This window comes from Phragmites australis, chromosome 14, assembly GCF_958298935.1.
Source record: "Phragmites australis chromosome 14, lpPhrAust1.1, whole genome shotgun sequence".
NCBI lineage: Eukaryota > Viridiplantae > Streptophyta > Magnoliopsida > Poales > Poaceae > Phragmites > Phragmites australis.
The window spans coordinates 21506813-21578489 of record NC_084934.1 but is presented as its reverse complement, the minus strand read 5'-3'; the positions used below and the strand labels follow the sequence as shown (position 1 = coordinate 21578489).

The following is a 71677-nucleotide window of genomic DNA, read 5'->3' as shown; positions in this document are numbered from 1 at the left end:
GTTGAGCTCCACGATCAGATGAGCAGGTACCTCGACCAGTTCATCATGGCCAGCAACCAGTCCCAAACACGTCACGAGCAACTCGCCGAGAAGATCAGCGCTGCAATAGCAGCAGCGCCTCTACGGTATCCACACGTACTGGGAAGAAACGCCAAGCGCCAATGTGCTAGCACCGCACACGCGACTAGGGTTTTGGGAGATCATGTAGAAGGCTGCGACTAGGGTTTCGGAGTGGCTCAACTTTAGCCCACCTTACCCATGAATCTTCTTATATAGAGCTCACTAATAGGCTTCCACGTTGGAAGCCCTTTAGGACTCTAACTTTTCATTGATCATAATCTAATGAAAACCCATATACGAATCCACTTTGCATGTTTTGTTGCAACCCATTAAGTGTGTGACCTGTTAGGTTCATATACAAACGGCTACGACTCGGAAATCCTTTCTAAATCGAAATCAATAGCGGTCCCTAGCAAGACATATTGACTCCCGAGTATACACAAAAGACCATATCGGCTGAACCTTAATATACACATGTACCGATCCATTCGCCTCATGATATCAGTCAAGCTCAAGACGAGATATGTGCCACCCTTGTGATAGCTCGACCATTTACTCGATCAAGTAGTGGATCTATCATGACTAACTCTTTAATTATATTGGTATGGCCATGCACTTTCTCGATCCAACTATCTCGAGGGGCCCAAAGATATCTCTCTCGTTATCAAGGAGTGGTAAATTTCATCTTGATCGCTCACACCCCACGATATTTTCATGATAAGCCCGAAAACTACCTTTATGGCTACACAGTTACGGAATAGCGTTTGACAGTCTCAAAGTATGCCACTACACATTCTGGAAATAAATGACAATCTCAGGTCCAAGAATCCTACAAGTACACTATTTGAGATAACAACTAATAGCACATCATAAATAATAATCCCAACAGTGTCTCAAGGTGGGTCTATCCAACATCATGTTCTCTAACATAAATGTCCATATTATTGACTTGGTATCTCTATACGTATGATACATGAAACGTGATCATCAATCAATACATGTGCTGGCCTTATGTATCATCACAATGATATGCGATCAGAGATTGACTAAGAATAACATCATGATGTAAACTAAAAGTTTCATGAACAAATCACATACTTTCTGGGCCCATGATGTAAACTAAAAACCCGTGATGGTTGCTTTCCATTTATGGCTCATAGGGACTCGTGCCCTCCTTTCTGGGCACGCCGAGCCTCCTTGACGGTATAAGAAGGGGGTGGACACCCCAGAGAAGAACAGATTGGGGTTGAAGACAGACGAAGACAGGACACACGAAGCTCGAAGCCGAGCAGAGGTTCTTCAAGACCAAAGCTCTAGACTTAGATAGAAAACCTTGTAACACAAGAGATCCACAGAGAGGCATTCCCAGAGCATTTATAGCATACACACAGGAGTAGGGTGTTACGCTCCGTACAGCCCGATCCTGTCTAAAAATCCCTTGAGCATTTACTCCCACTAGCATCGATCATCTGTTCCGCCTGCATCCCACATACTCTCATTTAATTCACGTACGAGGTAGATTCAGAATCATCCCTCTGGCCGAATTTTAAAGGGGGTCCCTCAGGATCCCCGCTTGAGGAGTTCATCCTCCGACAGCTACACTTATGCAAATCTACTTGAATTTAAGAGTTACAATAGATCACCAATGATGTATTCAAGCCTTTTCACAAAGCACATGTAGCCACAAACTTTCCAACAAGTAGATCGGGGAAATTTGCCCAAAAGTCAACAAGCACAATGGCGAACACAAGAACAACAAAAGTAACAAAGGACACAAGTAATTTATTTCCTAAAGTTTAGATCCAATGATCCTATGTCTCTATTGAGGAGCTCATAAAGAGTTAGATCTCTTTCAACCCTTTTCCTCACTAAGCGACCATGAAGATCGAGCTTGTGGCTTACTCAATGTCCTCTTTTCTTACGGAGGCAAGGAGGGGCCTTCACAAACTTTCTTGCAGCACACCACAAGCTTGGGTGCTCACAAGTGACGCCTAACCGTCTAGGAGCTCTAAGCGCTAAGAGTAATAAATGCGGAATCGACGGCTTGACGATGAACCAAGTGCTCAAAGGTTGGAGATGAAACTCACTAGCTCTCACACTTGCAATCCCTCACTCTACTCTCAAATCCTTCCAAAAATTGAAGCTTAACTGAGTGGAGAGAGCTCTAGAGGGCTTTCAATGCTCTTGTCTCAAGTTTGGTCGACACTAAACGAGTGAAGGTGGTGAGAGGGTATTTATACCCAACCCCCCAAAACTAGCATTGAAATCTATTGAGAAGACACATCTCGCTTCTCTTTTCCTTTTTGAGAGACTCTAGCGTCTTTTAACTTCTTCATGGGACTAATACATGTTCATAAACTCCATTAGTCCCTTGATTGCTTGTCATCAATTATCCAAAATTCACATAGTGGGTCTAGATGCACTTTCAGGAGGCAACATCATAGGTTGGTGGCCAGTGTGTCAAGGCGGCGTGGGTGTTGTCGACCGCCGGTGGTGGAAGGGGAGGCAACTGCGCGACAGCGTTAACACTAATTATCATACCAAATTAGTGTAAAATTCTCTCAATATATTACTAATATATCATTATCATTATTGATTATTGCCTCTAATCTTGATGGTTCTCGTATATAGTGTCGTTTGAACATGTTTTGCATAATTATCAGAAAGACAATGGAAAAGGGTAAAATTAGGCATCACTGGAAAAGGCCCGAACTTCAGCAACCAAACACTAGAAACTTGGCTAGATGGGCCCAGTACCAACACAAAATACCACACGACACTGGGTCGACAAGGCTCACCTTGGCTTTGTCAAGTAAGGCTGTCAAAAAAGCTCGAGGCTCGTGAGCTACTCGAACTTAGCTCGCTAAAAGTTTGATTCGAGATTGACTCGTCTATGATTCGAGTCGAGCTCGAGCCTGGTTCAAAGCTCACGAGCTTAAACGAGCTGAGCTCAAGCCTGGTTCAAAGCTCGCGAGCTTAAACGAGCCGAGCTCGAGCCTGGCTTAAAGCTCACGAGCCTCTTATCCTATTTAATAATTTAATAATTTACAAATTTGATTAGAAATAGAGAAGAAAATTTATTAACAATTTATATGTTTGATTATGAATGGAGAATAAAATTTATGAATTTATCTATTAATGAGTCTACTCAAGCCTACTTGAGTCGAGCTCGAGCCAAGCTGAGCTTTAATCCAGCCGAGCTCGAGCTTGCCTCTAGGCTCGGTTGGCAACTCAGGCTCGTTTGAGCCCGACTCGAGTTTTTGTCGAGCTTGAGCTTAATATGCCAGACTTGCTCGAGCTTGTCTTGTCTGTTGACAGCCCTAGTCTGAGAGCTTCTCCTCCCACAAGTCTTCTAGAATCATTCACTGATCGTCATGAAGAATATTCCAAAAATACAAAGATGTAATCCGAAAACCATTGGTGATACGAACTCTTTTCAAAACATATTTCGAGAATATTTGGCGTAAAAGACCCACATGGAAGTGGCAGGAGGCCTTCCAGAATATCAACAACCGACATACGAGAAGACCAACCTCGGCACGCAAGCTGATGCAAGCTAAGTATACCGAACTTATAAATCTGTTCTTTCTTCTATCAATCATTAAATCTGTTCTTTTATATGCAATCATGCTCATGCTTAGAATTAAATTATTTATACAATGCTTTTGATTTGCTTGTTGATCTTTATGGATTCGATAAACCTTAGAATACTCTAAGAGAAAAGTTACAACTGACCCATGGGTTTCCGTTGCTCATTGCGTGTGAACTATGTGTTGCATTCAGTTGAAGTGATATGTGGCGTGTTGGTTTTGCAAATGAGGGTTGGCACTCTAGTCCCCCTTGTCAAGGACGACGCTGGCTCATCAAATGGATCCATCTCAAGCATTCCCATCTTCGAGGTGTCTAAGGTCATCGGGAGGAACCATTTGGAGCTCGTCAACGAGAGGGTCAGCCTGCAAGCATCTGAGCCTCCATGGTCCACGCCTCAGCTTGGTTGAAATCGTTGTGGCGAGTGTCATGAAATTTGAGGGTAGCTGATGGGAAAGTAAATTTTATAGGATCTTTCTACGAAAGATCTCCATGAGACTCTAATACAGCGACACATCTTCTGATCTAACAGGTGGGTTGAAGAGGAGAGGGAGGGAGGAGACATGTGTCATCCTAGAAAAATAGGTCTTTCATAGGACCCTTTCCCATAAAATTTGCTTCTAGCTGATGGTGCCACGCCATTGTATTTTGTCAACGATGATGGTGTTGGAGGAGATGAGAGGGGAGGTGGACCTCGACGCAATCATGTGCGGGAGATGCCAAAGGCGCCGCCGTGTCTGAGTGATTGGCTGCTACCTGCCCACCGCTAAGATGCATGTGGATCAGGCGAAGGAGGCAGAGGTTAAGGACGCTGATAAGTAGGCAGAAGAAGGCTGCATGATGCAGTCATGCAGATGAACCATGAACGTGTGCATGCATAGATGATGGCTGTATGTTTACTTAGATTTTGAGTGGGTTGATTCTATTTGTGTTTGTTAAAAGTTTGTAATGCTCTCAACTAAAAAGCTAACTGTGCCTAGGAGGAGAGCTGCGGCGGCCGCCAAGCCTGGGAGGGGATCAACTCTGGCCACTGCGCGGGAGGGCCGAGGCGTCCTGTACATGGCCGCGCTGGGCCACACCACCGCGCCATCGCGGCAGGGATATTTGGCTGCACAGGCATGCCTAGCATCGCAGCCACATCGTCACCAAAGAACTAGGCCGCCACACTGTCTGCGAAGGAGCCCATGCCATCGCCTCGAAATAAAGCCGCCACCGCACCTGAGAACTGCACCGCGAAATGCTCTGGCCGAGGGAGAACCACCGTTGCCGGGGAACGAGGACGGCGCTGTGCCTCGAAACAAGGCCGCCGCAGCTCCTTGGCCTGTCGCTGCGCCTGGGAACAGCGCCGCACCATGAGTGGTGCATGAGTAGGGGGTAACGGAGGGGCAATGGTGAGTAATTCCACCCTAATATCGATGGGCAATTTGGTCTTTTCGTAAATCAAAAGCTAAGGGATGCTGATGGACAATAGATTGTGAGAGTGCTACCATCTGAAGGATGAATTATTAAAAGCTGAATTCACAAGCTACCTGTTTATTTCCACTTGGGCTTATAAAAGTTGCTTTCCATCATCCGAAGTGGAAATAAACATGGCCTAAGCTGACGGTAAACAGGGGAAATAATGCAAGAATCCTTTTGTTTGTTTGTAACATGCATTGACTTTCCCATGTAGAGTTTCTGACGACATGCATGCTGCTGCTTTTAAGGGGAGCGCTGTCATGACTCATGAACTGCACGACAGTTTTCCCCCAACATTGTAGTACTGTACATTACTCTATGATTTGAACCCTGGCAGTTAATGGAAAAAGATGAATCAACTGCAGTGGCGAGTTAGATCTCACGGAAGGAGGCAGCATTTTTGCTGTACGACTTATTATTACACGATTAACAATGCCCATTATATTGACGCAGGGCCAGGCGGTGATTATTCAGAACAATGGAAATACATTTTCCCTCTGTGAATTATTGTTTGTTCCGATTGTACTTACGTGTTGCTCCACGCAAAACATGTTTCTTCTTCTTTTTGATCCAGGGGCTAAAGACTAATAAAAATGCTACTCAACAATAATGCAAATGTACTTTATTCCAATAAAATGATAAGGAAAACAATGAGAACAGGGGTAAACAATGGAAACAATGAGAACAGGGGTAAACAAACAAGGTGGCCCCAAAATTTCCTCATGTCGAAGTGGACGTTACATACATGCATCCAAGCTCCCTCTGTTATCCCAGCGGTACACATAATTGCTTGGCAGAACTGTCATATCATAATCCCTTGCAACATATATTAGAGCACTACATCATTAATCTAAATCAACAAAAAAAACTGTATGGACACCAAATATCAATTTCAGTATGGTAATAGATTCATATTTCATATCCATCATGCTCACAGATCCTCAACATCCTGATTCGATGATGCCGGGCGACCTTCATACTCCAGTTCGCTCCTAGGCTTGCCGTGATGACCCTGAATTTCAGCCTTATCTTCTCCATCATATCTTGGACTTGTTTGCTCTCCGGATCGGACAGTGGATAGCTGCTCACCAGTGCAGCTAACTGCTCGATGTTCTTCCTGACTCGAGCTGAGAATGTGTCTTGACCAACGCGAGTTGCTGATGTCCACACATCCAGACAGCCCTGATAGAAACCCAATTCTTCACCGACCTGGAACCCCATCTTTAATCCGACCTGCCTTCCCTCTTCCTTTCCAGATGACAGGCCATCATGACAACCATTTTTGTTGCCCTCCTGGTAATGTGTCTCATCTAAGAGTACTGATGGTTCAAGAAAATCAGCATCATTTTTAGGTTGCTGGTCCATAGTATGAACAAGAACCTAATTAGGCTATGCAGCAGACAGTTCTTCAAAAATTGTGATTCCAAAAGGCCTGCTTCATAGATAAATAAAGGTTGACCATTAGAAATTCAATGAATGCATGCTAAAATGGAAAAAAAAGCTCAAAAGTTTGTATTCCAAACAATGATGTAAATCAAGAGAGGGGAACTGCAAATGAATAGGTTTTTTTCTCTATAACATCACCTATATTTGCTGAACATCAATGAAGAAAAGTACAAATGATTCATTAACAATATACAAGAGAGTGTTAGTTGATCCTCAGGAATCAGGACAAACGAAATTCTCCAATATCCATTTGTGAGTAGGGAAATACAAAACCATGTTCGTTATAGTACTGTACATATATAAATTGAAAAGCCATGTTGTGTCTGGTAGCTAGGAATTAATTTCTAGAAAACACTCTGATATCAGAATTATAGTCATAATCAAAGCTGGTGCGGTTGATACGAGTTGCTTGCATATTCTAATACCAATACCTCAATTGAATTTCAAGTGATACTAAATTGGTACCTAACACAATAACATACTGAAACCTAGATCCTGCAACAAACCTAGAGGATTTACTTAGAAGAAATGAACCATATGAAACAAATCTGGGGGATCAAGTTCAGAATTGTTTTTCTTTGACAAATGTGTCATGACAAGGTTCAATCGGGAAAGGAATTACTTAGAATGAAAGGACAATGAGATGGGCATTGTGAACTGTGTGGAAAGGCCTTAAACTGCTGACCACGCTTTTTTCAGTATCACTTGGCAGTGTTCATCTGGGTACTATGCAGGAGGTCTTTGGGCGGTAATGCAGGATGAATTGTGTGTCTGAATTATTACACTGGATTAAAGAGAAGCGAGATAAATGAAATTGGTTCCTTGGTTTTGGTGTGCAACAACTTGCTGGGTATTATGGTTAACTCACAAATAAGATGGTGATGGAAATTAAAGTGATAGCATTTCCTACTAATATACTGTACAAACTAATTCACTTTTTGCTGCAATGGTGCATCTCTACTGTACCCCCATTTGCTTGGGTCTAAAGGCTTCCGTTGTTGTTGTCATCTGTTTTGGCTTGGGGGTGGGGGGGGGGGTTAGCTGTATCTGAATTTGGGAGTTAGCACTGCCACTGGTATTTTTATTTTTTTAAGAACACTGGTTAGACTTCTTGATCTATATTTTGTAAGCTGGTTAGATTTGTTGATTAGACTTCTTGGTCTATATTTTGTAAGCTAGTTAGACATCTTGGAAGCATTGGATAAAGCTTGGTACTAGACCTTGTCTAGTTGTGCCTACAAGAAAAAAAAAAGTGAAAAACTAGGTCCTACATTTTCAAAGACCAGAGCCAATTTCCTCAATTCTTGCTGCACCGTCGCACATTGAGTGCTCAAACGCTTTCTCACTGTTCAAAGAACAATTAATTCTTCCAACGTTCGCATGCATCCAACAATCCTAACCAAGGCAATCTTTATTGGACTGAATCCACCATTACAGGCTACTGAGTTCCAAGCAATCCATCGAAAACCTCATCTGTACCATGTTCTTGGCTACTACGGCCAAGGGAACCCGAAGAAATAAGGACAAAGGAAAGCCATAATCACGTCGGAAGTCACAAATCGTAGCTACAGCTCGAAATTCTGAATCAATCAAGCTAAATTAGGGATTACGATACGAGAAACAGGTTCAGTTCTTCGCAATCCGAAGCCAACGCGCCGCTCTCGCCTGGCAGCGCGATCGCGCCTCCGGCCACGCCGGTCGCGCCCCTGCCGCCGCCGCCTCCAGATAGGTACGCGCCTTCGCCACTCGTTGTCCAGTTGAACGAGTCTAAGATTTGGGAGAGCACACCACACAAAGTGTGACAGCCTTCGGGTTTTATTATATAGCCACATTCAAGGTATAAGGGATGAAAGTCCCAATATACAATAAAGGAGATAAAACCCAAAATTGAACTACCTATATTAAATATATAAACGTTAACACCCCTGCAGTTGAAGCGTGAGGCTCTGAATACACAAATTAGAACGAAACTCCTTAAACAACTGAATGGGAAGCAATTTAGTCATCATGTCCGCGAAGTGATGATCCGAGGGAACATATGCAGCACACTAATCTATCCAAGCGACACCTTTTCCTGCACAAAGTTAATGTAGATCTCTATGTGCTTAGTGCGACAGTGATGGATGGAGTTCGACACCATGTAGACAGCACTCACATTGTCGCAATGGACAACTATGGCGTGGTGGAGGGGGTGATGAAGATCTTTCAGCAGCTGCAGAAACCAACAGCACTCAGCAACAGCATGGGCAACTGCACGGTACTTAGCTTCAGCACTAGAGCAAGAAACAATGATTTGTCACTTGGAAGACCAGGAGACAAGGTTGTCACCAAGGTAGACACAATAGCCGAAAGTGGAGCGACGGGAGTCGAGGCAGTCGGCCCAATCAGCATCAGAATATGTTGTGAGAGATGCAGGGATGATACCACCGAAAGATGAAGACCAGAATCCAAGGATCCCTTGATGTATCGTAGGATGTGCTTGATCATGTTGAAGTGAGGCTCGCGAGGATCATGCATGTAGAGGCAAACTTGTTGAATGGCATAAGCAAGATTCGAACGAGTCAGAGTGAGATACTGCAGGGCACCGACAAGATTGCGGTACTCAGTAGGATGAGCAATGCGCTCACCTTGAGAAGCGGAGATCTTAGCTTTCGTGTCAATAGGTGCCATTGTCAAGTGACACTCAGCCATGCCAACACGCTGAAGAAGGTCAATGACGTACTGTCTCTGGGAAAGAAACAGGCCATCTGCAAAGTAGAAGATGTCGATGCCGAGGAAGAAGTGGAGGTCGCCAAGATCGGTCATGGCAAATTTCTCATGAAGACGCATGGTGATGTGCTGAAGAAGTGTCGTGGAGGAAGCCATCAGAATGATGTCGTCGACATACAAGAGAATGTACGTGAGCGTGGAACCTTCACGAAGCACAAATTGCAAAGCATTGGAGGCTGAGGCGGCGAAGCCCAGGGTGCGGATGTGCGAGGCGAATCACTGGTACCACGCACGAGGGGGCTGCTTGAGAACATAGAGAGACTTCAGGAGATGACAGATGTGGGCAGCACAAGAGACGTCCTCAAACCCGGTTGGTTGCTGACAGTAGACGGTCTCAGTGAGGGTTCCATGGAGGAAAGCATTCTTCATGTCGAGCTAATGAATGGGCCAGGAGCTAGAGACGACAATTTTCAACATGACATGGATCATGGTGGGTTTCACAACAGGGTGAAAGTCTCATCGAAGTCAATGCCCAGAGGTTGTGAGTAACCATGCATGACCCAACGCGCCTTGTATCTTCGGCAGACTTTAAGAGCGCTGGAGTATTTTCTGCAGAGAGGAGAGTTTTGGCGCCAAGTTTGATTATATAGGCTGGATAGTCCGGTGCTAAAATTGTGAACACCGGAGAATGCACTAGACCTTTTGTTGCAGAGATGTTGCGGAAGGGTGGTTCGGTGGATTGGCACACATCGGATTATCCGGTGATGGACAGGAGATCACCGGAAGTTTTCACCGGACCTTTTTTTGCAGAGAGCAAAATTTTCCTAGAATAGATAGTCTTACAGTCACCGGATGGTCCGATTTTTAGGAGCAGAACACACCGGAACATCTGGTGTTCATGTTTTCTGCAGGATATGCTCTGAGTTGAAGTTTTTGAATTTATACTAACCTGAAGATGTTTTAGAGTGTGGAGAAATGTGTTTGCTTGTTTCAAGGTATGCAGGTGACAGATGCAACTTGGCGGTCAATGGCGGGTGATCCGGGCTAAGCGGGTGCTTGGTGTCGGATGATCAACCAGGGTCGGGCAGAGTCAAGGGTGATCCTAGCTGTGCATATGAAGGTCAAGCAAAGTATGAAACGGAGGATGAAGATGGCGTGTTGACAAAATCAAGCGAAGGGGATGCCGATGCAAGTGACAAGGTGGCCAGAGGGATCAGGAGTGGGAGAGACTTGCTAGTGGTCAAGATCGCAAGACGGAGGACACGCGTCATCATCGGAGCGCTTACTTCAGGTGAAAGCAAATGGTGACTAGTCACGCTATGAGAAGCGTGCTAGGGTTTTGCGGTTTGGCCTCAAAACCATGGGAGGACTAGAGGAGTACATGGCACCATTGCGAAGCTTACATCAAGGCGAAGCTAAGTTGTAAAGGCATCACGACTGTCTGATGAATAGAGAAGAAAATAGAATAAAATACTCTCGGTGGTAGGTAGAAGTGTACCACAAGAGAGGGTTATTTTGGGAAAAAACTAAAAAACTTAGGGGTCAAGTTTTCTAGCCTATAAATAGAGGGATAGGGCTATGGGAAATGATGAACTAGCCATTTGAGCTCCTTGTGCCACCCATCTGAGAGTATTGTGCTAGGGTTTTAGAGTGAAGGAGGATGAGTGCTTAACCTATGTAATGGGTGAGAGTTTTGAGAAAAAAATCTTTGTAATCTACCTAAAATAGGGCTGACTTTTTTGAGTAATGAAGTTTATTTTATTTCATATGCTTGAATCCCCCTCCTTCTAGTTTCCCTCTCTTGATTCCCTTGCCTTGTATGCAAGTTTTTCTTCTTCGATGTTGATTATGTTTTTCTTTTTGAGCTGAAATTTTAACACCTTAGGAGTTTGTTCTTCTTGATGCTAAAGGCATAAAATTCACATACACATGCATATATGATAGGGTCTTAAAATTCCTTTGCGTTTAGACCATCATCTTGGAGATCTTCTTCACTCAGTGTTCATCTCTTGTTCCTAGAGTGATCTTTTCTCAAGATCCAACCTTTGTGTGGGGATGAGTCATGGATTGGATTGCTTTGGAACCTAGTGTTTGATTCCAACCGTGAGACCCATTTTTTGTTGAATCTTCTAGTTTGGTTTTTATCTTTTCTGGAGTTTGGAATTTCTGGGTAGGTATAGTTTTTTCGCTGTGTATTTATGTTGCGTTTTGTTGTGATTCTATTGTAGAGGTGAGTTAGGTGTTCGAATAGGAGAAGGCTATCAATTTCATAAGAAATTTATTGAGCCACCTATTCACCCTCATCTAGTCGTCATTATCGATCCTACAATTGGTATCAGAGCCGGTTTGATCACTTGTTGACCTTAACTGTCTTTGTGATTCATAGGCGACATGGAGAGAAGTAGGAAGATTCTGGTGTTTGATGATTGTAATTTTTCGTATTGGAAGGTGCTCATGGAGGCTTATCTTCTAGGCCAATGTAGTGCAATACGGGAAGTAGTTGATTCCAACTACGAGACCTCTGTTGCTCGCATGACTCAGATTCAAATCGAACAGTATGAGACCAACAACAAGGCTAGAAATATTTTGTTCACTAGCCTGAGTCAGAATGAGTTTTATAGGGTCCAGCACCTCTGTACTGCCCAGGAGATCTGGAATACTCTAAGTATCTTTCATGAAAGCACTAATTAGATTAAGGCCAGACGCCAAAGTACATGCAACCAAGAATACCAAATGTTTGGGCAAGGCCCCAGAGAGTCTTTGGATTCGATGTTTTCTCACTTTGATGTGATTGTTAGCAATCTTCGATCAACTTATGTTTTGCTCTATTCTGATCATGAGAGAGCGATCAAGCTTCTCTATACTCTTGACCGTAGCATATGGGAAGTGAAGATCTCGAGTATTGAAGAGCCTCCAAGTGACGACACAGTGATTTGTGATGAGCTCTTTAGCAAGCTCAAGTCCACCGAGATGGCCAAGGCAGCTTCTAGGGCGTTCGTGGTGGCTCTTAGCGATATCAACACCTCTTCTAGGGAGGAGGAGAGCTCGAAGGAGGATGAACTACAAGCAAAGAACAGGAAGAAGGCCAAAGACTTCACTAGCCTCTGCTTCATGGTGGGCTAGAACAACGACGACAACAACCTCGAGCTAGATCTTTCTGAGGTATTACCTTCCTACGACTAGCTTTCCATCCAAGTCGATACATTGAATGATGCTCTCGTTAGCCATGATAGGTTACTTAAGAAAGTTGTGCCTGAGTTGAATGATCTTAGGCCTAAGTATGAGTCTGTCTCTACTGAACTTGCATTGCTTAGATCTAAACCTGATGTTAAGGAGTGTGAGAGTTATCTGATTATCGTGGCTAAACTTGCCGAGCTTTGTAATGTGCATGTTCAAGTCGCTAGTTGGCTTGAGAGTGTCAAGAAGAAGCTCCCTGGGGAGGAGTCTAGGTTTACTCTCTTAGGTGCTTATAAGAATTTTCCTTTGCTTGCAAAGGATGTTGAACTGAAAGACAAGTGCCTAAAGGAGCTAGAGTCTAAATTAGAGAGTGCTGAGAGTTCTAAGAATGTGTAGTCAAATTGCTCCACCTGCACCATCTATCAGGACAAACTCAACTGGGTTAGAGGGCAAGTTCAAAAGCTTTTAACTGATAATGAGTACCTCCTTTCTTTGGTGGAGAAGTGCCCAGAGGGCAAAGGGAAAATAAATTTGATCTTAGCCAAGACCAAGATGTGTGCTGACAAAGTGGGTTTGGCTTTTGGGTTGGGTTTTGAGAGGGTGGTTTACAGTGGGGAGAGTAAGACTGTGTTCACCACACCTACTACCCTAGAAGCTGAGAAGTCCAAAATCAATGCCACACTACAACCCATCAAGAAACACATTCCTCAACCTACAAAGAAGAAACCCGCACCATAACCCAAGAGAGCTCCACAACCTAAGATGAGAGAGTTTGTGGGAGAGCTCCGAGTGACCGGCAGACGAGTTCACGAGAGATGCTACCACTGCACCTACTACCAGAGGGAGGGTCACTTGGTTGGGTTTTGCTTTCGCCATAGGAGAGATGAGCGACGTGAGTGGGAGTGGAGCACCTGGTACATGTATCGTCCCTCTTTTGGTGTACATGAGCCTTTTCCTCGCTTCCACTCATGAGTCTCTAGCGTTTTTCAGTCTCTTCCTAGAGGTGTTGCCCGGCGTGGATTTTGCCATGACTCATATGGTTTTGGTTCACGTGTAAGAGGCTTTGAGTCTCAGCGCTTTGGCGGACTACATTTTCCTCATCGTGGTACTCACCCTCAGCATACTAGACCTGTTTTAACTGCACCTACTTTTACCAGTTTAGGACGGATGACCCCGTACTGGATTCCTAAGAGGTTTTTGACTAACCCCAGTACCAAACCATACACCTATTATTCTTCTCATGTGTCGGTGGCAGGCGGAGGCCTAGAGGACAAGTGGCTCATTGACTCCGGTTGTTCGCGCCACATGACCAGAGATTCATCATAGTTCTCCAACCTCACTCCCGTGAAGTGACACAAGTACATCACATTCGGGGATGATCAGAGAGGAAGGGTGAAAGCCAAAGGTATGGTAAGGGTGAGGATGTAGCTTTGGTGGAGCATCTGAGATACAACATTCTCTCTGTATCTCAGTTGTTGGATGGGACTTGGAAGTGCATTTCAAACGCAATAGTTCTCAAGTTATTGATTCTTCTGGTATTTTGATTTGCAAGATTTCTTGAGTTGGGAGAGTTTTTGGAGCTGATTTTTCTGAGTCTCTTGATTCTTCTCATTGTTTGATTACTCAACCTTCTTCTGAGCTTTGGATGTGGCATAGGAGACTATGGCACATGAGCTTTGATTTGCTTACTCATTTGAATGCTCTAGGCTTGATCCGAGAATTGCCCAAGCTCAAGTTTGAGAAAAATCTTGTTTGTAGTCCTTATCAGCATGGTAAGATGGTTGCTACACCTCACCCACCAGTCAATCTGGTGATGACTGAATGACCAGGAGAACTTCTCCATATGGACACTGTTGATCCTTCTAGGGTTCGTTCGGCGGGCGGGAAATGATATGTTCTTGTCATTTTTGATGACTTCTCTCACTACTCTTGGGTCTTCTTTCTTGTGAGAAAAGATGAAGTGTTCTCACACTTTTTAAACTTAGCTTTGAGATTGTTCAAGGAACTCCCTGGTGCATTGAAAGCAATTCACAGTGCAGGGATACGCCAAGGTCCATGTGGACTCCGTGCGAAGTCCGTACCATAAGATTGACATGGATTATCCTGGAGAGATGGGTTCCAAGAGGCTCAGATCAAATGTAGGTGGCTTCGTTCTGTGGCTGAAGCGTTACATAGTATTTGAAGGTGAGATAGACGAGTCGTCTGATGCGGAGTCAGACCCACCATACAAAATTTCTCTGACTCCTCCACGATCACAACCACCACCACCATCACAAAGAAGAGAGCCAACTCCTCTACGGTCGCTGTCACCGCCACCATCACCCAGAAGAGAGCCAATTCCTCCCTTATGTAAGCCACCACCAAGGGAGTCAACTCCTCCCCCTCCGAAATCAGCACCAGTGCCACCAAGAGAGCCAACTCCTCCACCTCTGAAGTCAGCACCACCACCACCAAGAGAGGCAACTCCTCCCCCTCTGAAGTTGACAACAGCTGCACAGTCTAAGAATTTGAGTTCATCTCAAAAGTCGTTTTCATCCCAGAAGCAAAGGGCACCTAAGAAGGTGGTAGCACCTGAGAAGTTGCCTTATGAATAAACACCAGAGAAAACCAGAGCAATAGTGGACGCCAGTGTCAAGAAATTCTTTCAAAAGCCAGAGCCTGAGAAGAAAAAATATCAATTAGTGTAGAAACATAGAAGTTTTTCTAAAGATGGCCAAACCTGTTGATCGTAAGAGTAAATCATACTAAGCGTGCATCAAAAGCAAGAAATACTTGAAGGAGTCTTCTATCGAACAGATACGACAAGAACATAATTTAGAAAGATATCTTGAAAATGCTAAAATGACAAATGTGCAATTTCTAGATGAGTCCCTGGCACCAAAAGCAGTCGAGAGATGGCAATTTAAGTTGAGCAAACTCTTGGTCGCGCCAAACATGTGGGACAAGCTGACATATCAACTTCGGAAATTATGCGTGATACATGAAGGAGTCGCTGGATGGTAGAGAAATGTTCGAGGCTAGATACATGGATTGAGATTTTCTTCACAGGGACGAATCTATTTATATATTATTTGAGGAAATATATCGACTGTACTAGCAAGATGGCCTCGACGTGTCTATCTTGAGTTGTTGGACTCTGTAAGGGTCGTATACGTATAATTCATAGTATACATTCATGTACCATTGGATTGAATATCTTAACTTATTCCTTATGTAGAATGCAGGTACAAAGATGCAGGACAGAGGGTATCTACCATGTGGGATTAATCGACCCGCATCATGTAAACCTGACAATGATGCAATTCAATCCAAAAGGAACCGAGGACTATGCATTGAAGTGTATTCTAGCGATTTTGATCCGACACTGATGATGGTATCTGTAGTAGTGTCAGTTCCTGGTTATCATGTGGGCCCCAATATTAAAAAAGTGGGGCCATATGAAGCTTAGGGAAAAATGCAAAAAATCTCCTAAAAGTCACTTGGATCTTGATTTTCCCATCCAGAAGTTGTTTTATTGAAAAAAATCTCCCAAAGGTTCAGCTTTATTGCAAAAACACCTCAAAATTCAAAAAAATAAAAAAAAATCACAAAAAATCTAAAACAAACTAGAGACAATTCTAAGATCTTTTGTGAAAAAAATTTCAAAAATAATATCATTTGCATCATATTTCATGAAGAGGAAGTTTGAAAAAAAAAGAAAAATGTGCAACTCATTTATTAATTCGAGTTAAATGCATAGTTAATTATTTACTAATCGAAAAATCATGAAACCAATTTTTTAGTCTTCTTACATGATCCTATATCTTCTAAAAATACATGAAATCTTAAAATAGTTATTATAACGTGCAGGATTGAGTAAATGTGTTGCAGATAGATTAATTCATAACTAATCTATAACACCTAAAATTAGTGAAACCACTTTTATTAGTTTACTTAAACAATGATTTGTGTAGGAAAAATAATGGTAGACATGACAAAGTTAAAATAACATGAGTTAATAAATGAGCTGCACGTTTTTCTTTTTTCCCAGACTTCCTCTCCATGAAATATGATGCAAAGGATATTATTTTAAAAACAATTCACAGGATGTCTTAGAATTATCTCTAGTTTTTTTAAGAATTTTTTGTGATTTTTTGTTTTAATTTTTGAGGGATCTTTTGCAAACTTTGGGAGGGGGGGGGGGGTTGCAACAAAACAACTTCTGGGGGAAAGTCAAAATCTAAGTGACTTTTGGGGTTGCATTTTTCCTGTAAATTTAAGCACTATAAAATCTTGATAATTTTGCTCCAGTATACTGCATCATTAAATTCACACTTCTTGATTCTTGAATGTATGAAATTACTATAACAAATATGAAGTATTTATAATCTTTGCATTCATCTTCCAGATCAATGTTTGCACAAAATGTGATTTCTATTTTTTCACTGATGTTTTTAACTTGAGTATCACCTGCTTCATTTACCTGTTTTTTGTATTTGATTTGATGTTTCATATGTAGGGCTATGCGGCTGGTTAGTTGCATTCCAAGCCCTCAAAAGAATGTTGAGAAGGATTTCTTGAGAAAATATTGGACCAGGTGGAAAGCAGACCATGTATGTCGTTGGTATGCTTTCTTGTCTTGCAGTTACCAGAAAAGCTACGATTTGATTAAGATGAAATTAGATAGTGACTAGATAATTGTCTGTACGTTGCAAGAAGAGTAAAAAAATTTACGAGATAATATAATTTAATGTGTTTACCTAATGCAAAATGACAGCTTGACTGACAAATGACTTGTGAATATACATGAGATAATATAACCTTTGACCAATTATTCTTTGCCCGTACTATAGTGCACAATGATCTACATCCGATCGGGCGAACGAATAGCGATCTGACGGACGGACGATGGCAGAGGAATTGGCGGAGGTGGACAGAACATGCCTTACAGTTTTTTAAGTAGGAGAGAAAACATAAATGCCCAAAAAATCAATTTACAGACAGAACATGGTGTTTTAAAGATCCAAACCTGCCACAGGCCAAGAAGCACACCAGTTGATGTCAAAACCACTTGGTCCAATACAATTTTAAGGGGGCAGACAGTCTCGGTAACTCAACAATATCACGCATAGATACATCAGTAAAAACTTTTACTCCCATGCTTAAAGAAATCATAATCAGTGGGTACAATTACCTCATCCTCAGTTGCTAGAATTGGCTCCAGGCAATGGGGGGCATGAAACATACTGAAGTGATAGGTACTTGTATTTTGGAACCAGATAACTGCAAAACAAATCAACCAAGCAAAGTATTCAACATGAACTGCTTCAAAAAAGTTGTAGCTCTCTATTACATTAACCAAGAAATCTAGTAGAACAGCAGGCAACCGAACTGATAATTTCTATATAGCAACGTTCGAAGTATTAAAGGAGACACTAATTGAATGCACTGTAGATATGTTAGGCCATTCAAAATCAATAGTAGAAATTCTATAATTTTATATGTTGGGGATACCATAAGAAAAATCTTACCTTGATCAAAATAAGGAAGAAATACTTCCTTTACAACCTTCCTGCAAGCACAAACATACTCAGTAAAGCATTGTTTTTACATCACTTCCAAGGAAAAATTACTTCATTTCAGCTAACAATTTCCATAATGTGGTGGATTAAGGAAGAAGCTCATCACTCATGAGATCACAGTGGTGAACTCTAGGTCCAGGTAGAGCCTGGCGGGTAGGCAGCCCGACAAGAAGCACGCAACCATATGTCAACGACACCATCACAGCCAAGGAGGTGAGCAGCAGAGTAGAGAGGTGAGTGGAGAAAGCTCGCACCTTGAGCCTAGGCACAATGGCGCCATCGATGATGTCGAAGAGGTCCGAGAGCGTGAGTGACTGCAATGTCTTGCCACCTCTGAGGAATGCCGTGTTCATTGAAGTCCTGTGCGTGCCATCCTCGCGTACAACTCCATGCGTCGGGCTGGCACAGAGCCGGTGCCGCTTGAGGCCAACCAAGCAAAAAGGCACAAGATTTATCAACTCGATCGACGCACTAGATGAGCAAATTGCATGGGAGAAGATAGGTTGAAGAGGATTACGTGGGGAGGCAGGAGGGTAGGAGCCCATGGGCGGCCAGCAGAGGAGAAGAATGAGACGGAGGGTGGCAGCCGGGAGGAACCAAATGGCGGTGATTGGAGATCTGGCACAGTAATCCTAAAGCCAGATCTGACAGGGGAGGGCAGAGGAGAGCGGCCGGCCAGGGGAGTTGGAGGAGGTGGGGGAGGGCTATAAGAGTGTGATAGAGAAAGAGAGCACTAGATGAAGAAGGCCGGTCCTCGGCAAAGGCAGCGGCCTCGATGAAGGTGATAGTGCGGGCGAAGGAGTCAAAAGGCGGGGGCATGGTGAAGCCAGGGGTGGGGCTAGTGGTGGTGGGTTGGGGGGCTGACTGCGGTGGGTTGGGGGTGGGTGGAGAAGCCAGGGGCGGCAGAGGGGGGCGCGTGCAAGCGGATGGAGAGCTGGTGGTGATTTTGGGAGCGGGGCAAGGAGGATGGGGCGTGGGTGGAGAAGCCGGAGGGTGACGGAGGGGGGCGAGCAGACATATGTGCAGACGAACGGATGGAGAGCGGGCGGACAAAACGAACGATGATGCTGTGTCACGAGTACGCGATGAGGATGGGGTGGGTAGAAGAATTGCAGAGGAATCTCACGGAAGCAGAGGAATATGCTGGGTGGATGGAACACATCTTACTACTTTTTTAGGTAGGAAAGATTACTCTACTTGGAGGGTGCTATATACCAGTTATTGAATACCATAACACCGCATGTTTTCCTAGATTCTTAGAATCACACCATGCATAATCTGTTCCATTATTTTTGTATTGTGTAATATGACATGTATCACAAGAGAATTTTCTTAGGTTGTGTGGTTTTGCCTCATGGGACCCATGTTTGGAAGACTGGTAGATTGGCATTTTTTACCTTTAATTAGGTGCCTTAGCCTTCAAAACTATTGCATAAACTAGATAATTTTATGTGCGTTGCAACGGGAGCCAAAAAAATTTATGAGATAATATAATTTAATGTGTTTAGCTAATGCAAAATGACAGCTTGACTGACAAATGACTTGCGAACATACATGAGATAATATAACTTTTGACCAATTATTCTTTGCCCGTACTATAGTGCACAATGATCAATTCTGATTGGGCGAATGAACAAGAATCGGATGGACAAATGATGGCAGAGGAATCGGTAGAGGCGGACGGAACATGCCTTATGTTTTTTTTAAGTAGGAGAGAAAACATAGATGCCCAAGAAATCGATTTACAGACAGAATAGGGTGTTTTAAAGATCCAAACCTGTCATAGGCCACACCAGTTGATGTCAAAACCACTCGATCCAATACAATTTTAAGGGGGCGGACAGTCTCAGTAACTCTTTTTACTACGTCCACTTTGGCTTCAATCTCAACAGTATCACGCATAGATACATTAGTAAAAACTTTTACTCCCATGCCTAAAGAAATCATAATAAGTTGGTACAATTACCTCATCCTCAGTTGCTAAAATCGGCTCCAGGCAATGGGGGGCATGAAACATACTGAAGTGATAGGTACTTGTATTTTGGAACTAGTAACTGCAAAACAAATCAACCAAGCAAAGTATTCAACATGAACTGCTTCAAAAGAGGTGTAGCTTTCTGTTACATTAACCAAGCAATCTAGTAGAGCAGCAGGGACCTAAACTGATAATTTATATATTGCAATGTTCTAAGTATTAAAGGAGACACTAACTGAATGCACTATAGATACGTTAGGCCATTCAAAATCTGAGAAACCAAGTTGAAATGTGCCTTGGTTTGCATATGATGAGTCATTGACAACTTTGGATTTGAGATGATTTTGGTTGGCAGGAGCTTGTTTGTGCACGATCTTATTTATAGCTAACCAAAGTTTGAATTGGAGCAGACTGTTTCAAAGTCTAGAAAAAAATACCTCACCGAAACATCCGGTGTGGGTTCTTGACCACACCGAATATTTTGGTGGCACGATGAAGTAAGCACTGGAGCTTTTCAGCACAGAGGCAGAGAAAAATTCATTCACCGGAAGGTCTAGTGTGGGTGAGAGTGATCACTGGACTTATTTTTTTTAGAGAAGGGTGTAAATGTGAAAGTCTAGTGCGGTAGCCTCACCAGATGGTCCGGTGTGTGCATGGTGATCACCAGAGGCTTCACCGAACAAAGATTTTCAAAGAGGTTGAAAAACTAAGTTCTAGTGATGATGTACTCATCGGATGGTCCGGTCATGGGCGTGTGAACACCGGAGAGTATCACGGGTGCCTTTTAGTTCTGAGGCAAATGTTGAGGTTTTCACTGGATTGTCTGGTGTTGGGATTTTATGATCACTGGAATATTTTTTCAGAGAGGAATGTAAACTAAGTTCCATTGGAGTTGTACTCACCGGATGGTCCGGTGTTACACTAGTGTGAACACTGGACCATCCGATGTCCACATTTTTATTACGTTTGATCTTTTTTAACTTGATTTCAATTTGGACTAACATGTGATGATGTTATATGCTTCTGGAGATGCATGTTTGGTGGTCTCATGATGTGCAGGTGATGATGCAACTTGGCGGTCGACAGCGGGTGATCAGAGCTAAGCATGGTGCTTGGTGCCAGAGGATAAGGAGGCCGGGCAGAGTCAAGGATGATCCTAGCAGTACATGTGGAGGTCAAGCAAGGCAAGAGATAAGGGTTGATGAAGGCGGCATGTTGACAAAGTCAAGCGAAGGGGATGCCGGTGCAAGTGACAAGGCGGCCCGAGGGATCGAAAGTGGGAGAGACTTGCCGACGGTCAAGATCACAAGACAGAGGACATGTGTCATCATTGGAGCACTTGCTTCAGGTGGCGGCTAGTCATATTTTGAGAAGTGTGCTAGGGTTTCACGGTTTGGCCTTAAAACAATGGGAGGACAGGAGGTCCACATGGCATCATCACAAAGCTTGCATAGAGGTGAAGCTAAGTTGTGAAGGCGCCACGGTCGTCCGATGGATGGAAGACAAAATAGACTAAAATACCTCCGGTGATAGGTAGGAGTGTACTACAAGAGAGGGGTATTTTGCGAACAGTCAAGGAAACTTAGGGATTAAGTTTTCTAAGCTATAAATAGAAGAGTATTACTGATTGGGAAGCCCTCCTTAAGTTATCCATATGAGAGCCTTATGCTAGGGTTTTAGAGGAGACAGAGAGGAGTGCTTACCTATGTAATAGATGAGAGTTTTGAGAGATAAATTTTTATAATATGCTTAAAATAGGAATGACCTCTTTAATTAATGAAGTTTAAGTTTTTGCATATACTTGAATTCCCCTCCTTCTAGTTTCCTTCTATTTGTTCCCTTGCAAGTTCTTGGTGTTTTGTTGTTGATTTTTGTTTTTCTTTTTTGAGCTGAAATTTCAACACCTTGGGAAGTTATTTTTCTTGATGCTAGAGGCATAGAATTCACATACACATGTATATGTGATGGGGTCTTGAATTCTCTTGCCTCTAAACCAACATCTTGGAGAGTTTACTTGCCCAGTTATCTTGTCTCTGTTTCATCCATCTTTAAAGTTACGAGCTTTTGGGAACAAAGACATAAGGAATGGTTTTGAATGGAATGTATGATTCATATTCCATCTATGGAGTCATATTGCCTTGAAACTTTCCATCCTACTTTGTCTCTCTGAACATTTTACATCCGCTCAAGGTTTGAGGTGTGTTGAGTGATTAAAAATAGGAGAAGACCATCTATTTTGCAAGAAATTGATAAGACACCTACACTACTACAAAACCTATTTTCCGATACACCTAGGATTGTTTTCTACAGGTGGTTCGTAGGAAGAACCGCTTGAGAAAGTGACTGCGGCCCCGTGCGGCCGAGGACCGCCTGTGAAAAGTAATTTTCACAGGCGGTCCATGTAAGGAACCGCCTGTGTAAATGGAGCATTTGCACAGGCGTTCCTTACGTGGACCGCCTGTGGAAATGGATCTCATTTGCACTTGCGGTCCACTTAAGGAACCGCCTGTGGAAATATGTTTCCACAGGCGGTTTCTTAAGTCGACCGCCTGTGCAAATACTCCATAAATACTGCTTCTTCTCGGCCAGCTCCATTCAGACAGACTTACTGTTTGAAACAGTAAGCATTTACTGTGGCGGTCGATTTGGAAAATAGGGGGGAAGGTTTTGTTTTTGATTTCCTTGGAGGAGCCAAATAAGGTATGTATATCTCATCCCTAGCTTGCATTTTTTTTAAGTTTAGATTTAGATTTAAGGCTAAATTAGAGTTTCAATGTGATCTAGAGATGCTCATGGTTCTTGCCATTTTGATCATCAAATTAGCTCAAATTTGTTGCAATATTGATTTAATTGTGTAGATTCACATGATTCTAGTATTATATTTTAGAAATGTAGGTAGAATGTGATGTTTAGCCTTAGGAGGTTTCATCATGAATGGGGATATTTTCTCTAGATCTAGATCTAGATATAGGGGAGAGGGAGAGGGAGAGGGAGAGGGAGAGAGTAATGAATTCACATTATTTTGAGTCATAAATTTACGTTAATGTAGATTCAATTGCATAGACATATTATAATCATAATTAGCCCGTATTTTCCTTTTAAAAATAATATTTTTAATTCTGATTTTCAAATTAATTATTTAATTAATTAATGTATCTAATTTTGTGGTTGAAGTTAAAGATGGACAGAGCATGGATGTATGATGTGCCAAGATATAGAGAAATATACATCAAAGGACTCTCTGTTTTTATTGAAGCCGCAGAGAAGGACGCTTTAACTAAGAAGGCAAAGGAAATATACTGTCCATGTTCTGACTGCAAGAACCAGAAATTGTGGGACAAATCAAGTATAATCAAATTGCACTTGATCTTGAGAGGTTTTGTTGAGGATTACGAATGTTGGTCCAATCACGGCGAACAACGTACAAGCAAACCAAACCAGGACATCGCTGCTGATCAAGTAGATGGTGATGATGAGGGAGCAGTCGAAGGCGACACTGATGTTATGATGGATGATGAAGTCGATTTTGATCTGGATGATGATGCTGACTTTGATCTGGAGGAAATGCTGCGCCACGCAGAACCGCATGTTTTAAGGGACACGAGAGGTTTAGATAATTTTGAGGCGTTAAAAAAGGCATCGAAGGAACTTTTGTATGAGGAATCGAAGGGCTGTGATAAGGAGTTTATGGTGTTGCATTCAGTGCTTGAACTTCTAAGGTTGAAGGCCAGCAATGGATGGTCCGACAAGAGTTTCTCGGATATGTTGAGTCTCTTGGCAAACATGCTTCCGAAGCCTAACTCCTTGCCCACCACCACTTATCTGGCGAAGAAGCTTATCTGCCCGTTGTCATTGGATGTGCAAAAAATACACGCGTGTCCTAACCACTGTATCCTCTACCGTAAAGAGTACGAAGCCTTGGATAGATGTTCAGTGTGCAATGCGAGTCGGTACAAGAGGAATGATGATTGTGAGGACGAAGATGCTTCCGCCAACACGAAGAAGAAGAAAAGTAATGCTGGTCGTGACGAAGAAGACACTTCTTCCAACGCGGAGAAGAAGAGAAGAAGTCCTGTGATGGTGATGTGGTACCTACCAGTGATACCCCGCTTGCAGTACCTGTACTCGAACCCTAGGGACTCTGAATTGATGTGTTGGTATTTCGATAAGCGCAAGAAGGATGGAACTAAGCTTCGACACCCCGCTGATGCTAGGCAATGGAGAAAGTTCGATGCCATGTATCCAGAGTTCGCTGAAGAACCAAGGAATGTAAGGTTCGCGTTGAGTACCGACGGAATGAATCCTTTCGGTGACATGAGCACCTCACATAGCACTTGGCCAGTGATCCTGGCCATCTACAACCTTCCTCCATGGCTATGCATGAAGCGGAAGTACCTTATGCTATCCATTCTTATCCAAGAATCGAAACAACCAGGCAACGATATAGATGTCTTTCTGGAACCATTGATGGAAGATATGGCGAAACTGTGGAACGAGGGGGTCCGGGTGTGGGATGAATTATGACGACAGTACTTCACGCTGAAAGCAATGATTTTCGTTACCATCAATGATTATCCCGCCCTTTTTAACCTATCGGGACAGGTTAAAGGGAAGCAAGGATGTGCAGTGTGCTTGGATGAAACCGCATATGTGTACCTTCCGTACTCACAGAAGGTAGTGTACATGCGACACCGACAGTTCTTACTCAGAACTCATAGATACCGCAATATGAAGAAACATTTTGACAACACGGTTGAGGAAGATACTGGCCCAAAACCTCGCAGCGGGGCACGAGTGTTTGAAATGGTCAGTAGCATCAAGGTTGTTTTTGGGAAGCCGCCGAAGGGTAAAAAGAGGAAGAAAAGTGAGACGCCGACCAGCACGCTGTGGAAGAAGATGCCAATTTTCTTTAAGTATTTGCCCTACTGGAAGGACTTGGACGTCCGTCACAGCATCGATGTCATGCACGTTGAGAAGAATGTGTGTGATAGCATCATTGGCCTCTTACTGGACATACCAGGCAAGACAAAGGATGGAATCAAGTCACGTAAGGACTTGGTGCATTTTGAAATTAGGCCAGAGCTACACCCTAAAGACAGACCAAATGGGAAACATTATCTTCCGCCGGCTAGCTACTCTCTGACACTTGAGGAGAAAAAGGCACTGTGCAAGTGCTTACGTGGGGTGAGAGTCCCGACTGACTACTCATCCAACATTAAGAACCTAGTCTCGATGAAAGATTTGAAGCTAATCGGCATGAAGTCTCACGATTGTCATGTGATGATGACGCAGATGCTCCCTATTGCAATAAGGGGTATCAAGCCAAGATACATAAAGGTGGTCATCACATGGTTGTGTCACTTCTTCAATGCAATTGCTCAGAAGGTGATCGATGCTGAAAAACTGGGTGCTCTACATAGTTCGTTGGTAGAGACTTTGTGCCAACTTGAGATATGCTTCCCTCCATCCTTTTTCGATATCACGGTACACCTCTTGGTTCACATCGTGAATGAGATAATTGCGCTGGGCCCTGTATTCTTACATCAGATGTATGCGTTTGAGCGGTACATGGGCATTCTGAAGGGCTATGTACGGAATCGTGCTCACCCAGAGGGTTCCATGATTGAGGGCTACAGTGCCGAGGAAGTCGTTGAGTGTTGCATCAATTACATAAAAGATTCTAATCCCATTGGTGTACCTATATCTCGACATGAGGGGAGGTTGTCTGGGAGAGGACCAAAGGAAAGAAAAGATTCATCAATCATTATTACAAAGCAGTGGAAGAAACACATTTCACCATATTGCAGCAGATCCAGTTAGTGGCGCCGTACGTCGAGCAACACCTAAATGAGCTCTACACAAAAAATCAAGGCCGCTTGTATGATTGGATCTTGAAAGAGCACAAGCGTCGCTTCACCACATGGTTCAAGAACCAAAACCTTCGGGATGGTGAATCTCTAGATAAAAAAATATGAAAATGTTGGCTTGTGGCCCATCAAGTTTAGTTACGTCATGGCAAGCATATGACATTAATGGGTACACGTTTTATACCAAAACAAAAGACAAGAAGAGCACGACCCAAAACAGCGGCGTTCGAACAGAAGCCTATGACACAACAGGGGAAAAGGTCACCTACTATGGGTTCGTAGAAGAAATCTGGGAACTCGACTATGGAGTGAATCTGCAGATCCCCGTCTTTCGGTGCAAATGGGTCAAACACCCAAATGGCGTGACGGTGGACAACTACGGCTTGACAATTGTCGACCTCAGCATTGTAGGCCACAAAGATGACCCGTGGGTACTCGCTGATCACGTCGCACAAGTTTTCTATATAATCGACCCCGCGAATGAAAAGAAGCACGTAGTTGTTGCCGGAAAACAAAGAATTGTCGGGGTCGAGAATGTGGAGGATGCGGAAGAATACAATCAGTTCGATGACGTGCCGCCTTTTGGAGATCCAGAAAAGATCAAACTTGTAGAAGCAACCCTCGATAGATCTGTGATGCCGTACATGCGTCTGGATGGTGTAGGGAAAACAGTTCAAGGCAAATAGTGCAATGTTATGCGAATTATTTTCCAATGTGATAGAACCCTGAAATTTGTATACAATTAGGATAAGCTTTAATTTGTATTAAGGACTTGTATGCATTTAAGATGCTTTATTATGTAATAGAATATTTAAGATGCTTTAGTATGTAATAGAATATTTAAGATGCTTTAATATGTAATAGAATATTTAAGATGCTTTAATATGTATTAGAATAGTATTTCGCAAACAAGGAAAAAAATATTTCACAGGTTTCCACAGGCGGTTGACTTAAAAAATTCCACAGGCGGTTCACCGAAGGAACCGCCTGTGAAAATCCATTTCCACATGCGGTTCCTTAGGTCAACCGCCTGTGAAATTTTCACAGGCGGTTGACCTAAGGAACCGCTTGTGAAAATGATTTCCACAGCGGTTTCTTAAATCAACCGCCTGTGGAAATCGTTTCTATTTATATAACCGCGTGCGGCCCCGAAAACCCTAGTGCTTTCACAAAACATTGACCGCGCTGTCAGGCTGTCCTTCCGTCCGCCTCCCGCACTCTCCCTTTCCGCCGAGTGCGACCGCGCCGAGGAGCCACCGCCGCCGCCGAGTTCGACAGCGCGGAGGAGGAGCCGCGCTGCCGAGGTCGACAGCGCCGAGGAGGAGCCGCCGCCGCCGGTGAGTAGTTCCATATCCCCCTCCCGACCGAGCCGTCGTAGTCGGTTCTCCGGCCGGCCGTGTGTCCCCCCCCCCCCCCCCCCTTCTCTGTGATGCCGGCCATCATGCCGTGGTGCAGCGCCGCCGGTGAGTAGCTCCGTTTCCCCCTCCCAGCCGAGCCGTCGTAGTCGGTTCTCCGGCTGGCCGTGTGTTCCCCCCCCCCCCTTCTCTGTGATGCCGGCCATCGTGCCATAGTTTTAGAACCTAACATGTGAGAACTCACTCTTGTAATGAATATTTAGTTTGCATTTTCTCTTGCATAAGAACACCTACAGAAACAGAATATAGCTTAATGAAAGAACAAAATATACACCATTGGTAGCCTTTCCATTTTCCATCAAAATATAGTAGGCTATTATGACCTCCTTGACCTGAACATCAGAAACCACAAAGATGAAAGTAAATTGTTAGCTCAGCTTTGAATTCCCATGTCTGAACTAAATGCTTTCTTTTGTTGATTCGGAATAAAACACGAGTAGACCTACTTCCTGCTGAATCACATCATCGCAGAGGTGCAGGAGAGTGCCTTTCCCACTATCTAGTTATTTGTCATACATTGATTGAGTGATTAGGTTTTGATAGGTTGCCATGTTCTGTCGAAACCTGCATTAGCTAATCAATTAATTGCTTTTAGATCTGAAACACGTATAGCATTTACTTCAGACTATTCAAAGGAGGGTCAATGTTTTGGCTTACTGATTTTATTTTGCTCTCCTGGACAAAGGCTATGGATATCTCAGCATGGTCCAAGATGAATTCAACTGCATTTGGTCCTGCATTGCATAATGTCTTAGCCGTCAGTAATACAATACTACATCGTCAAGCACAATATAAAAGAAACAGAAAAATCAGACTGTTGTCAGTTATCTCCTCCTCTATTATATATTTTTCACATATCTTTTTCCTTGCTCTCAGAATTACCACAAATCCATTTTAAGAATCATTGTGCTTTCACAATCCTCAAGGAGTGTCATGAAGGGTGGAGAACCTACCAAGGGTGTCATACAGTGGCACATAACATATTCCCCGACTGTTGCAAGCCTGCCGAAAGAAAAACACAACAAAAATTTGAAGCTTAGTTCATGTTACTCTGAAAAATAATTCTGACATACACATATAAAATGAGGTCACCTGCATGGCCATAACCCATTCTGGACAGTTGGATCCATATATGCCACAGTGACCCCCCTAAAATCAGATACATATCGACTTCAGTAAATTAGTAGTCATGCTGGCATGACTTCTCAGGATCAAGACAAAATCTCAACATAGAACATTCTTCGCTCACCGGCTTAATGCCGAAACTTCTGATTGCTGATCCAATCCTCATGACCTTCTGGTACACTTCCTCATAGGTTTGCCACACATACTCACTGGCCTGATAAAAAAAGAATTTTAATCTCTCGAAATAAAAATCAGAACATTGCAGTCAAAATAAAGATTTTAATCTCTCAGGATTTAATTTTACTACTATGCCATCTGTAACATGGCGCCGCCCGAGCATCCTGTTCTTAGGGTACTTCTCTACTGCTCCACTATAACAAAACAACAAAAAATTTGAAGTGTTCTTTAGAAAAAGGACACTTACTAACCAGAACCCACTCCATATCTGCCATTGGAATATTTTTGAAGTGTTTTACATGGATTGCTCTATCATTCTGGCCCTTGGGACTTTTCCTCCTTAAGTAATATATATATACACCATCAGAAATCAGTTCACATAGTAATTTAATGCAATGAGCCGTATCACAACCAAGACTACAAAATTGCCTCCAACCTCAAATAGTCAAATTCATTTTATAACTTTTACCTGTACAAGACAATCACTTCTTCAAAAGTAGGCTCTTGAATTGCAACCTTGCCAATTACGTTCTACAAGCTGCAATGCATGGAGAAAAATGTGAGAGGCAGAGGCCTAAGAGCATGATAGAAACGGATTAGATTGCATAACTAAACAGGTTAAGAAGAGAACAAAAACCTTAATTCCATTGTTTCAAGTCGTATACGTTCAACATATAGCTCCTTATCCTCTTCATCACTAGTTAGATCATCATTTTTCTTGGAATCTATCTTTGTCCTACCGATTTTTTTTCTTGTGTTCTATGATACTCCATTTTGCATTTTACACTACTACTAAATTCCCCTTTTTTTCATACTAGCATACTTGTTAGCTTTTTCTAAGCAACAATAATCCAGCGATCGATTAAGTACTATGGGGCAGAAGAGGACAGTAACCCCTAAGAAACCAGAAGCAAGCAGGATGTCGGATGTTGCAATAGAGGCCTCCCCGGCACAGAGGACGCTCGCAATAGAGGCCTCCCCGGCACAAAGGTCGGATAGGGACCCAAGCCCTCACCAACCGTCCTCCTCCGACAGCAGCAAAAGCTCGGGCTCGTATCACAGCCCGAGCCCTGTTTCGTGCGATCAGGAGATCCGCCGTCGGGAAAGTGACAACGAGTTCAATCCCGCCGAAGAGGTATTTAGTTGAGTCAATGCATTTTATACTTCTTAAATGGAGGAATATCTTCTGTTGATGTTAACTCTCCTTTTTTTTCTCTCTAGAGGGTGAGGGTGCAAAGATCTTCACGTCGATCATCTGCGCCACAACATTCTGCGCCACAACCCACCGCTACATCTGTGCCCGAAACTTCGGGTCCCTCTGGGCCGACGCTGAAACGAAGAAGGGGCGAGCGTAGTAGAAACAAGTTGCCGTCTGGCACTTATACAATAACACAGATCGGTGTTGAATGGGAGCCTATTGCACCTCGTGAGGCCTGCGCCAAATTCCGCAACAGTTGCGGATTCCTTGTCAAGGAGTACGTCCCAATCACTGTAACTGATTGGCGATTGGTGTCGGATGAGACGAAGGAGTTTCTATGGGCAACAATTCAGAGAACCATCCTATTCCCCTCGGGAACAGAGGAAGCAGCCAAACAGAATGCATTGAAAACTATGGGAAAAAGCTTCCGGGGTTGGAAGAGTGAGCTCAACAAGGAATTCGTCAAGAAGAATCTGGTATCCTTTAATAAATACGGAAAGATTACACCAGAGCAATGGGCAGAGTTTGTTAGGCAGAAGACCACACCTGATGCCATCAAACTGGGTGAATCGTTCAAGCAACTTGCGAAGAAGAATAAGCACCACCATCACCTGGGCACATCTGGGTACGCCCCCAAAATTCCTGAGTGGAGGAGGCAAGAAGAAGAGGCTGCCCGGGCTGGGAAACCCAACCCTTTAGAAAATTATGACGAGCGAAGCAGGAACTGGGTCTACGCTCGGTCACAACGAGCCGAGTCTGGGGACTTAGCCTTCAATAGCCCCGAGACCATGGAGGTGACCCAGACCATCCAAGGACTTGCTAAGGAAGGGTCTCTAGAGCCCGACAGGGAGAATGACCTGCTTACTAAGGCCCTGGGGAACAAAGAACACCCGGGTCGCACTCGAGGCATCGGATTAAAAGTGGGCTAGAAGCATGGGTTCCCAAACGATGCGGGCCAGTACAAGACACGTAATAGATATAAGAAGACCCTAGAGGAACAGATACAAGAACAGGTTAAGGTCGAATTCATGAAGATGTGGAATGAAAAGGAGAAGGAAAGGGCGGCATTAATGCTGATAGAGCAACCAACCAGCCCAGGATTTCGGAGCAGCGTCGGGTCCACACATTTCGATAGCTAGAGATATCATGTGGATGAAATCAAAGAGGCTACACCTTGCATTCTTCATGTTCCGGTCGGCAAGGGAGACTTCATTGTCGAGGCTGCCACTGGCCAGGCCATTCCAGGCCGTGTGTTTCACAGTCAAGATATTCTGGCCGGTTACGCCAAGGTACAAGTGGACTCGGTGCAGCCGATTTTCAGGAAGTACAAGCTTGAAATCAGCGCACCTGAGGGTATTAAGATTCTCGATGAGGCTGTTGGAAACTTCATTTTGTGGCCCAGACAGGATATCATATTGAGCTGTCAGAAGTCACAATCGCCAGCGTCACGCCTGTCCCAGGGCCCAGCATCTCTGCCTCAGGCACCGCTGCCCCAGAGCCAACCCACTCCGCCTCAGGCACCTCAGCCCCAGAGCCAACCCACTCCGCCTCAGGCACCTCAGCCCCCGCGCCAACCCTCTCCGCCTCAGGCACCGTCGCCCCCGCGCCCGGTATCTCCGCTGCAGGCAACTTCGCATCGTGCTTCACCGTCTACAACTCAGGCACCTCCGCCTCCAGCGTCTCTGACTCCGGCGTCTCCGCCTCCGGCACATCCATCACCTGAGCATCGGAGAGTTCCTACAATGATTACCCCATATGAGAAGATTGATCTACCTGATCCGATGAAGAGGTGGCTTTTGTCCTCGTCAAAACCAAAGGCATCATCCGCTCAGGAATCTCCAGCGAAGGGCAATCTCACAAAAAATATCGTCAAAGCATTAAGTACCTCACAGATAGATTTCGTGCCTACACTGGATGTTCCCGAAAAATATGAGCATGGCAAGCCATTTCTGCCATCATTTTAACTCCAGGAAGGTCCGTGGGAGATGAGAAAATTCCACAAATGGTACATGAGGGCATGTCGCACGGGCCTCTCCATAATCACTGCTTCTGTCCCCGCTATCTCTTATCTAAGCGGAGACAACTACCTCATGTTGGATTTCAAGGACATGCACGCTTTGTTCCGCCTCGACAAACTTGACGTCAATCTCATAAGCGTGTGGTGCCTATAAGTGCCAACAATCAACCTCTACGTTCATATATGTACCAATATATGTTATAGAAGCTAATGACTATTGATTTGTTCTGTAGGATGCAATTTAACGATGCGGATAAGTTAAAGAGGCATGTCGGATTTATTGATCCGCAATGAATTTCCCAGCCAAACATGATCGTGAACATAAGGACTGATGACCCTAGGATTAAGGGGAAGAGTAAAAAGGATAAAGCACGGATCATAAAAGAAGCAATCAAAACAAAAAGGCTCGAAATATCAACCTACATAGGAAGGGCTATGCTAGAAATGCAGGACAAGGACTGCATCTTCGCTCCCTACAATTTTAAGTAAGTGTGATACGTTATGAATCTAACATAAGTGTTCAACTTAGTTGATCGATCAAGAATCTAACAGAAGTATTCATGTAGCGATCACTATATTTGTATAATGCTGATGCCGAAGTCGAGCAGACTCGTGGTCCTTGACTCTGCCGATTTCCAACAAAAATCCTACCAAGATTTCATTGACGTTATACAGAGGTAAAGGAAATCTCCCATACTTAAAATTCTTATACATTATTTATGAATTGATAATTACTTGTTGGTATTCGAATAGGGTCTACAAGTGGTACGTAACGAAAGGTGGGATACACGATACGGACAAGCCGGATGCGATGACGGTCCGTACACATTTTCCGGTACTAACACAACTTCTAATTCTTGTATCCCACTATTAATGACGAAGAGTTTTATTGAACTAACGAACATGTTGCGTTTTTTTAAGTGCCACAAGCAAGGTTTCAATACCGTTCTTTGTGGATACTATGTTTGCGAATTTCTTAGGATAAACGGGAGGTACACAACGAACCCTGAGGACGTAAGTCATCATTGCGCCTGCACATTCTTATTTGGTTATGTTTCCGTTGTCAGTAGTGTTTTAACTCTTTTAGTGTGTTTTCAAACCAGGCAAGGATGATCCAATGTGCCAACCAAGCTCTCACCGATAAACAAATCCAAAACGTCCAACGTGACATGTGCCGGTTTATTATGCACGAAGTCATCCACAAGAACGGTAGATTCTTTGATCGCGGGGGCGAATTAGCTAGCCATCCGAGACTTTGTGTGTGGGACAGCGACTCTTAGCTATATAGGCTTGTGATGTTGTAAATATTGTTGTACTTGTGTTAAATGTTGAAATATGTGGTGTTATTTATATTGTTATTGAAACTGTGTGAAATCTGGATGGAATAAAATATATTCTAATTATTATTTTTTAAATAAATACATATCACAGACGGTTCTCATACGGAACCGCCTGTGAAAATCTTTATACCACAGGCGGTTGACATAAAGAACCGCCTATGAAAATCGATTTCCACAGGCGGTTGACATTAGAAACCGCCTGTGGAAATTGATTTCCACAGGCGGTAACTTTTGCGCCTGTGATTTCTACAGGCCTTCTGTCGCAGGCGGGTGCGCCAAACGCCTGTGAAAAAGCGTTTCCACCCGCATGTACAGTATCGTTCTGTACTAGTGCTATTCACCCACCCCCTCTAGTCGCCACTTTTGGTCCTACAAAATCAACAGTAGAAATTCTATAATTCTATATGTTAGGGATACCATAAGAAAAATCTTACCTTGATCAAAATAAGGAAGAAATACTTCCTTTACAACCTTCCTACAAGCACAAACATACTCAGTAAAGCAGTATTTTTGCATCACATCCAAGGAAAAATTACTTCATTTCAGCTAACAATTCCCAGAATAGCAGTGGATTAAGGAAGAAGCTCATCACTCACAAGATAGCAGTGGCAAACTCCGGGTCTAGGTAGATCCTGTTGGGTCGAGCGGATGGAGAGCGGGCGGACAAAACGAACGACGATACTGTGTCACGGGCACACGATGAGGATGGGACGGGTAAAGTAATCGCAGAGAAATCTCACAGAAGCAAAGGAATATGCTGGGTGGACGGAACACGTCTTACTACTTTTTTAGTAGGAGAAATATAGTTTTTCAAGGGAGAGTTTCAGTATTGGGGCACTGGGTCATTAAAAGAAACTCAGGAAGGATCACTTTTCTACCCCTGCCGTTGAACTTGCCAAAGCCAGATAGCAGATTGGGTCTCCATGTTTCTGTTTATAATAGTCACAAAAAATCCTCTACTCCAAGTTAGGCCTGGTGGATTTAGCTTTAGTTGACTCACAAGACACTGAAGAATCTCTTTGTAACTTAAACAATAGCACGTGGTTGCAGAAGAAAGCAATGATTTTGTTTGCCTGTATTTTTGGAGTATCCTGATCAAGTGGTCATATGCACAATCAATTATATAGCATACAAAATACTGGCATCCTCAGGTTTTTTGGGATGGGGGTTGGATTTTTAAATTTGCTTCTTTTCAAAACAGAAGTGTTTATCATAGACACAACTGACATACTGATCTTTATTTTTTTACCAGTCGTGCTATGCCTCATATAAAAACTTATACTCGTTACAATGGTCAAAATATTTCGTAAGTTTTCGCACAACCTCTTTCCGCTCCAGTACTAAATAATTCTAATATCTCTCTGGATGGTCATTATCTGAAATCTTGCCCATCCCCATCAGATGGTTTCTGCTTACCTCATCAAATTTATGCAAAGCTGCTTGGGGTGCGCTGCGGAAGAACAATACACAGCTAATGATTCGCTCCTATGAGGTGCAAAATTCTGTTGCTTTCTTGCATTTTCATGATATTCTCCGGGCACGCAGGATTATAGAACTTTTAATACTCAATTATAGACCAGTAAATCAGTAATAGTTACCTACTGGTTGTGAATGATCCATGATCACCATAGAATATTGTTTATGCTTCGTCACTTGGCCTCTTTTTCAGTTAGGTGTATTATTCTTGCCCCCAACTCTTCAGTCCGTCCCACAATTTTCATGCACGGAGAAGAACCGCTCAAACCTGGTAATAGCAAATCGTTACTTCTAGAGTGTCATGTGATTATCACTGTGCAAATCTCGTTCTGTCATCACACTGTATTTTTACGTGTATACCCAGGAAAGCCTCGCCCTTGGTGAGAAGATCAAGACCAAGCTAGTCACACTTTGCTGGAAAGGTGACGAAGAAAAAGAACCATCCATAGAAATCGTCAGACTGCCCGTACCGTATCAACTCCCTCCGCAACCTTATGGCACAGAAGGTTACCTGTTGTTGCGATGATTGGTATGTTTTGGTCTGACAAACCCTAAAATGTCATTTTACTTTCAGATGTCCCTTGGTCATGGGATCGGAGGTACACAAAGAAGGATGTGTATGGTTCGGTCTGGCCGCGCCAAGGCTAGCTCCGCTGAATGCTACTGATGATTCTTAAGCCTGTTCCAGTGCAAACGGCGACAAGACAAAGCCAGTCGTGTATTGATCTCTCACTGGCCAATTCGAACCATCGGCAGGTAGGCCCTGATTTCTCATTTCTCTCGTCCTATGACCCTATTCCATGTCCACTCGACCAGGTGAGGGAAATCATGATCCATGTAGCATTGCATATGGATATTTTCTACTTATTGAAGAAGCATTGGATATTTCCATCCTATTGAGACGTGCACTTAAATGTCATTGGCTGCTTGCCAATGTGGTTGTTATGCACCGAGCTGTCTTAATCGAACTAATTCCGTGCGAAAGTCGTACTTCTATAAAGAGCGATCTAAAATTAAGTTGGCCTGTACTTGCCAACGCTTGCAGATTCTATTGTTGGTTCTTGCGGCTGTCGTTGCTTTTGTTAATGCGCAGGATAACCCTGCCTTCTCTGACATTTTGTAGTAGGAACCACAGTAAAAAGTAATAATAAACATCGTAAAATAAAAAAGGTCAGGAGACCTCATCAGTCTGTTGTTTTTTGGGCTGCCATGGTGATTAAACCAGATGACATGTTGCCACGCTGCAAAACCACTCGTATAAAATGCTTCACGGTAAGGTCTGATGCTACAGGCACGTTTGTCTTCGGCGTCAGCTCCTACAGGCGCGCTTCGCCGGGTACAATTAACACCCCGCCCAAAAAGAAACAATGGCGACGCGTCGCCCGCGCGGTTCGGTGGCTTCCGTTCACTGCAAGCGAGCCGCTGCGCTGCACTAACCGCCTGCCTCGGCGTCAGACGGGGTCGCCACGCGGAGCACGACGCGAAGCCACGACCCACACGGCCACGCCGGGTACGTACTCTCGTCCTGGACGCGGACGCGGACGCGGACGCGGCGCCGCCCGACCAGCCGCCGAAACGGGGCGCGGGCACGTCGTACGTGCGTGCTCCCGTCCCGCGCCCCCGTCGCCTTCCTTCCCGCGTGCGCCCCACGCCAAGGCGCCCCGCGGGAACGCGATGCCTGCCACCTACGGCTGTGACGCCCCGCCTCACGTGAAGCCCCATCCGCGCGCACAGGTAGAGGGCGGCCGGGCGGGGTCCAGGACGCGCTGGCCCCCGCGCGGCGGTGCCGCGCTCCCGCCCACTGACGCGTCCCCGTCGCGCGCGAATCTTCTTCGGCCGCGAGGAATCCGATCCGTCGTCCGTCTCGTCGACGGGTCCTCTCGCGTGGGGTCCGGGCAGCTGGTTCCCGATTCGGGAGATCGATCGCCACTGTCGTTGCCGTCCGATTAGTTAAGTAATCAGCTAATCGATTGGATATGCCAATGCTAATCCTCGGGTTAGGCATCGTCTGATGCTGGTTTGGATGAGCATTCGCGTACGTCGGTAGTATGGTCGGGATTCTCTGTGCACGCAATTCTGGTGCTCGCCGTGGACCATTTTTCTTTCTTTCTTTTTTACTCAGTGGACATTCCTAACTTGACATGGAGAATAACGGAAAGTGGTGTCTCACAGCACGCTTATTGCGATCAGAATAATGATTTTAGGGATACAGTTGTTTATTTAGTGACTCTCACGGAACATAAGTTAAAAAAAACGTACAACTATTTTTCTTATGACTTAAGTACCACTTAAGGTTGAATGGTTGAAATCATTTGGATGAAAGATCGTAAATACATCATATGATTTAGATGTATGGTTGTATTTAAGTTGTAATTAAATAGTTTTACACAAGCATTTTCTATCAAATAAATTCAATTAATTTGTATGTCAATAGTTCTACTATAATCAGTACGCTTATTTTAAGGATTGCTCCAGCTGCCGATTGGAATGAAAACAACAAAGTCTCATGGATACCATATAGGCTTCTATGTACTTCACACATTCAAACTCTGGCGACTAATGTTATGCTTGACATATCTGCAACAAGTTCATAGCAATCACCTGAGTTATTGTTAATGCAAGTAAAAGATATGTTTGTACAAGCTAAAATCCTGTGGTTAAACTTGGAACCTATCGTAGTATTTTATTGCTCCATAATATCAAACGGTCAATCGGTTTCTGAAACACCTTTTGTTATCTTACAAGATGTTGAAAGCAGAATGGTGTTTTCCTCGTGCGGCATTTTCCACCGTCGGCACAGAAGGACAAACAAATTTGTTGCCACAAAATAACCAGGACAATATTCGAATGGAGGACAACCCTCAGACAGCAGCCTTTGCGGCCCCAAAGATGGGAGAAAAGAAAGCGGAGAGGAAAAGGGTGGCAAGAAACAAGGACCGCCCTCCTCCTCCCGTCTATAAATTCCCCTCCTCTTCTCCTCTTTACTTAGGAGGCATCGAAGCCAAGAAAAGGGAGGAGCACCAAGGACTACAGGCGCCTTTTCAGGATCCACATCTTCCTGAGAGAGTTCTTGGTGTTGATCTCTTCCTCTTCGACCACCTCCCAGGGTATGCACCCCTTTCCCCTTCCTTTAAATAAATCTGTGTGGTTGTTGACTCTGTGCTTGTAATTTTGTACCGGTTTAGCTGTTTAGGATTCCTTTTTAAGAGGATCTTGATATGTAATCAGGTTATCGTATTCCGTGGTTGTTTTCTTAGAGACCGTTTGGGAATTTAGGGTGGAGTCATGTCCTATTATTCAAGGTAGAGTTACTCGGGTTCTTTTGGTTGTGATGCTAGGAAATATTTTGTTTCACTCCATATCTGCTAGGTTATTATTGCTTTAAATCAGTATTGATCTTGTTTTTGCTACGAAGGTTCTACTGTCTTCGTTATAATCAGCCCTGTCGAGAAATAAAGGTTCGCTATCATTTTTTTCTTTGAGGGGGTATGTTTGCAATCAAAGTTGAATTTTGTCAAATATTTCTTTCTTGAATTATATTCGGTGCTTAGTTTGATGATTGCTCGTGCTGTCAATTAGTTATCATCAGTTTGGGTACAGTTTTTGGCCCTCGATTCCGTCAGCCAGCTTGCTCTGATTTGAGTTTATGTTGGTTAATTTTTATCATGGCTGTACAAAAAGAACTTAAGCGAGACGGAAATAATTTAGATAACATCGTTCATGAGATGGAATCTCGTGGCCCTTGCTTTGTTTGATTCTACAGTTATGTGAAACTAAAGCTAATGACCTGACAGATCCGTCCTATCAATGATGCATTTTTAGCTGCCCGTTATGTTAGAATCTTGGTTAAAATGACATGAAGACCAAAGGGCTGCTTATTGGGTTTGTTATATGTTAGGACAACTAAATGAGAATTGAAGGGTTAGACATGGTGCTTCCAGTCGCCCAATTTCTTTTTTGGGTAGTTGATTTAATTATGGTTTCCTTATTTTCTTAAACGAAATTATAGCTTCCTTACTGGCGTGTGGATTTTTTTCTTAACTTCTAATGTCCATCACTTCATTCTCTGCCGACTTCTTATCTATAAGTGGCATGCCTTCATTTAACCTTAGGACCACTTGATTAAAAGATGGCTGCATCGTAGGAATAAATAGTTGCAGAGAGGAATAATGAGGTGTAAATTACAACGGCACATGTCATAGACTGTTGCACGAATAATGATAAAAGTCCATTGGGATTTCAAGATAGACATGGACACATGGTGGGGACTATGACTGAATTTTCAACGTACCCCAGTTCCGATAGTTTTTTTTTCACTATATGTTTTCTTAATTGTAAGACAACTCATATCGTATCATATAGTTTTCATTAGCACGGTACAAATTGCTCCTAGATTCTGCATCTGCTGCATTCAGTGTTGCTAAACTTGCTATCTACTCTAGTGTTTCTCCGTGTCTACCCTATCTGACTTCAGGAGAAAATCGTCCTATTGTTTCATACTGCTCTGATCACAGAAAATGGATATGTATGAAACTAGGATATGCTTGTCTACACTGAAGGTTTTTAAGGATTTATTTCCTTCTTCTGTACAGCTCTTGGTGTAGCTTGCTACTCTCACAAGCAAAGTTTTCATGTCTGATCTCGACGTTCAGATCCCAACTGCCTTCGGTATGCTCGTTAATTGTTTTTTCAGTTCTCAGGTCTCTTTGATTACAATGCCTAGAATATTTGTTATGGTATTCTATTTCATGTACAGATCCCTTCGCTGAGGCCAATGCTGGGGACTCTGGTGCGGCTGCAGGATCAAAGGACTACGTTCATGTACGCATCCAGCAGCGTAATGGCCGCAAGAGTCTGACGACTGTCCAGGGATTGAAGAAGGAATTCAGCTACAACAAGATCCTGAAAGATCTGAAGAAAGAGTTCTGCTGCAATGGTACAGTCGTCCAGGACCCAGAACTTGGCCAGGTACGATATTATTTCCGAACTTGCGTTCTTCAATCATTTCTACTCATCTGTTTAACCACGCAACTTTTACTAGCTACTTATCTTGATAAATGTTTTGCCACTATATAGGTCATTCAACTCCAGGGTGATCAGAGGAAGAACGTCTCAAATTTCCTTGTCCAGGTAGACATTATTTCGCTTGTCTTGTACACATAGACATAATGCGATGGATGAATATGGGTTAATTTTTGTCATACCCTGTCCCACAGGCTGGCATTGTGAAAAAGGAACACATCAAGATTCATGGTTTCTGAGCAACTGCCAAGTCCATAGCAAGACCTGCATGCAAAGCAGCTATATACCTGGGGTGGAGCATATCCGGTTGTGTACTACTAGCAGGCGAATGCCTGCGCATTCTGCAATACACATAAAACCTAGCCACCTCCCTGTGTGTATGCTCGTTACCGTTGTGTCGAATCTTGTACGAGGCACCATCATTCGATGGTTTGTTACCCTTGCTCGTCAAGATTGAATAACAGATGTTATTTGAAGTGTTATCAGCCTATCACAACTATTTTGCTGCACTCATATATCTGCTGCATTACTTTACTGAAATGTTTTGCTGCTGTTTTGTTGCCCGTGCTTTTCTTTTGGTCGGTACTCTTCTGTCTCATTTTTGCTGTTATATGTTCATATATGGCCTTTTGAATCTTCAGTGCTCTGGCCATCGATGGCCATGCTTTGCCGCTGATTGAGTTCTCTATGCGCTGTTTTGTGTTTTGTGACTGGCTGCTACATTTGTATTCGAGTGCTCGGATCTTTTCATGAGCTCCGTGGGTGATAGCTGAACTGAGCTGAATGTTTTTTTTTTCTTTTTCCTTTTCTTTTTTCTATTTTGAAACTAAGGACATGATGATCTGAAGGGTTTTCACCTTACAATAAATTTCTTGTTCAATACTTAACCTTACAAGGGCTACTACATATACGAATCATGGGTTAATACTACCTGGGTAACAATCATAATCCTAAGACAATTGGGTGTCCAGTGCTGCATTTGGCTCCAGTCTCCTGTACTGCTTTTCTGTGCAAAAAGCATCAACTAGAAGGGAGTGATCTAACTTGCGCGGTTGGCGGCATGGGATTATGGAAATGATTCTCGTTATGCTCGTATTCATGGGAAATTTATGTTTGCAGCTGAGTGCCTGGCCTCTAAGTCCAAACTAGGGGCGAGTTGATTATTACTTTCTCCAACATCTCTCACCATGTCGGCAGGACTGCTCAGGGTTTATTTAGTTCCTGCTCCTACCTATTTGTCGATTTCCAATCAGTGATAATGTTATGGCTGTGTGCAGAGTTACAGTACAGTCAGTATGCTACGAACTACGTAGGGAATTTACCATGGCGTAGATCGCAACGGTGAGTCAATGACAGAAACGAATTGTTGGCTTATCACTCATTTCAGTGTTAAGAGCAGTGAATTGTTGAACCTTACTGAGCATTGCTCTCGAAGAATCAGATTTTCAAGTGGTTGGTTTTAACCAGGAACAACATAGAGCTAGCAATTCCGACTTGTCAATCCCTTTCAGAATCCTTAGTGATTTTGGTGACTCCACGTGATTACAGATTAACCTTCAAAAAAGTTCATGAGATTCTTCAGACCTTTCTAGGGATATGGCAAAATTTCCAATGCATTACCTTGGTCTGCCACTTACTTTAGGTCGTATGTGCCTAGTGCTCTGCAAACCATACTAGACAAGGCTGTGTGTTGTCTATCCAGCTGGAAGCTGAAACTCCTTACCGCAGTTGGGAGATGGATCTTAGTGAAATCAGTTCTCTCCTCTTTGCCAACGTATCTCCTTACCCCATCAGGCCATCAAAGAAGTTCTACATAGTACTAGACAAATATCATTGTGGTTTCTTTTGGACTGGAAATGAGGAGTGCAGTGGGGGAGCATTTAAGGTTACATGGAACAAAGTCTGTCAACTGATAGGAAAGGGGAGGGTCTAGGAATCTTAGATCTACAAAAATTCAATTGAGCTTTTCAGCTATGGTGGCTATTGTTTGATAGAAAAGACAGAGAACACTTGGATAGGATACCTGGTGTCGTGCTGACTCAGGAGATATGGCTTTATTCTGTTCATGCACTAAGATCACTCTAGGTAATGGTAGTAAAATACCTTTCTAGTGTGCTAGATGGTTGGATGGAGAGGCCCCAATAGATATAGCCCTAGCTTTGTACTCACACTTTCTAGTTAGGAAGAATCGGATGGTTGCAAATGCCTTACAAGACAACAACTGGATTTACGACCTCTGACATAATCTGAACACACAATTAATTGGCGAATTTGTGCAGCTATGGAATAGGATCAGTGAAATGCAATTACGCCAAGCAGAGGACACAATAACATAGACACTCACGACACATGGATCTTACATTGCGCGGTTGGCATACAAAGCCTAATTCGCAGACTTGCCGAACAAGGGATTCAGAAAAATAATTTGGACGGTTTGGGCATCACCAAAATACAATTTTTTTGCATGGCTCCTCATCCAGAACCAACTATGGATAGTCCAGCGCTTGTAGCTCCGGCACTGCAAGAACCAATATTCTTGCCCAATGTGCAATCGTAACTTGGAGATTGCGATCATCTCTTCGTCGACTGCCCGACCACTAAATGTCTTTGGTTGCGTATAGCCGAGTGGCTACATCTATCATCCTTGCATCTAAACTCATGGATCAGCACATACTCGATGGAGGCATGGTGGGCTGAGCGCATCCAACAACCGAGAAGCTTGCAGAAAGGTGACAAAACACTGATCATCTTGACATTTTGGGAGTGGTGGAAAAAAAGAAACAGCCGAATCTTTCAAGGTGAAGAACTCATGTAAGACACACTGCTACGAAGGATACAAGAGGAGGCGATAATCTGGGACCTGCCGGGTGCTCATGCTTTGATAACTCCTAGAGATAGCTGAGAAAATTCATAGTTATCCGCTTGTATCCCGGGTTGTATGTCGCCTTTCAATTTGCAACTTCGGCCTTGGGTCCGGTCATATGGCCTGTAACCTCAAATGTAGGCATCTTTGATGCCATTTTTTCACTCTCTAATATAATCGCCATACGGTGGCTTTAAGAAAAAAATCCCTTTCAGACTCTTGCTGCGTGTGGCCAGCACTCGGCAGTGGATTCGACGTGCTCTCTCGGCTTATTATTCTCTGACCATTTTGTCGTGCTCGTGCAGTGCAGGTGCATGTGTTCCTGCCCTGGAAAACGGCAAGATCGATCTGCTGCTTAAAAATATACTAATCTCGTAGCTGTTCACGTTATCAGAAAAGCTAATCCACCACGACATCTCTCTGCAATGCATGACCTGGTGCCCGCCAGAGTTGTCAGTGGACCTGGACGTATCACACATCGCCACTACGGTACAAACTAACATTTCTTTGACCGTTTTGACTGATTTTTATGTTTTTTTCTTTTCCAAATCGTATACGATCTAATTAGCCACAACACCAGAGTAGCCTTTTTTTTTATCACACCTCCTAGAGTTCAGTGCCTGAATTCTCGTGATTTTTCGGTCAATGGTGTGAACTCAGAGAAGAAAAATGCAGAGCTAGATTAGTGGAGGATGGTTTGGGTTCAGGATAGGTTCATTGGGTTGGGTGTTGTGCTTGGAGGGATGCTAGAGAGGTGGTCAGATCAACAGTGGGCAGTAACACGGTCGTGCGATGGTGATACCGTTGGAGCTACGGGAAGGGGACGGGATTGGCAACGAGGACAATGAAAAAGGAGTGGTTAGTACGGTAGCGGGCAGTGGATTTGGCGACGGGAGAGATACTGGAGACGGTAAGAGGCAGATAGGGCGGAAGAGTGTTGCACTGTTTTCGTGTGGAAAAGAAGACAAAGTAGAGAGCGGGAGGAAGAAGACTTCTTCCATCTTTTCCTTATCAGCCTCACATGCATATGTTCGCGCAGTAGCCTTTCTCCTTTCCCTTTTTCTGATTCGTGCTCACCAAATTTCCCCGGCAGAAGCACCCTGCACCACCCAAACGAAAACAAAAGGCCGTTGGTGTCATCATTTCCTGCAGGGCTAGCTAGCAAGCAGCAAGATCTGTGGCAGGAGCATTGCTGTTCCCTGACAAGCGCGCCTAACGAGGTGAGATCTGTCTGAGCGCCCATATCCTGCAACGCCGCAAGTTCTCTTGCTGCCCGCCACCGTCGAGACGTGATGTCCGACGCCCATGACCGCCATATTACCAGGATGCTTGCAATTTGGTTCTACGAGATTGGAACCGAATGGTGCATTGCATTGATCTTCCAACTCAAAACGGTTGCTTTGGCATCCCCCCCCCCCCTCTCTCTCTCTCTCTCTAAGAATCCATAGCCTGTTGTTACACGCAAAAAAGAATCATTCGAACCAATGATCCTGGCCCCGCACGTATGCCGACGACGACCTCACGAGGCGGTGGTGGCCCGGAGCGCGCACTCCTCCGGCACAGCGGGGTACCGCTCGCGGTCGCTGCAGTAGTCGTAGATGACGAGGTTTCGTCCCACCCAGGCGGAGTCCTCCCGCTGCGCGCCGTCGAGCGCCCACGCCGGCGGCTGGTCCCACCAGCTGTCCCCCGTGGCCGCCGCGCACGCCGGCGGTGCAGTCGAGTCGGTTGGCCAGGAGCAGGCGTCGGTGGCGAAGTCGCGGTAGGACGAGATGAAGGGCCCCTTGGTCCAGTCCGTCTTCTCGAGCCCGCCGCGCGTGGCCCAGTCGTCGGCGTTCCAGATGCTGGAGAAGACGTACATGGGCTTGGCGATCGGGAAGAAGCTGTTGCCGGGCTTGCCCGCGTCGTTGGGGTACACACGGATCGGCACCTTGTCCACGAAGAACCTGCACCATCGAGCACAAGCACAAATGGACTCATCAGCACATGGGGATCTGCACTCTGCAACCCATGATCGACGTTGTGGAGCCATGACTCCTGATCACGAGCGCTCGCAGCTAACAGTTGCATGCACATGATCACGATCGCGGTGTACAGCGACTGCCGCGGATCCATGTGCGGTGTCGCGGTTTGGATAGGAATGGATTGGTGGGCATGTGGCAGGGGCGAGACGGTCCGGCCCCAAACAGGGGCGTACCAAGTTAGCGGTACCGACGCAACAGCAACAGCGGCCTCGTTTAGCATATCTGTGGTGCGGGTCCGATGCTCCGATTCAGGGTCAGGCAGGCAGGCTGGTGGATCCATTCAACTCGCCGCGTGATCAGGCTCGGCGTTAAGCACGACTCGAGCAGAGGATGTTGGCTAGCTAGTGAAAGATTGACGAAGCAAATCCACGGGATCGATCGATGGATATCCGATGTGACTTACACGATGTGCTTGGCGTTCCAGAGGATGGAGTAGGTGTGGAAGTCGGCGGTTGGGTCGAACCAGAGCGAGTGGCGCATCTCCCGGCCGCCGACGCCGTTGTGGTACACGTTGGTCTGGATGATGTAGGGCTGCCCCGTCCGGTTGCCCAGGAACTCGAAGTCCAGCTCGTCCCGCTGCGGCGCCGCGTCCACGTCGGAGCACATCTGCAAGACCAAGACGGATATATGCGTCGATGGACGGATGGACTAAAGCTAGCTAGCTAAACAAGCAATGCGAACGATGCCGCCGCCGCAGCGCAGGCTTTTTTTTATAATGAATGGCGTACGTAGTAAGCGGTGACGACGCCGGCGGAGTCGTTGCCGACGAGCTTGAGCTTCATGCTGAACCAACCGAAGAGATACCGCTGCTTCGTCTGGAACCCCACGCCTGCAGAGGAAGGAGATGAAACGACGGAGCGAGCAAGTGAGGTGAGATTGCATGGACACCACAGTTGAATTTGCAGCATTAACGACGATCCTGTGTTTCTTTAGTGGTGCGTGCTGACCTGTCTTCTGGTCGAGGTAGAGGTACCAGGTCTGGCCGTCAGCGGAGGTCTTGACGTGGTCCTCGGCGCCCGTGATCTCAAAGTCGTCGCCGAACGTCGACGCCGAGCCCGACGCGCCGTGGAAGCAAGACGACACCGCAATGGCGGCGAGAGCAGCAAGGAGCCGCCGCGAGCCCATTGCTGTCCCTCGCAAAGCAACAGCTCAGAGAGGGAGGGGAGCGAGCGGGGAAGAACGGGAGAAGGCAACGCGCTGCGGAAGGAAGAGGAGGACAAGCTAGGCGAGAGCTGACGATGATGTCGATGCCGATGCCTTGAGGCCGGGGCAAAGCACAAGGCGGAGCAGCGCGTCTTACCACAGGGGCCAGGCGCTTTTGTTTAAGCTTAAGCTAAGCTGAGCTGCCGGCGTGTTAGGCCTTGTTCGGTTAGCTTTGGCTACTTTAAAGCACAAAATTAAATTAAATAGTTAGTTTCTAAAAATAATTTTTAAAAACAAAATTAGTCATTATTATTTGTAACAAAAAATTAGTCGGAACCAGCTTTAGTAATTTCTGAAAGATATTATATACTCCTCCGATTACAAATGTAAGTCGTTTTAGACTTATGTTATGTACAAGGATTAAAAAAGTAGATCAAATAATCTGATTGCCTCTTATTTATTCTGCATGAAAAAAGTAACTAATTCATTTGTGAGAGTGATAATATTTATTAAATAAAAGTAAAAAGAGAAAAAAGAGAAAAAAATGCACAGAAGTTTAAAAATAACTTATATTTAGAAAATAGTTAAGAAAACTAAAACGATCTATATTTGTAATCAGAGGGAGTATATTATATATTTTATTAATATAAAAGTTAATTCAAAATTAACTTTTCTATAACAACTTTCAAATAACAGCTTTTAAAAATATTTTTTTAAAAACATGGACCCAACAAATCACAACACAAAGTTATGCCCGGCCGGGGGCCCCAGCCTTAAGAATCGTGTAGTTTTCAGTTTTTTTATTGCTGGACATTGTACTTGGCCGTGTCTGCGTGTACGGTGAAAATTGCACCGTTGCACTCCTCTCCGCTTTCTCGAGAGGCGAGCCAGCTTTTGCGTCTCAAAAAGGTTACGGTCACTGTAGTGACCAGATTAATTTTTTTCCATCTAACCGATAGCACATTCTCAAAAGCTATTCTCTCGAGCCACTATACCAAAATACCATGTAAGCCCTATAAAAATATTCTTGTTTGTCATTTTGAGCTCATTTCCTACACCACGTAGTATTTTTTTTATCTACCAACGTGGAAGCGAAGTGAAAATGACCATTTCACTTCCTCTCTCATTTCTTCCTCACATCTCTCTCCGCTACGATCGATGGCTGCGTCGCACTTGTCTCGAAGCTCGACGCAACCCACGTCATCATGCAACTCGTCGATGCGCTCGCGCACTGCCACCGACACGGTGTCGTCCACTGTGATCTCAAGCTGAACAACATCCTTCTCGGTGGACGTGTACGAGAAGAAGGTGGATGTGTGTAGCGTCGGGTTGTCATGTACATGACGATTGCCGAGTACATCGAGTTACCCCAGCTACCTTCGCTGGTAGCACCGCCACAGTCGAGGAGGAAGATGAGGACGATGAAGAGGAACCACACAAGGGTAAGAGGGGGCAAGCCCCTATGTCTTCGCCATTGCAACCGAGAAGCCGTCGAGGTGGCGTTGTCGTTTTGCGGTAAGCCAACCATCAAGGTGTTCACGCCCATGCTGTGCAGGAGCCTCAAGTTCCCATCAAGGCTGTTCGTCGGGGTATCATCGACAGACAAGGACCTCATACGGCATATCTTGAGGCCACCTACGCCGTCGCCCCTCATTTATGGGCTGCCTGCGTCATCATCGCTCGACCCCGCAACTGACGACGCACCGCCATCGCCGTCGTTTGACCCCACGCTGCCGCCAGCGTCACTTGACTCCATGGTCAATGACGCGCCAACGCAGTTCTTCTTGGGGCCGCCATTGCGCATCGCCGCCGCTGGCTACTCCCCCGCGCCTCCTCTACCACCCTTCCCGCCGATGCCATGCGTGAGGATGTCAAAGGCATCAATGAGCTGGGGTGACTGAGGGCATAAAGATCATTTCCACTTTGCTTCCATGCCAATAGATAAAAAATAAATAAATAAAGTCACGTGATATTAAAAAAGTTTAAAATGACAAACGAGAATATTTTCTTAGCGCCCATATGGCATTCTGGCATATCAGGTGGAGAGGGTGTTTTTTTTAGAGATGTGGCAAAAATAATAATTAACCCTAGTGGGCCAGATTAGTATAAATAATACATGGGGCTGCTAGTTGTCGCGCCCGATGAGAGGAACCTCAGTCAGGTCCCGTCCCGTCCTGTCCCGTCCTGTCTATGTATCCATCGTCAGTCCATACTGATGATGGTGACGGTCTCTATCCGGTCTGCTCGTGGCTATCCGTGATCTAGGGAGGAGAGGGGCACACGATGCGTGACGGGACAGTGTCACCCTTGTGATCGAGGGAGGGGGGAATTGAAGGCAGTGCAGGTGCAGCATCCGGCCAACGGCGCTCTACTCTGCACCGCGAGCAAGACTGCAACAACCGAATTAGACAGGGTCGTCTCTAGGAATTTGAGGCCCCAATGCGAAATGCAAAATGGGATCTTAAAATTGAAAATTTTATATAACCAAAGCATACTTTCACTTAATTATATAACTTCAAGACATGTTATTTGTTATAATACTTAGAAATATATCAAATATTAATACTAAATAGTAAAGGTAGTACTCAAGCAATAAACTGACCTCATCTTCTACTGAAAAGCATCATCCTTTTAGTATTTCTTGAAATAAAATCTTCAATTATATCTTCATACTTAATCTTCTCCAAGATATCATTTTCAAGTGCTATTATCGTCAATCCATTGAGTCTTTCTTGTATCATAGTAGAACGCAAGTAGGATTTCAACAACTTTAGTTTAGAAAAGCTCCTTTCCGCTGATGCAACAGTCACAGGAATGGTTAACAAAATTCTGTATGCAATAACGGCATTAGGGAAACAGCCTAGCTGTTTCAAATACTTCAGAATATCAAGAGGCCCATAGATTCCTTAATAAGATCCTGAATGAACTTTAACTTCACATACAATTCTTTTCCGTCAATATATGAATGTTCTCCACTCTTAAGTGCAACCTCAAGATTAACAGAAGAAGAAAACAAACTCTTATCATCCAAGGAGCGCAGCTTATCTGAATTAAACAAGAAACTAAAAGTATTTTCGTACCCTTGATATTGCTCAAATCTCCTAGTAAGTGAAGCTATAGCTTGATCAACAACAGCTATAAAATAATTGACCCTAAATGACTCATGTGCAGACTGTGAAGTAATAGATGCATCATCAGTGCTCTCATCAAATTGTCTTTTTCTTTTGATTTACGCTTGGTGTGGAATTCTGGAGCAATATCCATCTCAAGTGCAATTTATTTTGCAGCTTCTAATGCATTTGAAAAGCCAGTTTCTCTATACTTATTGAAAAAGGAAATCAGCCCTTGTACTTTCTCCATTGCAATATAAATAAGCATATTCTTTGCTTGTAGTTACTTACTGACCAAATTAATAGCAGATAATATTTCATACCAGATGATTATTGTCACTAAAAATTCAAAGCCACCAAGTTCATTGTCCGCCAAGGATTTAGCTTCACTACTTGTCAATGGATCATTATCACTTTCAGCCACTTGTAGTAAAGCCTCCCTTATTTCCTGAATCTGAAACCTTATAGCCTCAACACTATCAACACGACTCTACCAACGAGTAGATGACAATGACTTGAGAGTCAATCATGTTATGTTATCTTTAAGAATTTGCTATTTCTTAGTAGAATTAGCAAATATTGTATAGATACGTTGTATAACTCCAAAAAAATCTTTTGCATTACCACAAGACTTTGCCATATCACATAGTGTTAAATTCAGACTATGACAACCACAAGCTGAATAAAAAGCTCTAGGATTTATATCCCTTGATGTTTTCCTTTCATATTTGACCCATTATCATATCCTTGTCCTCTCACATTGTCTACATTAAGGTCAAGATTCTTCAATTCATTTTGTAGAACATCAAACAATCCTTACCCAGTTGTATCATTTACATCCAAAAAACCTAAAAAGGATTCTTCAATGCAAATAGAACCTGAAGATGTATCAACATACCTTATGATCGAAGATATCTGTTCTTGGTGGCTTGCATCAGGAGTTCAGTTAAGGATAACTGAGAAGTAGTTTGCTTCTTTCACCTTTTCAATGATTTCAGACTTGATTGCAGCAGCTATCAAATTTATTAACTCATTCTGGATACCAGGACCAAGATAATGAATATGAATTTTTATCATTCGTGATGCGTTGAACATGCTGTTGGATAACTGGATCAAATTCAGCCAACATTTGAATTAATACTAAGAAATTACCATTGCTGTCTTGGTACAACCTGCTATTACTGCCACGAAATGCTATATTATGTTCTGCAAGAAATTTTACAATCAAGATAATTCTAAACAAATTTTTTCTCCAATAGTCCATTTCTTTTTGAAGTTTTCGCTGACCAACTTTATCAATTGTTTGATTCTTTTGCAACCTGAGACGCAAGTCATACCAAGTAGCCATATTCATAACATGTTCTGCACTAGTTTCATGCTCTTTAAGTCTAGTGCCAAGATGATGCCAGTCATTGAAAACCTCATTTGCTAACTGACCTTTCCCATGCCCCTTTCTTAATAATTTGCAACAAAAATAAAATACTCTGTCAAGCTCTTTGCTGTATATAAGCCATTCTCTGTCACACTTTTCTCCATTTAAGAGAACTCTAGTGTATGGTACTGCAGAAAACCATCTAGAGAATTTGTCTTTAGGACCTTTCTCAATAGACAAGTCTCTTTTAGGACCTTTTTGCACCAAAATATCAATAATTTTAGGATCAAGTGCATCCCAAGTTCTTGGATCAAATATATCAGGTTGAAAAGAAGTATTGATGTCATTGTTACTTTCAGTACTTGATGATCTATCTAAGCTGGGATCAACTCCATCAGTATGTCCACTAACTTCATCGGCAATATTAGTATCATCACCTTGAACAATTTCTGCAGCGTGAGTCTCAACTTCTACTGCAATGTTAGCATCATCACTATGACCCCCATCAACATTAGCAGCTGGAGTTTGATTTTCAGAATTAAATTGAGATTCTTTCATAACAAATCTATCAAGAGCACCCTTTTGAGATTGAGCTGCTGCTTCTAGTCTTTGTTTCTTCTTATACTTTTTATAACCAGAATCATACTTCCTATTTCTAGAAAACATGATGAGGATTGAGGAAATAAACGTCTTTCTGTTTTATAAATCAAACAACATTAATGATTTAAACAGTATATGAATTCTAGGATTAGCAAGATAAGAAAAAGATCAAAAGAAAAGAAGATCGAACCTGCGTGGAACGTGCCGCCCAGCACTAGTTCGTCTGCCGGCGCACCGAGGTGGACAGTGGTCGCTGCCGTTCTCGTCTATGAATCCAAGGGAATTTTTTAAACATGCATTGATGCATACCAATTGCACAGCCAAGATCGAATTTATTTAAACATGCAAAGATGCATACCAATTCTGTGGATCCAAATTAAAGAGCAGGAACGTGCAGTTGAAGGTCAGGCCGACGTTTCTCCAGTGCCTCCCGAGCAGCCCATCCAGCACCTCAAACTGCAGATGGTTCAGATCAAAGTTCAGGCGGACACAAGCAGGACGAGTAGCTAGCTAGCAGAGGGAATGAATGTACATGTGGTGTTACGTACTCACGTTGGCGACTCAGCAGACGGCAGGTGCGGCTGCGGTACTCAGCACTGCGGCGGCAGGGCACTAGGGGCTCGACGGCTCGACCTGGGAGATGGACGAATATGAACAGCCGAACAACGAAACAGACGAGCCGAATAGGATTTGGAGGCCCTGTGCGACAGCCCACCTCGCCCCTGCTACTCAACGGGCCTGGAATTAGAGCCTGCTGCGTGCTAACTCCAATCATTTGAGTATATTAAAATTTATATAGATAATATTCTATTAATTATAACTAGCAGTTAGTTCTAGCTATTGGAGCTGCTCTGATGGTAAAAAAAATTGAAGACTGCAATGCTTTATATTGTGACCTGAATCGCTGCAGATGAACTCGTGTCATGTTCATCCTGTCCTCAAGCAGGCATGTAGAGTTGATTTTTATAAAGTTTATATTTAGTAGAGTTCTAGCTTTAAATTTTTTAAGTGTGTCATCTATAGTTCTAAAAATTCTTAAGTTATAGGTATGAATAGTTAGAGGATATTTGATTGAATTATCTAGTTCTTATTTTAGATTAAAAATAGATATTTAAATTATTTTATTTCATTTTATACACTTTAAATCTACATCGATTTTGAAGTAGAGTTCTGTCAAATAAGATTGAAGTAGCATGGGCACCACTGGAAGTGCTTGCAGGTTTGACTCGGCATCACGGTGCCCATCCAGTTGGCATGCAGTTCTGTTTTTTTTTGCCGGAACGAGTTGGCATGCAGATTTAAACAGCGTCAAATTAAGTAGACGGATTTCACATGTTTACTTGGAATGGATAAACAGCATCAAGCTTCGCATTTTTTAGTGCAGGACTGCAGGACCCAGGCACCCAGCTGCCGGATTTGGTTGTGTTTTTTTTTTTCATATGAGCTGCTGGATTATGCTGGTGGAGTAAAAGTGATAGCTGCACAGATTACGCTAATGCACAGTGGCGGAGCTTGAAGAAGATTACAGAGAAATTAAGCTAGGAGAAAGATTGCAGAGAGGCCAAACTTAAAGAAGATGATAGGGAGGATACTGTTACTAGGCAGGAGAAACGGAGGGAGGGGGGCACGGCCCATTTTGATCCCAAGAAGCTTCACCCCTGCTAGTGCAGCTCTTTCTTTATAAACTGGGTCTTTCCCAATTGCTCAACAAGAGTTCTCTGGGCTTTTGGCTCTGGGTCAGTCAAAAGCCTGCTCAGCCTCGCCGATGCAGGTGCTCGAGACTTGAGAAGGAGCCAGATAGATAAGTTGGGCCATACATGGGCAATTGCTAACCGAGAGCCTTGTTTCATGGAGTTTTTTATTTTTATATTTTTTTAATTAAAAATTTAAATAAATAGATTTTTCGTAGAAAAAATTACAAAACTAGGCGCTGCATCCTCCTAAGAGTGCTGCAATCCTCTGAAAGGGTGGTTAGGCCTGCTAATCGCCCCTGGGAGGGCGGGTGGCCTAACCGCCCCCTCAGAGGGCGGTAAGGGGGCTAACCGCCCTTCTCAGGGCCCCCTGAGAGGGCGGTTAGCCCTATTGCCGCCCTTTGAGGGGGCGGTAATGGTATTTTTTCCTTCTGAAAATTATAAAATTTTATGTATTTCATCATAAATTAAAATAGGACATTAAGAAAATTTAGAATTAAAAATATTGAAGAGGAGTGGAAATGGTATACTAAGGAAGCGAGAATTTGGAGTAGGTTATGTAATAGTCGGAGAATAAAAAATCAGTAATTAGTACTCGCAGCATATTACGTGGGTATGCGGTGCGAACGACGACAAACATAGTATTAAACATAGGGTGAAAACATTACATAAGACTGTAACCACGACGATACGGCGAGGAAACGAAGGTGGTAGTACGGTTCGCACTAAGACCTACTTATTACTGCACCGTTCCTAATCATAACATGCCTTAGAGAGTGGAAGTATGTCGGGTTACATTAGATACTCTCTACTGAGTGCATCTAGGATATTTTTCCTTTCGGAGGGCATCGGGACTTGCCACCTTAGCACGGCGGGCTCTCTCCCGCTTCCTTGCCCTCTCAGCCTCCCGAGCTTAAGCCGCGGTATGGTGGTGCGCCGCCTTCCTCATGCACTCTTCTTCCTCCCGCTTGAGCGAAGTTTCTCTTGCTGTTGCTCGTACTCCCAACGTGCGTACGCTTCCCTTCTCCACCTCATGTTCATGTTGACCCACTGCTTTTGTTCCTCATTTTGCTCATTGTCGAGCCATTGAATAAAATCACAGAGCGGTAAAGGGGACTGAACAAATAGAACAAGATGAGCGGTTAGTAAAACAGGGTGCGAAATTGGCAGAGATGTGGCTGATATCTGTTGTTATACCGGTGGATACTCATATGTTCAATGTTGAGGCTTGTCATATTCGTAGTTGGCACACATGAAGAAGCGCAGCCCATAGGTGTATGAGATGTGCTGCGACTCGTGAAGCCTAGAAAGGTCACCACAGAAGCACATCAGTGGTTGGATACCTTGAGTGATGAAAATCCCCCAATGATTCTTTGGTGGGTTTGGTGGAGCTGAGGAAGATATTGCACTTGAAAGATCTGAGAAATGAGTGGTGCATCAACGTATGGAGGTTTGGCTATTTATGGTTGGGGGAGGCAGGAGCATTGGATTCGCTCTTGAAGAAAGGAGTGAGTGCAGGGGCTCAGATGGTGGCAGGAGCATTGGATTCTATCTTGAAAAATAGGAAAATTGTGTCATCGATGATGAACAGAGATTTCATGTTTATTGGTACCTATGTTGTCATTTATTATGTGGAAAGCTGTCCAGTGTTGTCACTTCTTGTCTAAAGCCTGCGTAAGGAGGCATGTGTTGTCATGTCATGGTTAAAGTTCAGTAGTGTGGTCACTTCATGATTAAAGTTACACTCCCGACAGAGTAAGCGAGGTGTCACTTCTTGCATAAGTAGCTTTGTAAGATATACATTGGTGACGACGATAGAATGTAGCGTGTTGTCATGTCGGATTAAGAAATGCAACTAGGATGCCATCGTTTTGGAATATGAAATGCAGTTACGACATGCTAAGTGGACCAACAAGAGTAAACGTATCTGAATACGTAGGAGTACATCGCGAATAGAATATGCATATGTAAGTTACAAAAATAAATCTAAAATTCTACTGCTGTCTCCCTCGTTGCCGTCGGCCGTGCCCCCCATCGTGGTCCCGATGCCGCTGGTTGACCCTCACGTGGCTCCTGGAGTAGGTGAGGGGGTCGGGTGGACCGACCTGTTTGGTAGGCCTAGTAGGGAGCACCGGTGTCGAGGCCTCGTCCTGCGTGGGCTGTGTCCGAAGGGGAGCACTGAGTACCTGGGACCGCTGGAGGACGTCGTAGTCAGGTGTGCCCCCGAAGAAGTCACGAACGAGGTCGTACGCGGGGTCCGGGCCAGCCTCATCCTCCTGACTAGGGTACGAGGACTGTGAAGGCTCTCCTGGCGTCCATGTGTACTGGCTGGAGGGGCCTACGAATAAATAATTATGTTAGATATGAACAATGTGAAAATGAAAGTAGTAATAAAAAATGTACAATGGTACCTGCGTGGTATGCCGGTGCAACAGAAGATGGCCAAGCGAGAGATGGAACGTATGTGTCTCCGACCTCCATCGGTCGACCAGGACTGCTATCAGCGACCGATCAAAGTAGAAACGATGCACCGCTGCCTCGGGGTTCTCCGTCGATCGGGCCTCAACCAAACGGCAAAGAAGCAGGAGTTCCACCGCTGCCAACCTAAAAGTATTGAAGTACATCAATAATATAGAATTACATCAGTGATATGGCAATTTCGTATGAAAGTATCGAAGTACCTGTGCTTCCATCGATCGTCGATCGTAAGTAGCTCTCCAGGGCCATGTGGTCGGAACACTCCTAACTCCGTCTGGTGCTTGGCGGACAAGAAGCTGCGGTGCCTCTTGTCCACTGCAGGGTCCAGAAGCTCGGGGGTCGCAGGGTCCGCCATATCTGCATTTGAAAGACATGTACATTAATGCATTGCTAGATGTAGATAGGAACAATAAACATTGAATGCAAATTCACTATACAACTATATGCAACATGAACACATTGCGGCATTTACTTACAAATGAAGGTTTAAATGCTAGAAATCGACTACAACGCGACATAATACTTACCTAGATAACAGGTGCATCAACAAGTGCATTTTTCGGACAATACTTGTACGCGTGACCTGTTTCATTGCACTGACTGCATCGCTTGACCCTAGGGCCCGCCTCGGATTCATCCATATCGTTGCGAATCCACTGAGTTTGTCTTTGGCCAGGTACGTTCTTCATCTTTTCCAAATCAGGCACATAGATTCTTGTAGGCCCTGGATTACTTGTAAAAGTATCAACAATGCCGTAACCATACAACTCATGATTCCAGGTGTTCATTATTTGATCTTTCATGAAGTACTTTGAAACATATTGCCTAGGAAGCATATGGTGCTCTGCACACGCAGCTATGATGTGTGTACAAGGTTTGTGGAGTAATTGTGGCTTCTGGCAAATACAAATGCATGTCCCACTCCTTAGCACACACTCTTGAACATGCCGCTCACGTCTTCCACCCCTCCGACCCTTATTCCGGCACAGGACACTGAACCTGTGCTCTGCAGTCCCCTCTTGATTTGCGCGATGCATGTGGGCCTTCTTAGTGGCCTTCTCCATATACTCACATAGCAACCGTCCGTAAAGCATACGATTGTCCTCCATTACATTTTTAGCAGCTGCATACCGATCAATAAAATACTTACAAGTCCCATGCAAAATGCCTTATACAATTCCAACAAGTGGTAGAGCCTTCTACAATTCCAACAAGTGGTAGAGACCTCATTCCTCGCATGACCCAGTTATAAACCTCTGCAAGATTTGTTGTCATTACTCCATACCTTGCACCACCACTGTCGTACAACAGAGCCTATTTTTCATTTGGCTCATTACGTATCCACTGTGAGAAGCTCCTAATAGCTTACCCTGACCTCCTTACTATCTGCGGAGTATCTGTTGAGAGAGGTCCAAGAGCTATCGGTTCATCACCATTTGGTGCAGCCTCCGCTGTTTGTTTTAGAGTTAGCTCATCAAGTCTTGCCCATAGGGCATTGAACTTTCGTTGCTGGTTTTGAATGCACAACTTTTTGAAAAGCTTCATCAACTCTTTGTTTTTAAACTGTCTGTAGAAGTTCGCACCCATATGGCGCATGCACCACCTGCTCTTGAGGTCGGGCCACTGCGCTGCTACACTCCGTCGAACACTACCATGTTGCATATCCAGCAAAGCCTGCAACAACCCTGCATGTCTATCATGAATCAGACACATATCTGGTCGGTCAAGAACAATAGCATGTTTGAACCGCTCAAGGAACCAATACCAGCTGTCCCCGTTCTCACTCTCCACGAAAGAAAACCCTAGTGGCAGCACTTGGTTGTTACCGTCGACTCCAATTGCAGACAATATCTGTCTTTTGTACTTCCCAGTCAGGAATGTTCCATCTAGGCATATGATGGGTCGACAATACCGAAATGCTTTGATGGTTGCAGCGAATGCAAAGAAAGCACGCTGTAATACTCTTTTCCCGCTGTACTCCACATCAGTCGAGGGGTAATGCTTGATATCATAGTAGCTGCCTGGGTTCCTTCCACAAATTATGGCTAATTGACGAGGTAGATTGTGATATGAATCTTCATATATTCCGAACTTCATCTCAATAGCCTTTTATTTCACCCTCCATGCCTTCGCATAGTTTATTGTGTACTGGAACCTTTGCTCAATAGCACAGATTATTGATCGTGGCTCATTCCTTAGGTTGTCCACAATCTTCCTGTACATAACATTTGCAATAAAGGCAGATGACAGGTTCCGGTGGGTGAACTCTATTTCCTTAATGTGACAATTATGTTCCTTAACTATTGAGCACTGCCAGTAGTCTACCTATTTCCCTCTGAATGCGCGCACCCGCCAAGGACACTGAGGCACCAAACACTTCACATCATACTCCCTTTTACTGAATTTAACAACCTTGAACTATCTCCGAAGAGACAACGACCAGAATTTAATTGCATCAATAATTGCCTCCTTTGTATGGTACATAGCACCCTGGAACACCTCATTCTCATGGTACTGCCACGGTGTCCGATCAGCCTCGCTAACCACCAGCTTTGAAAATTCATGATCCCTCCACTCTGCAGGCACTGGAGCATTACCCTCCTTGTCAGATGAATCCCCATCGGTAAGGCCTTCCTCCAACTCTTGATCCTCCAACTCCATCTCTTTAATGATGCTAGGGATATGCTCCCCTTCATCGGTTACACCCATCGGTTGCAGCTCTAGAATATCTCCAACATCTTCCCTGGTCCCGACATTAACCTACTCCGATTCATCTTCCACTGCCTCACTTGGTTCTGCTACTGCTTCCGCAGAGTTCACCTCAGTTTGATCTTTCAGGTACGCCTCAGCTAACAAAACCAGAGGCATACCACGTTCACAAGATATATCTATATACTGCCTCCAAGTTGATGTGACTTCCATGAGAACAAGCTCGTCAAAGTATCCATGACTAGCACGGCTGAGGATAGCTTTTAGCTTCAGCTCATGTTGCTGCGGATCTAGTTGGAAAAACAGTATAAGCCATTTGCACGCACCCACAATGGTCATCTCATTAGCTTTACTATGACTCTTCATGACATGACGAAATCCAGACAGATCTACACCGTTAGGACCGTACCTAATTTCACCCTCACCATAATATATCTGAAAAATTAATTTATCTGCCATCCCTGGAAACACCCGCAAACATAACCAGTGTTAAGACCGACGAACTATATTTCTTATTATCAGAGAAAATAATTTACCGACACCGATTCATACATAACAATAGGTTTTCAATAATAGTCCTAGCCAAACTTACCTACAAATATTACTCTATACAATCTACATTTACTAGCTATTCTACCGTGTGGAAATTAAACGCTATCATTTTCTAAACGCTACATCCTAATTTTGCCTATTATCATACAGTACTAGCTCCTAGGTCGCATAATACAACCCTACAATTATTATTCTATAAAATCTACATTTCCAAAACTAACATAGTAAAAATAATATTCTATATTTCACTGCTATTATACTATGTTCTAAGTAAATTTGACAATTTTCTACTAAACATAGCATTTTCTAAACCCTCGGTCATAAATATCTAAAACCTATGTCATATACTACTACTGCACTAATTAACAATAATAAAAAGAAAAAGAAGACTTACCGGAAAGTGATCTTCAAATCCGCGGATCAAATGCAGCAGGGCTTCGCTGGGCTCTCTTCCTCCCCTCTCTTCAACTCTCTTCTCCTCCCTCTTCACAACTTTTGCTTTTTTCTGAATAAAATGGGATTTGGGGCTAATTTTAGCCCCTTTTATAGAAGAGGCCGGAGGGGGGTGGAGGCCGAGCGGCACAGGCGGGAAGCCCCTTACCGCCCCCCTGAGAGGGCGGTAAGGACCCCTACCCGCCCCCTCAGGGGGCGGTAAGGCACCGGTCACGGGCGGGCAGGCCCTAGCCGCCCTCCGAGGGGGCGGTTAGGCCTCCCGCCCTCTGAGAGGGCAGTTAGCTGGCCTAACCGCCCTTTTAGAGGGCTGCAGCCCTCTCGATGCATGGAGGTGGAGCCACCTTCATTCCAATCATCTCACATCATTGAATATTAATTGCAATAATCTCACAATATTGAAAGAACATTTGCAACAACTCAATCTCGATTTATTCAATACAGAGGGAGTTCATTTTGACATATACATGGTGTCTACTACTTTCGCACATAAAACAGAAGTAGAGAGAGAGAGAGAGAGAGAGAGAGAGAGAGAGAGAGAGAGAGAGAGAGAGAGAGAGAGAGAGAGAGAGATTATATTAGTGCTCATAATGAATATAACAGAGTTGCTTTCTTAGGACTGAGAGGAATCAGGAATTAAAGGAGCACCAATATCTCAAGACCAACATGTGATCTGAAAGAATGAAGAGCAATGTAGAGCTTGTTTACTTCCTTGTCCCTGATGGCGTGACCCTACCCACTATTTCTCCAGTCAGGATGGTCCCAAGGGGAGTGCTTGTCATTGCCGCCCCTGCGCTTGGCTGGCTTCTATCGATCGTGATGGGTGGCCAAGCCGTGCTTTTTGCGAATTAGATGATTTGCGATGACATAAAAATACCGAGAATCGGAGCATTTCAATGGAGGAAACTTCAATTTTGGCTACTGAAGTTACCATGGCCACGAGGCTCTGCGAGTCCTTGGTCAAGATGGTGGGCACCGACATGGCCTTGCTCGTTTTCCTGCCCGTGTTGCATGCCTTCTTATTGCTAATGACATGTGGTCCGACACTCTGCATGTGCACGCGCACGCGCAATTGTAAGGAATTCTACTATGGAAAACTACTAATGTGCATGCCGAATTGTTTTTGTTGTTTGCATGTACCACATAGGTCCACTTCTGCGGGGCGCGCGCCAGCGCCACGCTGTCGGGCGAGGCGGCCGATGACGTGCTCGGGAACAGCAGCCCGAACGGCCGCCCCGTGCCACTGCTTGGCGCTACCCTCTCCATCAAGGTGAGGCATCCCGTGGTCGTGTCGAAGCCTACTGATGCTGCCGGTATCGCAGCGGCACCATAGCTCTAGTCCATGGCATTGATCCACGTGCGGGTGCGGACCGGTCGTCGAACGCGAGCACGGACGCCCCCGCGCTCCCCCATGTGTTCCCGCTATCCGGCACATAGGCCGTGCTGACCCCGACCGGCTCGGCGGTGATCCGAAGGATGGGGAGCTGAGCCGAGACTCCTGAGAGAGAGAGAGAGAGAGAGAGAGAGAGAGAGAGAGAGAGAGAGAGAGAGAGAGAGAGAGCAGTGGATAAGGAATGGGAGGCTGTGGAGAGGAAGAGGAGAGATCAAGACAATAAGGAATGATGGCGGATGTGAGAAGAGTCTGTAAGACAAAAAAGTAGAATGAATAATAATTTTGGGTCTGGTAGCACTATCAGTGCCAGTGGTAACATGAACTAGTACTGATAAAAAGTATCAGTGTCGGGTCATGCTTATCAGCCAACACTGAAGTATCGGTGCTAGTTTTTTTTTTCAAAAGTCAGTACTGATACTCAATATCAGTACCGATTCAACCAGGCTCAATTGTCAATCGAGCGCAAGAAGTGAGGAACCAATAGCTCGCGTGACTATCTACTTTTGTAGGGTGGATGACTTCAGGATTGAGACGAAGTCCACACATTCCTAACACTAAAAAGCATGATTGTTATCACACTGCCTAATGCTTGCACGGCCGTGTATGCATGTAAATATCTGACTATTTTAGTCTGTTTCTGAACTGACTCTACTCTGTTTGACTCTGAAACAATATGTATTGGAATTCATATCCGTGCAATATATATCCGCTCCGACTCTAAATTTGACAAAAAAATATATATATATATACGAATATCGTACGAGCATTATATGTTTGAATCCGTTTCGTTTTCACCCTAACAAAAGCTAATTGGGCTTTGAGATAGTGGAGTGCAGTAGTGAGAAAATGTCCAAAAGAGTATGAATAGTGTGTTGAGTTGAAATACAACACGTAATTATCAAATTTTAACAACTCCTGATATCTATGACTATTATATATGATATATAGTCAATTTTTTGCAAGGTGTGCCATTGTTGCATACAAGTACAAAACTAACGCAGAAAAACATATTCCCATGGAAAATTAACAGTTCTAAGCAAACGTTAAAAATAGAGTAATAGTTACCTGAAGCTTGTGAACTATGTTGGACATCTTATCCAACATCTCAATTTCTTTTACCTAGCGCAAAGGAAAAACTGTATATATAAAATTCAGATATGCACTTATGCTTTCATTATAAACGGAAGATCGAACCTCTTCGAAGAAGTCTTAGAGACCATAACCCGAGTTGTTCTTTTGGATTTTTTTAAGGGTACATACTCAACGCGCACCCCACACACACCACGTGTATGCACACACGTCTGCACGTGTCTTACACACGCTATGAGATATTAGAGGACATTAGACAAAGTGTACGTGAAAAATACATAGTATTACTGAACATGTATGCATGTGTACCTAACTTGCTTGGATCACATCCGAAGTGATAAACACCCCTGGGAACAAATCCTGCCGTCGAATTGAAAGGATCAACAGTGGTTCCAGAAAGAATATTATTAAATTATCCATGAAGTCAGACAGTAGTTACTATAACTTTGGCACTCAATTTGCTATCTCATTTCTTACAAGATTTCCTAACCAGAAAGCCAGTTAGCCTTCTATGTCAGATATTCTAAGTAGGACGACAGTGCAGAGACCTCAAACTGTTTTCCATTATTAAAAAAAGGGAAAAATGCAACCCCTAAAGTTACTTGGATTTTAACTTTCCCAAAAGTTGTTTTGTTGCAAAAAACCTCTCAAAGGTTTGGTTTTGTTCAAAAACACCCCAAAAATTCAAATTTTTTAAAAAATCATAAAAAATTCTAAAAAAACTAGAGACAATTCTAAGACCTTTTGTGAATTTTGTTTCAAAAATAATATCCTTTGCATCATATTTCATGGAGAGGAAGTTTGAAAAAAAAGGAAAACGTGTAGCTCATTTATTAATTTGAGTTAAATGCATAATTAATTATTTACTAATCCAATAATCGTGAAACTAATTTTTTTTAGTCTTCTTACATGATCCTCTATTTTCTAAAAATACATAAAATCTTGAAATAGTTATTGTAACGCGCATGATTTAGTAAATGTGTTGCAAATAGATTAATTCATAAGTAATCCATAACACCCCCAAAATTAGTGAAACGACTTTTATTAGTTTACTTAAATAATTATTTGTGTAGGAAAAATAATGGTAGACATGATAAAGTTAAAATAACATGAGTTAATAAATGAGCTGCACATTTTTCTTTTTTTTTAAACTTCCTCTCCATAAAATATGATGCAAAGGATATTATTTTTGAAAAAAAATCACATAAGGTCTTAGAATTGTCTCTAGTTTTTTTAGAATTGTTTTGTGATTTTTTTTATTTTTTTGAATTTTGGGGGGTTTTTTGCAACAAAGTCAAACTTTTGGGGTTTTTTCAACAAAACAATTTCTGGAGGAAAATTAAAATCTAAGTGACTTTTAGGGGTTTTTTTTTTTTGCATTTTTCCCTTAAAAAATTCTGAGTAGGAAAAAATCACCATACAGTCTACCTACTGACCCATGAAAACTAAGGGGAAAAAAGAAGAAGAAAAAGCAGAGAGATAGAAACGACGAACAACACACATGGACTATGCGTAGCACGGTAGCAGTCTGTATACAAATCACTGCAGTTAAGTGTTGATAACAACTGGATCGACGATCAATTAAAGAAAGCATAGAAAAGAGGTACTCCACAAAAATATCGAAATCAAGAAGGACCTCCTCGGAGAATAGAGGGAGCCCTCGCCCCTGTTCCTCGCGCGATGAACTGAACAGCAAGCAGGTCAAGAACTGTTGGTGCTGCCCAGGAGGGAGGGCTTTGGAGCAGCCGTTCGATAATAACATGGCAAGGATGATGATCCGGGCAGCGCCGGCCAGCACTAGAAACAATTGCCTAGCAGACAACCTGGTTTAGCAACTAACTAAAGAGACTTAATGCGTATTGTTGGAGGGAGGAATGCACCAGTCCTCGTTCGGTTATCCAAATGGATTAACCGGGCTGGGCTGGCACCGTCGTCCATTGTGCCAAACCAAGATGGGGCTAGTTGCATGAGGGCCGGCCCCAGAGACGGGCTATCGGTCGTTCAGTGAGTTCGGTGGACGAGCGCATCTTCACGGACGCGTCTGCCATTGCGGCGAACCAGAGCGTGGCCAGGCCTCGGCTGGCTGACTTGTGTCAGTTGGCTGCACCTAACCTGCCAGGGCTCTGTAGAGTTTTCTTTTTTAGAGGACGGGCCATATCAGACTATGAAGTCGGATTATCTGGGCTGGGAAAGTAACCAGACTGGCAATTAAGGGCCTAGCCGCAATTTGGGCCAAGCCCAAAATGTTGTGCTCTATTTTTTATTTTTTGATTTAAAAATATCAAAATTACGTGGTTGTTTTGGAAATTTGGAATAATATGCGCCCTTGCCTGTTCAGTGGGCTAGAAGTACAAATCACACATCCACAAGGCGAAATGTTTAAAAATCATAAAAATGTTGCATTCCAATATTCTCAACCTTGCAAACATTATCGAAAGAGTCATAAAACATTTTAAAAAAAATTTGTAGTGTAGAAAATGCTATCATCTAGCGCTCCACAAATTTTCAACTCAAACAAATATTTATACAATGAGAAACATAAAAAAACAAATTTCAACAATGATAGCATCATCTGCATCACATTTTTTTTAGGATTCTTCATAGCTATTTTGATAGTGTTTTGAAGGTTGAGAGCATTAGATGCACTATTTTTATGATTTTTAAACCTCTAACCTAGTGGATGGGTGATTTTTTATTCTCGCCTATTAAACGGACAAAAGACACATATTTCTGTAAATTTCCAAAATGATTGCATAAATTTGCAAATTTTAACATAAAAAATATAGAAAAAATTCCCTATTTTTTTGATATCTTTACTAAATGGTTGTTTGGTTTCAAGCAAAAGAATGCTCAAATCTGGTTGTTAGATTGACCAAATGTGTATCCAAAAAAACTGACCAAATGTGCCACAATTGTTCATGACCGGTTTCCTTAAAAAGAAAAAATGCAACGCCTTTATTTCGGCTCCTTAGTTCATTTACCAAAGAATGGTGAAAACATAGTCTAAAGGTTCGATAACACAATTTTATAGTTACCAGTAATTAGCACACATTAATTTTTTAGATAAAGGACTGTTTTTAATTCAACCTCTGCATAAGGCATGCACTCAACTATTTATTTTTATAAAGTGTTAGCCATAGACTAGAAAGAAAATTGCCAACAAATAGCACACATTCACAAGTATGAAATATGAATGAATGAAAGAAACTCAAGTACAAAATCCATTAGTAAATATACATCATGCTTGACAATATCTCTATAAATCATGTCTCTAATAATATGCAACATGAACATTTCATTCTTTTCATCGCCGCCTCCTTTTGCAGCGAGGACCAAAAGCCCGTACCAGCTACCCGACGTACCTTTTATTTTTAACGAAAAAGGGACCTTTTATTTTCTTAAGAATAAATAGCAAGTTCATCATAGGTCAATGGCCAATGCAACGTAAACAACTTGATGGAATTTAGAAACTATTAATATTGAATCAACGGCCAATTACTATACATACAAATCTTTATGTACAACATGTATACTATATTTGGTTTGATTGTGTACATCAAGGGTAGTTGGAATAGTTTATCATGATTTCGAGTACCTGTGGTAAGTTCAGAAAATTTTATTGAAGGTATATATGCCAAAGTAAACCCCTTACCAAACCGTCGACTAAGTCATCCTACTTACGTATTAACACGGTACGGTGGACTAGTCAACTATATATTTATATATGTTTTTATGTATGTTGTATATGCGTCATAATTATATAGATTTAGTTACATATAAGACTTACAGTTGTATTAACAGTATATAGTGGAGTCAGAGTAGGATCCCGGTAGAATTATAGTAGTACTCTTGTAATTAAGCGTCTTTATAATTTTGATAGGAGGGTCGTTGTTATAACTATAATGATATAGTGATAGATTCATAAAGATCGGTATTATTTCTGCCGGAACCCCGGTGTGGCCAGTGTTACTAGATGTGGAGGGACACCCGTAGTCACATCCGAGGATGTAGACTTCAGTTGAACTTCGTTAACAAATATCTTTTTTTTTTTGTCGTCTATGATCCGTTGCTTTTGCTAATGATTAATTTTCTAACAATGTACCACTTGTGCTACAGTGCATGCGTTGACAAAGTCTTCCGTTCAGGTACACTCCTGATATATTACTGATTTTTTAGGGAAAGCAGACATGAGAAACCATGAAGGCTTTACACATACTAATTAAATCGAGGTTGCAAGTAGTGCTAGGGGTGGCGGTGGGTCGAATCGGATTTTTATGGGTTTCAGACACGTTAGAGACGAGTTCAATAGTCAAAACTGATCCATAGTGTCATCCAGTCGCAGGCCCGACCTAAGTCGAATTCAGATCTGAATCCTATTTTGCACCCGTAGATACCACCCGAAACTTGAGGCCACCCCATGGCCGATAGGCCACTGTGCCACACCCACTCACCTGGCCACCCCAGGACCCCATGGGCCCAATCCGCTACTCCACAGCTTCCCTGACTCCCCATCCCCCATGCTTAGTCGATGTCGTTGTCCTCCCTAGCTCCTCCATCTCCTCCTCCCCTCCCCCTCCAACTCCGTAGACAGACGAACGGTGTCGGCGTTGTGGCAAGGTGAGGGCACCAGCGTGGGAGGCACAACGAGGGAGGCTGATGGGCCGGCGGCGAGGGAGTTGCACTGTTGCGCAGGGAAGACGAGCTGGCGCTAGGAATAAATCTAGATCCGCTCCTCACAAGTCTTCGGTCTCCCATCGGAGCTCGGGCCTCGTCGAAGTCAGGATTAGTTTTGCACCGGTAAGTATTTTGGGATCGGATTAGGTTTTCTATCTCGGATCTTGTGTCTGATGCATTCTCGCTCCATCCAGCCATTGTCACCCTTAAGTACAGCCGCTGCTCAATTTGGACGTTGACCCCAAAGCAGCCTTTTAGTGCTTGTGGCTCTGACATAGATCGACGAAGAGAACCAACTGAGGGAAGTCTTCGTTGAGTTTATGCATGGCTTTCTGTTAAAAGAGCACGCAAGCGAGGGGGTTTTAGGCTTATTCAAGGTAGGCCCATACATATTCAGTTTGTTTTGGCTTAGCTGTTATGCTATTGTCTGCTGTGTACTCCCTCCCGTTTCTTTGTAGTCTCCAAAATATACCTTTAACTGTTACTTTCCAAACTACACAAAAGAGAATAAGTTTTTAAAAACATGATGATAAGAAAATATACCTTTTTTATGTCAAATCATATAATTTCGAAGGCCGATTATCGCTATCGGTTCATAGCATGAACTGACATTAATAGTCGCCGACTATTACTGCTAATTTGACATGAAAAAGGCCAATTTGATAGTGTCAATTTAAAAACCAACAGATGCATTTATGAACTAGCACTGATAGAACTTTCTATAGAAGTGACACTGCACAATAATGAGATAAGGCTCAAAAATCACTACGTAAAAAACAAACAAAGGAGATACTATATAAGTGACGGATAAAAGTAACAGGTTGTAGTTGTGACCTATCACTAATACCAATCATTGGTGACGGATGAAAACTTAACCCGTCACTAATGACACTCATCATTCACAGGTCATCGTAGGTCAGTCATTGGTGACGGGTCAAGTTTTCACCCGTCACCAATGACTAACTCATCGATGACGGCTCTCATAGGCCTTTCATAAGTGACAGATCGAGTTATGACCCGTCACTAATAACGTTATTCAGAAATACAAAAAATGATCCAAACATTGAAAAAAATTATTTTTATTTTATTTTTCTCTTATTTTTCTCACTTCAGAAGCACTAGAATATGAACCAGTACACTTCTGCTCAAGTTTAATGTAAGGGGTAATGGCTATGGATACAAACGCTCGTTTCGAAAACGATGTATAAACTTCCGGAGGCGAGAACTCAATCTTTCAAGCCGTTTTAGGCCTCGAAAAATTCACTGAACCCGACAAAGTCATGGAGAAACGGATGTAACTTTTTCTGTAGATGCCTATAGAGTCAGAAAAGGTCGAAATCGGGGTCCGTATGTAAAAGTTATGGCCATTTAACTGAAGACACTTCGAGTCAACTGGTTTTTAGGTCTATTGTAAAATTAACATTGGTGACGGGTCATAACTGTGACCCGTCACTTATGACCCTCGGCAAAATAGTTAAAATGATCTTTTATCCGATTCCCTTCAGGACGCACACGAGGTTGAGGTGGTTAGGCAGCTACGTGCGCGAGGGGCAGTCGCGAGTTCGATTCCCACGGAACGCACATTCTAAAAACAACCTAAAAAATAGGTAGATTCACGTGACGAGTGGTGATAGGCCTGAGTTGGATTGGCTTGGGTGTAATATATATATATTTTTTGACTTTTTTCGCGTCCAAAAAGCGCGAAAACCATATATCAGTCATAAGTGACGGATCACAAACAAGTCATAAGTGACTCGTCACCAATGACTTTAACAAGTGACAGATCAAGTTTTGACCCATCACTAATGACCTTATTGGTAACGGGTTCTTACCCGTCACTTATTACATGTCATTAGTAACGCGTTCGGGATGACGGGTGCGGACCGCACCCATAACGGCTTGTCTATTTTTCACGTAGTGAATTGAGTGAAACAGATAAAAATTTCACTTGAAATATGTGTAAAGATAAACCCTCTGAATATAACCGTAGGCTTACAAAAGTGAATAGCTTTTAGAAAACGAATGTATTGAAGGGGTCAACCAAATGCGTGCACGTGCCATGTACTCGTTCTATTCATATAGCCATAGCACTTCTATACCTCTCTCTATTTATCTATTTTGGCATCTAAGGAGCTCCTCAAGTTTGTTGCACTTATCCATTTAAAATCTGCTCAGCGCTGCTAGAGTTCTTAGTTTAAGCTGAGATACTCTTAACTGTATTATTGCGACTTGTACATGAGGGCATTTTTTACTTTCCATACAAGAGGCACCACTAGTCATTGCAACTACCACTAGTGAGCGGGCGGGAGTGGTCTGGGTGGGAAAAAAAAATGGATTTTTTCAGTGCAGAATCCTATAATTTTGAGGACCGGTCATCACTATCGATTCATGCTAGTTCTTAAATTGATAGTGATAGTCGCTAACTATCACTGTTAATTTTGTAGTGCTAACTAAAACAGGCAATGATCACTGCTACATAAAACCCCATCGGCGACTGCCTATCCGCACTGATTTTGCTATCACCGACAATGATAAAGTATTATTACCAGTTCATAATTACCAATAACAAAAAATCCGATGAGCCCGTTGGAACTGATAGTGATATCACTTATCACTGTCATCCACATCGATTGCAAAAGATCGACTAATTCTATGCAATAGCTAGCTTACGCTTCTTTGCCGGCAAACTATCATCATCCTCCTCCACCTCAGTCGAGCCCTCGAGGTTGATCATATCCTCCTCTTCCTTCTCCTCCTCGATGGAGAAGGTGTCCTCGAAGCCAGCTGTGCTAGCCTCATCTTCCTTTGAGCTCATCGCTGGGAAACACAGGGGTGGGTTTCCTCCATGAAGTGCTGCCAGTCCTCATTGTGTGGGGAGGAGGAGAGGTCACCAGATAAGACTGCCATTGCCTCGTCCTCCAAAGATGACGATAGTGGCAACTCAGAAGAGGCTAGATGTGGAGAAGGAGCGATGGGTGGTGGCGGTGGAAAAGGAGAGGCCATATGAAGATGATGTAGCTAACTTGGAACTTTTTGAGCTAGAGGAGGAGCAACAGTTTTAATAGCCGTTCACGAAAGACAAAGGGGTGCCACACAGTTTTAATGGTGCAAAAGATGAAAGGACGCACAAGAGTTATGAAGGGGGAAGTTAAGCTATCACTATCTGTTGGTAACATAGTGCTGGCTTATCAATATCGGTTGGTAACTACAGCCTACTATGATAGAGGTGCACAAATCGACACGTCGGTCTATCACTACCAATTGGTAACTTCAACTAGCACAACTTCAATCTCTATTAATCCACTTACCTCTGTCATTTTCTCTATGCCACAAGTGAGAATTCACTCTTACACTGCTGAGAGCAAAGCTCTTTATTCTTCCTTTCTTTGACTGTGAGAGGTTTGTTCTTTGACTATGAGAGGTTTGTGAAGAAACACGTTTTATTTTCATCATAATCTAGTGTTTCATTCTTTTAAAAATACTTAGATATTTGTCTTTCTTATCTTATATTTTACAGATCTACTTCTTCTATTATTGTGATGGCTCGTTGGAATCCTTTGAGAGTTAGGGTCAGCCAGCTTGTCGCTCGTCATCTGGGTCTGGTTCCAGGCCCCCAAGAATGTTTGTGTTCATCCAACTCGAAGCCGGTGGATGACGGTTGCTGATATTCTCTACTAGCCCTAGGATTGAACAACACCCACGAGATTGCCATTGAGCTCTGCAACAACTATTACCATGTTATATTCTCTTTTCGTGATAATGCTCTGTTTCTATATGGTCATTTGTAAACTGTTGATGATGACAATGTATCCTTCACTAGTGTGAGCTACATCAGCCTAGTAGAGGAGGAAGATAACATCTAACACTCCACAAATTTTGGACTCAAATAATTACTTGTACAATGAGAAAAAAAGACAAATTTCGACGCTCATAGTGTCCTCTACACCACATTTCTTTAAAAAAAATTCATAACTATTTCAATAGTGTTTTGAAGGTTAAGAGCATTGGAACACAATATTTTTACAATTTTTAATTCTCACCCACTAAATGGGTGAGACAACTATTTTTGCAAATTTCCAAAATGGCCATATAATTTTGCAAAATTTAAATTAAAAAAATATGAATAAAAAAGTTCTCTATTTTTTTGTCAACATCTTTAGTAAATGGCTGTTTGGTTTCAAGCCAATGAATGCTGAAATCTGGCTATTAAATAAACCAAATGTGTATCCCCTAAAAAACCCAACCAAATGTGTCACATTGGCTCATGACAAGTTTACTTAAAAAGAAAAACTCAACGTCTTTATGTCGGCTCCTTAGGTCATTTACCAAAGAATTGTGAAAACTTAGCCTAAAGGTTCGATGCCACAATTTTACAGTTACGAATAATTGGCACACATTAGCTTTTTAGATAAAGGTCTGTTTTTAATTCAGCCTATGCATAAGGCATGCATATTTCATTCTTTCCCTCACGGCCTCCTTTTGCAACAAGGACCCGAAGCCGTACCAACTACTCGAGGTACCCAGGCCTGTTGAGTGCATCAACACGAAGTAAGGTCCAATTGCAAAGGACCTTCCATATATTTTTAATCAAAAAGGGTCCTTCCATTTTCTTAAGAATAAATAGGAAGCTCATCATAGGTCAATGGCCAATACAACGTAAACAAATTGATGAAATTTAGAAACAACTAATAATAGATCAACGGCCAATTACTATACATACAAACCTTCATGTACAACATGTATACTATATTTGGTTTGCACTACTATAGAAAGCGTCATTCGTGTCCCTTTTCACTGCCAGTTCGGAAATAATCTACAGTGATAAGGTATCACTACTAGATTTAACCTTGAGCCGTTAAGAATTGGCAATAATAGTTGATATCACTACCGTTTTATAGCTAGAACCGACAGTGATAAGGGCTATCATTACCAGTTCATAAGCTCATCGAAAGAGATATAATTGAGCTAATACGAACCGACATTGATAAGGATTATCACTGCCTATCAATAAGCTCCTCGATAGAGCAATAATTGCGCCAATATGAACTGATGGTGGTAATCCTTATCACCGCCGTTGATTTTCTAAACCGGTAGTGATACTTTGCTGCCGGTTTGTATTATCACTACCGGTTTGTATTATCACTAACTACAGTGGTAATACTTCTATAAATCCCGTGCATGTCACCCTCACTCCACTCCCCATCTCACTTCACTCCCCATCTCAACAAATCGATCACAATGGTAGTGGTGGTCGAAGTGGTGCGGTGGTCACCGTCGCCACTTCGATCATCTCTACCCCTCGGATCCGTCTTCCTCATCTCTCTAGCATGTTGCAGACCTTGTAGTCGTGCTTGGCACGGTCACGCTTCCTTGTTTCCTAAAGCTTGAGCGGTCTTCCCTATCTTTTGAGCCTCTCACTAACCTCGTGGTTGCGCCGCCCTATTTCCCCAAGCCAGAGCCATCTTCCCGGTCACCTGAGCTTGTCGCCGACCTCATGGCCATGCCACCTTGTTTCCGTAAGCCTGAGCTGTCTTCCCCATCTCCCAAGCCCATCGCCAACCTCATGGCCTTGCCGCCCTACCTCCTGAGCCATCTCCCCTAGCCCAATCCGTCTCCCTATCTCCCCGAGCCCGAGCATGTCTCCCCATCTCATCATCTCCGTCTCCTCAACTAAACGAGTGGCAAGTTGAGTGTTCAAAGATTATAGCAATAGGCAGATCTAAATGAGTGGTAGAAAATGCATTCAATTAAGGATGATTATGTTTTTGCCATTCATTTAGATTTACTATTATCACTTGGATAGCGCAAGATGTAAAATAGGTGATGCAATACTTTTCTACTATGAGCTCTTCGATGTATGGTGCAATACTGCAATACTAGATCCTAAGCCAAAGAGCTCCTGGTAAAGCAGTTTTGTGACA

At 43.4% G+C, this 71677-nt stretch overlaps 3 protein-coding genes and 2 pseudogenes across 7 annotated transcripts; 1 reads left to right on the top strand and 4 right to left on the bottom strand.

The window, feature by feature from the left end:
- Nucleotides 1-6037: 6037 nt before the first annotated feature.
- On the bottom strand, nt 6038-6533 carry LOC133889990 (uncharacterized; annotated as a pseudogene).
- A 21313-nt stretch (nt 6534-27846) lies between these two features.
- Nucleotides 27847-28589, bottom strand: LOC133891718 (probable CoA ligase CCL6). The gene is made up of 4 exons (XM_062332456.1): nt 28506-28589; nt 28349-28405; nt 28210-28258; nt 27847-27990 (listed from the first exon to the last, which is right to left on the bottom strand). The coding sequence occupies exons 1-4, from the start codon at nt 28545-28547 to the stop codon at nt 27872-27874; spliced, it is 267 nt and encodes an 88-aa protein (XP_062188440.1). The 5' UTR covers nt 28548-28589; the 3' UTR covers nt 27847-27871.
- Nucleotides 28590-37319: 8730 nt separating this feature from the next.
- On the top strand, nt 37320-40093 carry LOC133891267 (protein translation factor SUI1 homolog). 5 transcript variants are annotated; one of them, XM_062331977.1, is made up of 6 exons: nt 37500-37696; nt 38005-38047; nt 39182-39257; nt 39346-39557; nt 39666-39719; nt 39806-40093. In XM_062331977.1, the coding sequence occupies exons 3-6, from the start codon at nt 39221-39223 to the stop codon at nt 39848-39850; spliced, it is 348 nt and encodes a 115-aa protein (XP_062187961.1). In that variant the 5' UTR covers nt 37500-37696; nt 38005-38047; nt 39182-39220; the 3' UTR covers nt 39851-40093. The 5 variants fall into 5 exon arrangements, with proteins under 5 accessions (XP_062187959.1, XP_062187958.1, XP_062187961.1 ...); XM_062331976.1 differs by lacking the exon at nt 38005-38047 and having other exon boundaries at nt 37504-37696; XM_062331978.1 differs by lacking the exons at nt 37500-37696; nt 38005-38047 and having other exon boundaries at nt 39158-39257.
- A 3797-nt stretch (nt 40094-43890) lies between these two features.
- LOC133891266 (probable xyloglucan endotransglucosylase/hydrolase protein 8) lies at nt 43891-45953 on the bottom strand. The gene is made up of 4 exons (XM_062331973.1): nt 45443-45953; nt 45224-45324; nt 44899-45101; nt 43891-44417 (listed from the first exon to the last, which is right to left on the bottom strand). The coding sequence occupies exons 1-4, from the start codon at nt 45618-45620 to the stop codon at nt 43994-43996; spliced, it is 906 nt and encodes a 301-aa protein (XP_062187957.1). The 5' UTR covers nt 45621-45953; the 3' UTR covers nt 43891-43993.
- A 2288-nt stretch (nt 45954-48241) lies between these two features.
- On the bottom strand, nt 48242-68571 carry LOC133890323 (uncharacterized; annotated as a pseudogene).
- Between the last annotated feature and the right edge of the window lie 3106 nt (nt 68572-71677).

What these genes read in the sequence shown, in the direction of transcription:
- LOC133891266 (XM_062331973.1), bottom strand. Translation starts at nt 45,620, where the DNA reads ATGGGCTCGCGGCGGCTCCTTGCTGCTCTCGCCGCCATTGCGGTGTCG. An exon ending in GCGTCGTCACCGCTTACTAC is followed by an intron (nt 45,102 to 45,223) that starts GTACGCCATTCA and finishes TTGGTCTTGCAG; the next exon opens with ATGTGCTCCGACGTGGACGC. An exon ending in TGGAACGCCAAGCACATCGT is followed by an intron (nt 44,418 to 44,898) that starts GTAAGTCACATC and finishes TCGATGGTGCAG; the next exon opens with GTTCTTCGTGGACAAGGTGC.
- LOC133891718 (XM_062332456.1), bottom strand. Translation starts at nt 28,547, where the DNA reads ATGAGGATTGGATCAGCAATCAGAAGTTTCGGCATTAAGCCG. An exon ending in GAAGTTTCGGCATTAAGCCG is followed by an intron (nt 28,406 to 28,505) that starts GTGAGCGAAGAA and finishes ATCTGATTTTAG; the next exon opens with GGGGGTCACTGTGGCATATA. An exon ending in AATGGGTTATGGCCATGCAG is followed by an intron (nt 28,259 to 28,348) that starts GTGACCTCATTT and finishes TTCTTTCGGCAG; the next exon opens with GCTTGCAACAGTCGGGGAAT.
- LOC133891267 (XM_062331974.1), top strand. Translation starts at nt 37,335, where the DNA reads ATGTTGAAAGCAGAATGGTGTTTTCCTCGTGCGGCATTTTCCACCGTC. An exon ending in CTCTTCGACCACCTCCCAGG is followed by an intron (nt 37,697 to 37,817) that starts GTATGCACCCCT and finishes ATATGTAATCAG; the next exon opens with GTTATCGTATTCCGTGGTTG.